Raw genomic sequence first — 72,089 nt, forward strand, 5'->3', positions numbered from 1 at the left:
AACGGCATCAGTATTGAAGCTCTGTGCAGAGAGATATCCCAGTCGTAATGGGAAAAGGTCAGTGTAGTCGACCCCTGTAACATGGGAGACTTTGACTAATAAACTGTACTAGTTGGCCCAACCAAAAATTCTAGAAAAAAATCCATAGGTGGGGACATGAGTCTAGTTTCAGGGAAAAATCACAAAACTGATTTTTGAGTTGTGAAACTCAAGATATGATTTTTGAAGCGACTAGTACTCAGACTGGGCAGTGTCTGGAAAAATTTTTTTTCAAAGTTTGTTAACATCTCGTGTCCGACTCCGGTGTCGGTCTCGGGTTCGGGGTGTTACAATTTAGTGGTATCAGAGCTACGGTTTAGTCGATTCTAGGACTACCGTAATGTGTTGGGGTCTAGCTATACATGCCATTTTATGTGATTAATTGATAGTGTGGTGATTTCTGACATTTGCAAATGTGTTTATTTATAGTAATGGATCCCGATCCCAACCGAGCGGTAGCTGATGATCTTGAGAGTGTAGCGCCTGCTCCCGCACAAGGGACAGCGCCGGTGGACTCTCAACCTAATGCGAGTAACCCGAACGATGAAGCTAGACAAGCTTTCTATAGCGTGATGAATGATTGGTTCAACCAATACATTCGAACTAATACGGCTGTTCCACAACCCCCATTCCCGACAAATACTACCCCCGCACCTACAATACCTCCGGTAACTGACCAAATAAGGTCAAATAAGCCCCCAGTTGACCGAATCCGAAAACATGGGGCTACTGAATTTAAAGCTACGGATAGCGACGATGCCGAGCGAGCTGAATTTTGGTTGGACAACACTATCCGGGTACTCGATGAGCTATCTTGTACACCCGATGAATGTCTAAAGTGTGCTATCTCCTTGCTACGTGATTCTGCCTACTATTGGTGGAGTACTCTGACTTCTGTCGTGCCCAGGGAGCAAGTAACTTGGGAGTTTTTCCAAACTGAGTTTCGGAAAAAGTATATCAGTCAGAGATTTGTTGATCAAAAACGGAAGGAATTTCTTGAGCTTAAGCAAGGTTCTATGTCAGTTACTGATTACGAGCGAAAATTTGTTAGACTTAGTAGATACGCTCGGGAATGTGTTTCGTCCGAGGCTGTTATGTGTAAACGCTTCGAAGATGGGCTGAATGAAGATATAAAAATGTTCGTTGGCATTCTTGAGATACGAGAGTTCGTAGTACTTGTCGAGCGAGCTTGTAAAGCCGAAGAGCTTAGAAAGGAAAAACAAAAAGTTGATGTGGGAACCGGGGAGTTTCGTAAAAGATTCTCGGGAAAGTCTCATCAACAGGCATCGAAGAAATTTCGAGATGATGTGGGCCGGTCTAAAAGCACTTCGGGCCTTTTTAGACGAGATCGTGATCGACCCCCTGTGGGTACACGAGGCACTTCAGTCGCCAGTGTTGGGAATGAACGTCGAGGCCGAACGGAATGTCGACATTGCGGTAAATGGCATTTGGGGAGCTGTAGATTCCATGACCGCTCCTGTTACAAGTGCGGATCAGTGGACCACTTCATTAAAGATTGCCCGAGGCTGTCTGAACAGAATGTGAATCAGAGTGGGAGACCGGGTGCTACCACTGCTCGAGGTAGACCATCTAGAAATATGGGCAATGCTAGTGGTGGTCAGAGAGGATCTAGAGATGCTACGACCAGATCCGAGGCTAGTGCACCTGCTAGAGCATATGCTATACGTGCCCGCGAGGATGCTTCTTCGCCTGATGTTATTACCGGTACTTTTACTCTCTTTGATACTAATGTAATTGCTTTGATTGACCCCGGTTCTACTCATTCTTACATATGTGAAACCTTAGCATCCAGTAAGACTTTACCTATTGAGTCTACTGAGTTTGTAATTCGGGTGTCAAATCCCTTGGGTCGTTATGTACTTGTCGACAAAGTGTGTAAGAAATGTCCCCTAGCAATTCGAGGTTCCTGTTTTCCAGCGGACTTGATGCTTTTGCCGTTTGATGAATTTGATATTATCCTTGGGTTGGATTGGTTGACCGTGCATGATGCGGTTGTGAATTGCAAGAGCAAGACTATTGATTTGAGGTGCGCAAATAACGAAGTAGTCCGAATTGAGTCCGCGGACTTGGAGGGGATACCAGCTGTAATATCAGCAATGTTGGCACAGAAATATGTGAGAAAAGGGTGCGAAGCATACCTTGCATATGTGCTTGATGACAAAGAATTAGAAAAGAAACCCGAATCTGTGCCGGTGGTTTGTGAATACCCGGATGTTTTTCCTGAAGAATTGCCGGGTTTACCACCTGTTCGGGAGATAGAGTTTGGTATTGAGCTTATACCTGGGACTACGCCGATTTCGATAGCTCCGTATCGTATGGCACCAACTGAGTTAAAAGAGTTGAAAGCTCAGCTGCAAGAATTGACAGATAGAGGTTTCGCTCGGCCAAGTTTCTCACCTTGGGGTGCACCAGTATTGTTCGTGAAAAAGAAGGACGGAACCATGAGGTTGTGCATTGACTATCGTCAACTGAATAAAGTGACGATAAAGAATAAATACCCACTACCGCGTATCGATGATTTGTTTGATCAACTAAAGGGGGCCTCAGTGTTCTCAAAAATAGATTTGAGATCGGGTTATTATCAGTTGCGGATTCGAGATTCAGACGTACCCAAAACTGCTTTCAGAACGAGGTACGGTCACTACGAATTCTTAGTGATGCCGTTTGGGCTCACTAATGCCCCGGCAGTATTTATGGATTTGATGAATCGGATCTTCAGACCATATTTGGATCGGTTCGTAGTTGTGTTTATTGATGACATCTTGGTCTATTCAAGAGATGAGACCGAACATGCTGAGCACCTGAGACTAGTGTTGCAAATTTTACGGGATAAGCAGTTATATGCTAAGTTCAGTAAGTGTGAGTTCTGGTTAAGAGAGGTTAGCTTCTTGGGTCATGTGGTATCCGCGTCGGGTATTCGAGTTGACCCGAACAAAATTTCAGCCATACTTGACTGGAAACCTCCGAGAAATGTTACTGAAGTTCGGAGCTTTTTGGGGCTCGCCGGTTATTACCGACGATTTGTGAAAGGTTTCTCGATGATAGCCACACCAATGACGAAGCTACTTCAAAAGGATGTTAAGTTCGAGTGGACGGAGAAATGTCAGAAAAGTTTCGACCAACTGAAAACTCATTTGACTGAAGCTCCAATTTTGGTGCAACCCGAATCGGGTAAAGAGTTTGTCATCTATAGTGACGCATCCCTACTTGGGTTGGGTTGCGTATTGATGCAAGAAGGTCGAGTCGTGGCCTATGCGTCGAGACAATTGAAGCCACACGAGAGGAATTATCCGACCCATGATCTCGAACTAGCTGCCATCGTGTTTGCTTTAAAAATATGGCGACATTATCTGTTTGGTGAGAAGTGCCATGTATTTTCGGACCACAAAAGTCTCAAATATTTGATGACTCAACGAGACTTGAATCTGCGACAAAGACGTTGGCTTGAGTTATTGAAAGATTACGAGCTTGTCATTGATTACCACCCGGGAAAGGCTAACGTGGTTGCGGACGCCTTAAGCCGGAAGTCATTGTTTGCTTTGCGAGCGATGAACGTGCATTTGTCTGTTCTACCAGACAATGTGTTAGTAGCTGAATTAAAAGCTAAACCATTATTGACTCACCAAATTCGTGAAGCTCAGAAAGTCGATGATGAATTGGTTGCAAAACGGGCTGAGTGTTTTCCGAACGAGGGATCAGAGTTTCAAATTGACGACGATAATTGTTTGAGGTTCAGAAATCGGTTGTGTGTTCCAAAGAATTCGGAACTCATTTCGATGATTCTGAACGAAGCCCATTGTAGCCGAATGTCAATTCACCCGGGGAGTACGAAAATGTACAACGATTTGAAACGTCAATTTTGGTGGCATGGTATGAAACGGGACATCTCTGACTTTGTTTCGAGATGTTTAATATGTCAACAAGTGAAAGCGGAACATCAAGTGCCTTCGGGATTACTCCAGCCGATCATGATACCCGAGTGGAAATGGGATCGAGTCACAATGGACTTTGTGTCCGGACTGCCTTTGTCAGCAAGTAAGAAGGATGCGATATGGGTTATTGTTGATAGACTGACTAAGTCGGCTCATTTCATCCCCGTACGTACGGATTTTTCATTGGAGAAACTAGCTGAATTGTACGTTTATCAAATTGTGAGATTACATGGGGTACCTGTTTCTATCGTGTCGGATAGAGATCCGAGATTCACCTCACGATTTTGGAAGAAATTGCAAGAAGCTCTGGGTACCAAGCTGCATTTTAGCACTGCTTTTCACCCCCAAACCGATGGTCAATCCGAGCGGATAATTCAGATACTTGAGGATATGTTGAGATGTTGCATCCTCGAGTTCAGTAGTTCATGGGAACGGTATTTACCTTTGATTGAATTCGCTTACAACAATAGTTTTCAATCAAGTATTAAGATGGCACCTTACGAGGCTTTGTACGGTCGTAAATGCCGTACACCATTGTTTTGGACCGAGCTCGGTGAAAGCAAAATTTTCGGAGTTGATTTGATTAGAGATGCGGAACAGAAAGTAAAGGTAATCCGTGAAAGTCTGAAGATAGCCACGGATCGTCAGAAGTCGTACGCAGATTTGAAACGAAAAGACATCGAGTATCAGGTGGGAGACAAAGTGTTCCTTAAGGTTTCACCTTGGAAAAAGATACTCAGGTTTGGCCGTAAGGGCAAGTTGAGCCCAAGATTCATTGGGCCGTATGAAATATCCGAAAGAATTGGTCCAGTGGCATATAGATTGATTTTACCCCCAGAACTTGAAAGGATTCACAATGTTTTTCATGTTTCGATGCTTCGACGTTATAGATCCGATCCGTCACATGTGATTAATCCCTCGGAAGTTGAAATTCAATCTGACTTGAGTTATGAAGAAGAACCAATTCGCATCCTAGCTCGTGAAGTGAAAGAGTTGCGAAACAGAAGGGTTCCGTTAGTTAAGGTGTTATGGCTTAAACACGGGATCGAGGAAGCTACTTGGGAAACTGAGAGCTCGATGAAAGAACGATACCCAAACCTATTCACCGGTAAGTTTTTCGGGGACGAAAATTTCTTAAGTGGGGGAGAGTTGTGACAGCCCTAAATTGACCCTAGTCGGGAAGTGGTTTCGGGACCACAAAACCGAGTTAAGAAAATAATTAAAAGTTATATTCTGTGTTTATGAAGTGAGTAAATGCATGTGTGAAAGTCTCATGCATTAATTTGATCATCTTTATGTGAATTTATTTATATGGACTTATATGAAACTTTGTTGGAAAGTGAGAGGTTAATTTTACAATGGTCTAATAGTACATGCATTGAAAGGAGGGGTTTTGCATGTCAATTTACCCATGATAAACATGGTGGCCGGCCAAGGAAGGAATATGCTCCACTAATTCAAAAATTAAAATAATTTTGTATTAACAAAGGATTTAATAATTGATATTAAAGGAATTATAGTATGGAAGGAAATAATATAATGAGAAGTGGGAGGAGAAACCAAAGTGACTCATCCTTACTCCTCCATTGCCGAAACTAGAAGAAAGAAAGAAGAAAAACTCTTGTTGAATTTCGGCTAAGGTGTTTTGATACAAAAAGGTATGTTTTATGCCACTCTTGAAAATGTATGCATAATTTGGAGGTTTGGTTTAAAAGCTACTTGAATCTTGGATTGAAGTTAGGTTATTATGAGGGTTGAATTTCGGCCTAGGAGCTTAAAATTTTTAGTAGAAGTTTTGATGACATTAGATGGATAGTTAGGTTGGATGTGTTAAATTGTTAAGTGTTCTAGCTTGAAAGTTAAGGTTAATATGGCTTATGGGGTTGCCGAATCTAGTTTAGAGAGAAAGAAAAATATATGTATTCGGATGTGCTTCAAGGAATGACATTAGGGTAGCTAGAGTCTAAGAACTTTCGGTCAAGGACTATTGTGTGAGCAAATTCGGTATAGAGGTTTAATTGTTAAGTGCATTGTGTTTAATGTTTAAAGAATGGGTAGTAGCTAATTAAAGTTAAGAAGGCTGGAATTTCTTTTAAGGGAGGTGTGACCTTAACATGAACAAAATAGAATCAGCCTTAAGCTTGACTAAATGGTTCGGTTATTATTAGTTTAGAAGAAACCTATATGAAATGGTTGATATATGGTGAATTGGTAGTACTCTACTTGGGACAGCAGTAGTAAGGTGATTTTCGAAAATCGCCATAATTTGTAGGAGTTGAATTAGAAGCTGAGTGAATTATGTCATTAAAGCTTCAAGGGTCTATTTTCTTACAAAAGAAACTATAGAAACAAAGGAGTTACCGATCTAGAGATATTTGAAGTATTATGGGGCTGAGTCAAAATGACTGCTGGATTCCCTGTTCTGTTTTTAGAAAATCATTATAAATTGTACAAAAATGATTATAAGATAAAATTTATATGCTTAGACTCCTTAATGAGTCTAGTTTCAAATGAGATTAAATACAACACATTTGGAATTCTGTAAAGTGAGAAATTGGATTCGTAGTGAAGAGTGGTCAGAATAGTCAAACAGTGAAATAGGGGAAACTTTAAGAAAAATCTGGTATTGATTGGCCAAGCCTAAAATTCTGAAAAATTTATGGATGGAAGATATACGAGTCTATATTCAGGGAAAATTAACGGCAAGTGATTTGGAGTTTAGTAGCTCCAGTTATAAGTAATTTAGTAACTACTGCTCAGGAAAACAGCTCGTAGTGAATATGTGATTTTGTTGTAAACATTAATGAAAGTTTGCCGATGAATTATTTATTGATTAATATAAAGCTTGCTATAATCTATGTGTGTGAAAGTCGGATCAATATATATAATATTATTCGGAAAGTAATATTTGAATAGTCGATTAATGACTATTTTAATTTTTGTTGAACTTAAGCTCAAGAGCAAAGGGGAACTAGATCCGATAAAGGGAAGGAAAAAGTAATTGAATAGCCGTTGAAGTCGTTCGACGACATTTGAGGTAAGTCTTCGAGTAATGACCCTACTTGAATTATATTGAAATGGTTAGTCATATTATGACGGATAGTCGAATGTGCATAGAGACTATGTTATAAAGCCAATTGAAATCATGCTCTTTGTGTGTGGCTATTGAGCCGAAATTTGAAAGATTTAATAAATGTTTTGTGTTTGAGCCTTAGTAACGAAGAAATGATATGGATGTGTTATGATTATTGATATATGTGTGCATGAGCATTGGAATATATCCGGGCTATGACCCGAAGGCAATTATGCGAGTTGATATATCCGGGCTAAGACCCGAAGGCAATTATGCGAGTTGATATATCCGGGCTATGACCCGAAGGCAATTATGCGAGATAATATATCCGGGCTATGACCCGAAGGCAATTATGCGAGATGATATATCCGGGCTAAAACCCGAAGGCAATTATGCGAGATGATATATCCGGGCTAAGACCCGAAGGCAATTATGCGAGTTGATATGTCCGGGCTAAGACCCGAAGGCAAATGTGTTTGCGGTTGCATTCGGTTAAATACCGAAGAAACTTGGGTTGAATGTGAGCATTTTGTGCTGTAACTAATTTAATAATTATGCTTGACCAACCCGAATGATAAGGTATGTTTGCATGTGCATTGGAAAGTCGGTTTGTTTTAAATGGTATTCGTGCGATCGGCTAACGAATTCTCGGCTTTTATAAAGGTTGATACCTTGTGTACCTATGTGGGTGAAGTGTGAAGTAAGTATGAGTATGAGAATGTGTGTTAATAAAGTGATGTAGTTAACTATGTGAATATAATACTGTAGTCAAAGCCGATTTCATTACTTGAGACTTACTAAGCTTTAAATGCTTACCCGGTTGCTTTGGCTCTCTGTTTTATAGATTTTGTTCGTTAGCTATCGGATTCGGGATCAGCGAAGTCGAAGTCATCTACACTATCAAGCTCTTTTGGTACTCCTTTAGTTGAACTCTGGATATGGCATGTATAGGACTACCCCCTATTGTTTAAGTTCTTTTGTGATGTATGTGTGTAAAGCCATGCGAAAATGGCTTGTAAAAGTGGAGTATGGCATTAGACCATTTGTGTGTATGTATGTATATATATGGTTTCATGATGTGACTATGGTTTGAAATGGAAGTGTTGGGCTAATGATCAGCCATTGGAATGGCTAAATATGATCACATGTGGACCTATGTAGGGCAAAATCCTAGTTGGTCCATGGTGACCACAAAATAGGTAAAGTTTATCTTGAAAACAGATTTTGACAGCAACAGTGGTGTAGAATTGAAAAATCACATAAATTCGTAGGAGTGGAATTAAATAGTGAATAAATTATGTAATCAAACCTTGATGAATCTACTTTCATATGGAAGTAACGAAACAATTATAGGAACAGTACAGAAAGAGATATTCCGGTTCTTGTGGAACAGGGCCAGAACAGTTTCTGGATTCACTGTTCCGCCTTTGGAAATTCACTATAAAGTGACCAGAGATAATTAGGGGTCATACCATATATGTATGGATTCCTCTCTGAGTCTAGTTTCCATAGAAACAAACGGCATCAGTATTGAAGCTCTGTGCAGAGAGATATCCCAGTCGTAATGGGAAAAGGTCAGTGTAGTCGACCCCTGTAACATGGGAGACTTTGACTAATAAACTGTACTAGTTGGCCCAACCAAAAATTCTAGAAAAAAATCCATAGGTGGGGACATGAGTCTAGTTTCAGGGAAAAATCACAAAACTGATTTTTGAGTTGTGAAACTCAAGATATGATTTTTGAAGCGACTAGTACTCAGACTGGGCAGTGTCTGGAAAAAATTTTTTTCAAAGTTTGTTAACATCTCGTGTCCGACTCCGGTGTCGGTCTCGGTTCGGGGTGTTACAAATCTACCATTCCGCAAATCCACCTTAACGACATAAGAAACGGGGTGACACTACGATATAGTGTTGAATCTTTCTTCCATTAAGTTCGTTTCCCATCCCTACCAATTATCCCAAATTATATATCTTTTATTTTTTTTTATTAAACTGAACTTACATCTTTCTAAACCTTTCCATCTATTTCAAAAATCACTTTGTAAGCTTCCGCAAACCTTAAACAAGTTTACACCTTTTTGACTACTAGAACTTCTCCTTGTCGATGATCGAGAAAACTTTGTGAAACGATTCGATTAATTCGGGCTGGTTCACATCATTTGGTATTAGAGCTAGAAAACAAGGAGCATCGACATTCGTGTTAAGCCCGGAGTGGGTTCGTAAAAAAATCAAAATTTAAAAAAAAGGAAAAATTTGTATTTCTTTGCTTTGTATTTCATCATATTGTAATTGAAAAAAGGAATTACGAAAATTCAAAAAAAAATACGAGTATAAAAAAATTATTGATAGTGAAAGTTTTGCAAGTTTTGTACTTATCCCCTTTTATTTTTGTCTCTCGATCATCAGAAACATTTCTATCATCACTTCTATCCCAACGCCACACTTAACCATTTTCTTTCTTTGTTTAGCCTACCCTACACCCAACGTTATCCCTTGTAACCCATTTTGAAGTCGACCCCAAAGCCACAATAGGTTTGTACAAGACAAAATACAAAATCACGAGAGTGAGAAGAGCGATAAAAGGCACGAGAGAGTGAGATCATTTGAGAGAAGGAAAAGGCAAAACGAGAGTAAACACGTGTGGAGTGAAAATCTTTTATTTTCCTTCCGAGTGATTGTGAGAATTTGTGGTAAGGATTTTAATATTCTATGTCCTAAAGTCTCAAAAGAAATATGGTGGACAGAAATGAGAGGCAGCCAATTCAAAACGTTTCGAATTTGAATCTACAAGCTTTATTACGCGAAGTCGAGTGACTATTTGACCGGAAGTTGGAATCGATCCACGAAAGACTCGATCACGTGAACGGGAGAGCTCAATGAGAAAGGACTCCCTTAAGCCCCCGAGAAACTGAGGATGGCGATTAGACCGAGACGATGAATTATTTGAACCAAGCAATCCCAAAAGCGATCAAGGTTCCAATATAAGCGAACGGAGTAGAGGCCAACGAGATCGAGAGAGGTTCGATGACGACCTTAGAAGCATTAAGCTATCAATTCCTTCATTCCAAGGCCAATTGGATCCTGAAGCTTATCTCGAGTGGGAGAAAAAGATCGAGCTCATATTAGAATGCCATAACTATTCCGAGGCCAAGAAAGTTAAGTTGGCTGCTATCCAGTTTTTAGATTACGCAATGATTTGGTGGGACCAACTTACGACAAGCTAAAGGCAAAATAGAGAGAACCCTATCAACACTAGGGCCAAGATGAAAGCTGTGATGCGAAGAAGATTCATTCCTTCGTACTACCACCGGGAGTTGTATCAAAAACTCAAAAATCTCACCGAAGGGATAAAAAGTGTGGAGGATTACTACAAAGAGATGGAAGTCGTTATGATTCATGCAGATGTGCAGAAGATCGCGAGGCGACTATGGCGCGATTTTTGACCGGACTCAACCAAGAAATAGCCAACATAATCGAGTTGCAACACTACGTGAAGATCGTAGACATGGTGCATATGGCGATCAAAGTTGAGAAGCAACTCAAAAAGAAAGGTGTTGTTCGTGGCTATTTGATACGACCATGCACCGGTGATGTGATTCGGCTCGAGTGATTTAGTCGAGTTCACTTAAGATGCCCGATCGTCGACGAGAAGTTCGTTCGAAATTGTTTTAAGATGAAGATTGTTTTCAGTTTAAGCGGAAGATTTTTAAAAAGGGTTCAAAAGATAGGCTAAATTTGGATATTTTGTAGGTTCGATTTAATAAGAAAATAAATAAAGTTTATATTTAATAAATAGGATGGAAATGGAAAATTGAACTTAAGTATCAAGAACGATTCAATACTATAGAGAGTATTGCCCCGGGACTTATATCACTTAAGGTGGAAATTACGAAAGGTAAAAGATGGACCTTGACCCATTACCTATAAAGAGGTAGGAACCAAAGGTATAAAAAGATAGATGAATGCCACACCAGAATGGTGATAAGTTCAAAGAGTCGGGTTGACGCCACTAGCTAGCTAGATAAGTCAGAACGAGACTCGAAGGAAATAAGAAAGGAGGTAACCTCACAATCAAGTTTTTTAATATTCAAGATGTCTAACCTTTTTACAAAGAGAAATAAACTATTTATAGTTTTCATATGATAGTCGAATGGACAAGATGGACAAACTTAAAGACTAAGTAATTCGGCTTTAAATGTATTAAACTAATCTAGAAATGTATCCCTTAAAGCTTTGTTTAAATTCGGCTGAATGGATCATCAATGGGCAGCTTCGTGGTTAAGGAAATGAACTTGGTGGCTGGTGAATGCATGGGAGGCCAATAGCCTTGTCTAGGTTCGGCCAAGGTGTGGATGGACACTCCAAAAGATGCCTTTTGGCCGAATAGGTGCATAGGAGTTTAATGGACATCAACCGATGCATGTAGGTGAGCATTCATGCACACTCCCATTCATTATAATGAAGAATTCATGTACCATCCTTAAAGCATCTATTCGTTGAAGGAAGACATTCATGCATCCACACGTACAATGAATCAACAATGTTCATGAATCCTCAATAATTGTGTGTCCAAATTCGGTTGTACCTACAAAAGCTATAAACAAATTAGATTTAAGGTACATTTAGCTTAGATTAAATAATATTAAGACATATTCAATAAATTAAAATAAATACACAAATAAAATATAAGTATCAATAAATTCGGCTAGCTCAATGAGAGTTGAAAATTATCGACGAGCTAAATTGAGCTAGTGAATTCGGTCATGAGCTGTAGAAAACTAATTAAAATAAAACTAATACTCAATTTAATTAAATGATAAAAAAATAACGAGCTGATGGGAAGCTAGATTGAGCTTAAATGGTCGGAATTGAGCTCAAGTGAGCTAATTGGAGCTGAAATGAGCTAAGGGAGCTGAAATTGAGCTACAGTCAGGTGGCAATAAAACGCATGGATTCTTCAATGGCTTAGCCCGAGCGTCCCTTCATCAACAAGCTGATCTTCCTTCCAAATTCTATGAATAATGCAGATACAGTTTCTTGGAGTCGTTTGGATCGAGCTCTAGTCATAGGTCCTTGTGGGAGCTTGATGGAATCAAGATTCGGGCTTGGTGGTGATTGGAACGTGGTCACGTCATCCCCCCTTCTTCAAAACGACTTGTCCTCAAGTCGAACATTTTGTTCACTAGAAAATATTTCTTCTTATGCAATTCTCTTTGGACGAGTGGGGCAAATAGTCTTGCATAGAACTTTGCAAAAGAACTCACAATATTCGGCCCTAGAGATTGCAAATGAATTAATGGAAATGGACAACCATTAATCATCAAGAAATGATCAAAACAAATATGCAGATCATGCATAGTCGTATCAAGACAAGTATGAGTCATGTAAAAGGGCAGATTTAAAACATCATTCTTACAATCAAATGAACAAAACATTTTACATGTCAATAACTCATCAAATGATCGAAACAAAGACAGATATGTTTTAAAGCATTCAAACATCTCAAATTGCTTCCACAAGTCATTGCTCAAATAAATGAAATGCAAGCAATGAGCCAAGAAATGTAAGTCTTCATCACAAATAGGCAAATGAAAAGATTCACAAGATTCATGATTTCGCATACTTGAAACTTGCAATTGTCATTTGGCTATGTTCTCACCAACGAATTCATCACAATTTCCAAAAACAAAATTCTTCTTATCATCAACCAAAACAAGTGTATTCCCTTCAAGAAAAATCAGACAATTAACCACAATAGGATTCAAGCAATTTTTACCATTCAAAGTGTCTTCAAAAATTTCATCTACATTCGAATAAGGAAAAGATTGATGTGATCCGGCTCGGTTGATTGAGTCGATTCACTTGATTGCCCGATCGTCGATGAGAAGTTTGTTCGATTTTGTAGATAGATGGAGTTAGATGATTTTTTTATAGCGGAAGTTGAGAAAATGGGTTCAAAAGATGGTTTGGATAGATGTTTGATAGGCTCGGTGAAATAAAGAAATATTGTTTATAATTTAATAGTTAAAATGGAATGGAAAAATAGAACTTAAGCGAAGAACGATTCAATACTATATGAAGTATTGCCCCAGGACTTATATTGCTCAAGGTGGATTAAATGGATTGTCGAAGATGGACCTTGACCCGTTACCTATAGAGAGGTAGGAACCAAAGGTATAAAAAGGTGGATGAACGCCACACCAGGATGGTGATAACTTCAAGAAGTCGGGTTGACGCCACTAGCGAGCTAGATAAGTCAGAACGAGACTCGTACGAAATAGGATAGGAGGAAACCTCACAATCAAGTTTTCAATAATCAAATTCTGTAACCTTTTACAATAAACAAGTAAGCTATTTATAAGCCTAAAATGCCTATTGATATTCGGCATCTATGTTGTTCACACTAACTTAAATTCTGTTCACATAGGTATTTAACATGTTCACACAAATAGCATTAAAATTCAGTTCATGCTTGAAGATGGTACATGAATTGGCCGAACCATCATGATGCTTCACTTGATGCATTCATGCATCCTTAGCCTTGAAGAATCTCCATAATTTCATGAATGTGCAGCTCTTTAATGATCCTACATCTCCCTTGGCTGAATGAGGCATTAATGTGCCTAAAATACTTGAATGGTCATCTTGAAAATGCATGAATCATGCATGAAACATCCCATGTATTTTCCCCCATAAATATGATCCATGAATCTTCAAATACATGAACTTTCAGCAACTCCCTCTTGCATGAACGTCCCAAATGCATGTGCTCCTTTAAATGCCATCCATTGAACCTCAATTGTGCATGCACACTCCCATACATTGCACCAATCCGTTCATGAACCTGCAGCAAATTAAATCAGCAAGTTAAATGCATTTCAAACACATTAAATTAGCAGCATATGAACTCAATAATTTGCACATTAAATTTGGCCATACATATTAACAATTTTAGACATATTTAAAACATCATAATTAATTAAGTATTTAATTTAGATATAATTAAAACACTTAATTAATTATTTTTCCAGATTTTAACAAATTAACTAACTTAAGATAAACAACTAATTTAACTAATGACAAATTAAATGGTTTATTTCAGCAAAATAAATGCAAGCTAAAGAAAGCTAAAAATAAGCTCATTGGGTTAAGATTGAGCTGAATTGAGCTTGAGTGAGTTGACTTGAGCTCGAGTGAGCTGGAAACGAGCTAAACAGAGCTTAACGAAATGAAATTGAACTAATTCAGCTCGCATGGATTTGCAAACAATGCTTAGGGAGCTGACCCAAAAGTGTGCCCGGGGCATGGTCGTATCATCCCCTCCCTCTTTAAAGCGATTTGTCCCCAAATCAGGCCATTTACTCGCGAAAAATCGTTGAAGATTCTGAAAGCCACAATTAACTCGGATCAAAAGAATCTCATTCGCATGCCCTCCCTCTTTAGGAGGGTACCACTTCACATTGTCACCTTTAAAAGAATAAAACGAATTAGTGACACGATGAAGATTAAACACAAAGGAACTTTTTGAGATTTGATTCACAGTTTGAACAAATAATCCAATACCGAGGTCGAAAATAGAAATCGTTCTTACCTTTTTCTTCGATGGAAACAAACATAAATCACAAGCATTTGATAGCTATGGTTTTGGAAGTCAACTTTCCATGGTTCGATTACCTTAGGTAATGATATAGAATGGTGTTCACCGGGGTCAAAGACAAAATTTTCTCTTGCCATTTCAATTTGATTTGGCAATTTCATGACCGACTTCATAGAAAGAGCACTAAGCATCTCAAAATCATTATCATTCAAAACATGTTCGGATCTTTTAGTCCACAGTTGAGAACATCCTCCGAAAACAAAATTTTGATTTTGACTTAACAAACCAACAAGATTCACATGGCTCATTTTCAAACTTAAAGACAAAGTATCATACAAACAAAGATGGTTTACACATTCATTCAAACAAATTTTACGATGCTTGCTTTCTTTCATGGATGATTCATAATAGAAAACTCCAGGATTAAAGACATGATTTTGACTACTCGATCCAAATGGCAAAAAGAGTCATTTTATCTCCAACAATTTACACAAATTAAACAACGAGGGTGTTAACATACTCAAATTCAAACAAGCAAACCCTTTAAATTTCATTCGAAAAGATTTACAAAAACATGGAAACTTCACACCAAAAATTAGATAATCCACATGATCAACACAACCAAGCAGATGATATGTCAACTTTTGATCACACAATTCCAGATTTTGTTGGTGCTGATTTATTCGCTCTTCATCAAAAATCTTGCCAATGGCGTATTCATCAATACATTTCCATTCCTTTTCAACATGATCAGTGAGAATGAACATTTTATATGGACTTTCATCTTGCGCATCCAAAACATGCATTCCATTGCAAGTTAAAGATAAACAACCAATACCATCAAATGATATTTTTCAAAAGCAAGAATCTTCTTATCATTAGACAAAACAAATGGATCATCATCAATCAAAGAATGACAAATAGCCACGTCAAAGTTCAAATTCTTTCTAAAGACCAAATCATCAACAGTGTGTCCGTCAACAATCGAGTAAGGCAGAAGTGCTTTAAAATTTTCAACATTCATACCTTGCTTACCTTTTGGCATAGGTGAACTAGGATCGTTGAGAACATTACCTTTTTCAGCCAAAATGAACCTTCTCTCCTTCGAGAGGTATTGGAGTTGAAAATTATCGTCACTTGGCCTTCCGGAGACCTGAAAAGAGGAAACAAAACAAGACAAATTCTCATGTGGTTTAGTAAACAGATTCCTCACTTTTTCTTGCTCTTTTGCCTCCTTTTCTCTCGTTTTTTTTTCTAACTCATTGTCTTTTCTTTCTTTTTCAATTTTCTCTTTTTCCTCACACTTTTGTTCAATCTCAATTTCTTTTTCGATTTCTTTCTCTTTTTCACATCCTTTTTCAATCTCAATTTCTTTTTCCGTGACACTCGTTTCTTTTACACTCTCGTTTCTTTCTTCAATCTCACTCTCTTTTTCAATTTCTTGTTCCTTTTCTTTCATTTCTTTTTTTCGTCTCTCGATTTCATTCCATATATGCTCATTTTCTCTCATCAACATTTCTTGTCTTTCCTTTCTTCTTATTTCTTTTTCTTTTTGCCTCGCTCTTTCATTATAGGATGGAGATGTTACAAATGAATTAGCACGAAATGACTCTCGTTGGGTATAATTGGAACGACTTTCATACAAAAAATGATCACCTCTTCGAGATTGATTCTTGGCGGACGAATACCTCGGTGCATACGAAGGACTACTTGTCATTTCTCGTTCGTCACCTCAGAAAGCTTTAAACTCAAAACTTGCTTTGCTTCGTCTTTAGTTCCTCGTTGAATAGGAATCATGGTATGAATCTCTTCCCAAAAAATCAATGGATGTGTGCCTTCGTGATGATCTTGTCTCCGTCTCTTCACCCGGTGAGTTTGGCTTCCATCGGGCTCTTTCCTCCACTCGATCCAATCGATCATGCAATTTATCAAATTTGATTTCACCATTCTATGCATCTCTTGCATCAAATATTGGAATTCTGATTCGGGAAATGTTTCTCGAGACATGATTAAGTAATGACAAGAAGATGTTAGAAAAAAATAATAAAGAAAATAAATACCTTACCACAAACCTCACAAATTCACTCGAAAAGGAAATAATGATTTTCACTCGCACTCGTGTTTACATTCAAATTTTGGCTTTTTCTTTGATGTAATTTCACTCGTGCCTTTTTCCACTCAACCTCTTCTCACAATTTCGTGATTTGTCTCGGTAGACTTAATTTGCTGCTTGAGGGTCGGTTTCAAATTGGTTACAAGGGATAATGTCGGGTGTAGGGTAGGCTGAATAAAGAAGAAAATTGGTTTAAAGTGTGGCGTTGGGATGGGTAAATAATGGTAGGAAGGGAAACTTGATGATCGGAGTAATAAGTGATAATGATAAAACTCGCAAGACTTTTCACTTTTTTTTTCTTCTTTTTTTTAACTCGATTTTTTTGTCACTTCTTTTTTTTCCTTTTTTCGATTTTTTTTAATTTTTTTTGAATTTCTTCTCTTTTTTTAAATCCAATACAATAGTAAACAAAATACAAGGAAGAGAAAAAAAAATTAAATTCCAACTCAAATTTTTTTTTTACTTTTTTTTTTCGTTACCAACCTACTCCGAGCTTGATACGAATGTTGGTACTCCTCGTTTTAGTAGCTCTGATACCAAATGATGTGATCCGGCTCGGTTAATTGAGTCGATTCACTTGATTGCCCGATCGTCGACGAGAAGTTTGTTCGATTTTGTAGATAGATGGAGTTAGATGATTTTTTTATGGCGGAAGTTGAGAAAATGGGTTCAAAAGATGGTTTGGATAGATGTTTGATAGGCTCGGTGAAATAAAGAAATATTTTTTATAATTTAATAGTTAAAATGGAATGGAAAAATAGAACTCAAGCGAAGAACGATTCAATACTATATGAAGTATTGCCCCGGGACTTATATTGCTCAAGGTGGATTAAATGGATTGTCGAAGATGGACCTTGACCCGTTACCTATAGAGAGGTAGGAACCAAAGGTATAAAAAGGTGGATGAACGCCACACCAAGATGGTGATAAGTTCAAGAAGTCGGGTTGACGCCACTAGCGGGCTAGATAAGTCAGAACGAGACTCGTACGAAATAGGATAGGAGGAAACCTCACAATCAAGTTTTCAATAATCAAATTCTGTAACCTTTTACAATAAACAAGTAAGCTATTTATAAGCCTAAAATGCCTATTGATATTCGGCATCTATGTTGTTCACACTAACTTAAATTCTGTTCACACAGGTATTTAACATGTTCACACAAATAGCATTAAAATCCAGTTCATGCTTGAAGATGGTACATGAATTGGCCGAACCATCATGATGCTTCACTTGATGCATTCATGCATCCTTAGCCTTGAAGAATCTCCATAATTCCATGAATGTGCAGCTCTTTAATGATCCTACATCTCCCTTGGCTGAATGAGGCATTAATGTGTCTAAAATACTTGAATGGTCATCTTGAAAATGCATGAATCATGCATGAAACGTCCCATGTATTTTCCCCCATAAATATGATCCATGAATCTTCAAATACATGAACTTTCAGCAACTCCCTCTTGCATGAACGTCCCAAATGCATGTGCTCCTTTAAATGCCATCCATTGAACCTCAATTGTGCATGCACACTCCCATACATTGCACCAATCCGTTCATGAACCTGCAGCAAATTAAATCAGCAAGTTAAATGCATTTCAAACACATTAAATTAGCAGCATATGAACTCAATAATTTGCACATTAAATTTGGCCATACATATTAACAATTTTAGACATATTTAAAACATCATAATTAATTAAGTATTTAATTTAGATATAATTAAAACACTTAATTAATTATTTGTCCAGATTTTAACAAATTAACTAACTTAAGATAAACAACTAATTTAACTAATGACAAATTAAATGGTTTATTTCAGCAAAATAAATGCAAGCTAAAGAAAGCTAAAAATAAGCTCATTGGGTTAAGATTGAGCTAAATTGAGCTTGAGTGAGTTGACTTGAGCTCGAGTGAGCTGGAAATGAGCTAAACGGAGCTTAACGAAATGAAATTGAACTAATTCAGCTCGCATGGATTTGCAAACAATGCTTAGGGAGCTGATCCAAAAGTGTGCCTGGGGCATGGTCGTATCAAAGATGGTCGCATAGCATCAGAAATCATACCTTGTCCACCTTTAGGAATAGGAAATTGGAGATCAATTTTTCCTTTTTCAATCAAAGTGATCCTTTTCTCCTTGGGAAGGTATTGAAGTCGAAGCTCATTACACAGTCCTTGAGAAACCTGAAATGAAGGGTAAACACAAAGACAACTTGCACTTTTCGAAGTGTTGTGTTCATAATGTTGAAAGAGGGTAATGTCACCATGGACGTTGGACTCAAAGGAACATGCTAAAACACTATTCACATATTGAACATATGTAACGATGCCAGGTTTGAAAACATGAGTTGATCTTACCTTTTCGAAATGAAAAATGAATTTCATGTACAGCCACATAAAATGATCAAAGAACAATTTTAAATTATAATCAGAATCTTTAAATTTCAAAGGCCAAGTATCAAACAAACATAAATTTGTCGCACAAAAATTAGGATGCTTGAGTTCCGCACATATCAACCTAAAATAATAAATTCCAGGTTTGAATACACGAGTTTGATTACTTATTCCAAGGTGTAACAAAGGTTTCATTAAATCAAACATGCCAGGCCAAGAAAATTTGTCCTTACACAGAATGAAACAATTAAACTTCTTTACATTCATCAAAACAAATTTGCACAAATTCAAGGATTTCTCACAAAGCAGCAATTGAGTCACAAAATCATCGCAATCAGACAATTTAATCACTTGTTGTGAATAGTCGTTATCATGCAAAATCTTATGTTGTGTGTGTTGATTTATTTGAACAACATGAACAGGGTTTTCAACACAAAACAAATGAAGGAAACAAGTCCTCATGCTTCCACTTAGAAGGAGTTTATCATCCACAAATGAAGAATAAGAATTAACCAAATCAAAATAAGGAAATCTTTTAAAAACTAAGTCATCGAAAATTTTATTGACAACTTTCAAACTTGTTTGCCGTGGCTCTATTGCTAAAAATTCCTTACCTTGCTTATCTTGGAACACTTATGGTTGGATTTCACCTTCAATCTTCCCTTCGTTGGTCAATTGGAATCGCCTCTCATTAGGAAGGTATTGAAGTTGAAATTTGTCAATCGATTCTTAAAAAACATGAGAAGAAACAACTTGAGGAAAACTCATATGTTGGTTAGTGGAGACAATCCTCACTTTTTCTGGTTCGCTCATCTCTTTTTCTTTCGTTTCTTTTTCATCATCTTTTTCATTTTCAATTTTTTTCTCAATCTCAATTTCTTTTTCAATTTTCTTTTCTTTTTTCTCTTTTGCAATCTTTTCTTTTTCTTTCATTTGTGTTACAGAGGATTTCAACCATACTTGATCTTCAAAAACTTGCTTCGGGGTCAATGGAACTAGCATGAAATTTTTTCCCAAATATTTGAACGTATACCGATTTGTATACCCATCATGGATAACTCTTCGGTCATATTGCCACGGTCTTCCCAATAATACAAGACTTGCGTGATCAGAACAACATCGCAAAGCACTTCATCTTCGTACTTGCCAATTGAAAAAGTAATACGAACTTGTTTAGTTACATTGATTTCACCACCATCATTGAGCCTTTGAAGCTTATATGGGCTCGGATGCTCAGTGGTTGAAAGGCCAAGTCGATCTACCATAAGGGAACTTGCCACATTGGAGCAGCTTCCGCCATCGATAATCAAGCTACAAACCTTTCCTTGCACTTGACATCGGGAATGAAAAATGTTCTCTATTTGCTGCTCATTTTCTGAACTTTTGATATTTAGAGTTCGCTTCACAACAAGTATCTTGTTACTACATTCGACCATTGATTCCACGTCTCAAAGACAAATATGTAATCCTTTCACAACTACCTCTCTTGCAAATACTCACAAGTCACTCGAAAAGAAAATGTTTGTCACACACACTCGTGTTTACACTCTTTTAGGCTTTTTTTCTGTGATGTAATTCACTCTTGCCTTTTACCACTCAACCTCGTTTCACAATTTCGTAATTCGTTTTGTGTAGACTTAATTTACAGCTTGAAGGTCTGTTTCAAATGGGTTTCAAAAGAAATGATATAGGGTGTAAGGTAGGTTGAAAATAAAACAAATTTAGTTTAAAGTGTGGTGTTGGGAGGGGTAAATAATGGTAGGAAGGGAAACTTGATGATCAAAGTAGGAATAAATGAAAACAGTAACAAACTTTCAACTCATTTTTTTTGCTTGATTTTTTTGACTTTTTTTTTGACTTTTTTTTTGAATTTCTTTTTTTGAATTTTTTTTAAACTTCGATTTTTTAATACTCCAATACAATAGTAAGCTAAATACAAGAGAAAATAATTACAACTCAATTTTTTTTTCAATCAAAATTTTTTTTGATTTTTTTTCTACGAACTTACTCCGAGATTAACACGAATGTCGCCGCTCCTCGTTTTGCAAGCTCTGATACTAAATGACGTGATCTGGCTCGATTGATTTAGTCGAGTTCACTTAAGATGCCTGATCATCGACGAGAAGTTCATTCAAAATTGTTTTAAGATGAAGATTATTTTCAGTTTAAGCGGAAGACTTTTAAAAAGGGTTCAAAAGATAGGCTAAATTTGGATATTTTGTAGGTTCGGTTTAATAAGGAAAGAAATAAAGTTTATATTTAATAAATAGGATGGAAATGGAAAAGTGAACTTAAGTATCAAGAATAATTCAATACTATAGAGAGTATTGCCCCGGGACTTATTTCACTTAAGGTGGAAATTACGAAAGGTAAAAGATGGACCTTGACCCGTTACCTATAAAGAGGTAGGAACCAAAGGTATAAAAAGATGGATGAACGCCACACCAGAATGGTGATAAGTTCAAAGAGTCGGGTTGATGCCACTAGCTAGCTAGATAAGTCAGAACGAGACTCGTACGAAATAAGAAAGGAGGTAACCTCACAATCAAGTTTTTTAATATTCAAGATGTCTAACCTTTTTACAAAGAGAAATAAACTATTTATAGTTTTCATATGATAGCCGAATGGACAAGATGGACAAACTTAAAGACTAAGTAATTCGGCTTTAAATGTATTAAACTAATCTAGAAATGTATCCCTTAAAGCTTTGTTTAAATTCGGCTGAATGGATCATCAATGGGCAGCTTCATGGTTAAGGAAATGAACTTGGTGGCTGGTGAATGCATGGGAGGCCAATAGCCTTGTCTAGGTTCGGCCAAGGTGTGGATGGACACTCCAAAAGATGCCTTTTGGCCGAATAGGTGCATAGGAGTTTAATGGACATCAACCGATGCATGTAGGTGAGCATTCATGCACACTCCCATTCATTGTAATGAAGAATTCATGTACCATCCTTAAAGCATCTATTCATTGAAGGAAGACATTCATGCATCCACACGTACAATGAATCAACAATGTTCATGAATCCTCATTAATTGTGTGTCCAAATTCGGCTGTACCTACAAAAGCTATAAACAAATTAGATTTAAGGTACATTCAGCTTAGATTAAATAATATTAAGACATATTTAATAAATTAAAATAAATACACAAATAAAATATAAGTATCAATAAATTCGGCTAGCTCAATGAGAGTTGAAAATTATCGACGAGCTGAATTGAGGTAGTGAATTTGGTTATGAGCTGTAGAAAACTAATTAAAATAAAACTAATACTCAATTTATTTAAATGATAAAAAAATAACAAGCTGATAGGAAGCTAGATTGAGCTCAAATGGTCGGAATTGAGCTCAAGTGAGCTGATTGGAGCTGAAATGAGTTAAGGGAGCTGAAATTGAGCTAAAGTCAGGTGGCAATAAAACGCATGGATTCTTCAATGGCTTAGCCCGAGCGTTCCCTTCATCAACAAGCTAATTTTCCTTCAAAATTCTATGAAATAATGCGGATACAGTTTCTTGAAGTCGTTTAGATCGAGCTCTAGTCTTAGGTCCTTGTGGGAGCTCGATGGAATCAAGATCCGAGCTTGGTGATGCTTGGGACATGGTCACGTCAACCGGAAACGTCCTTGGTTTAGCTCATCGGGCGTCATTTGCAAACTCTTGCAAGCTGATTTAGCTTTTACCAGCTCAATGGAGCCCAATTTGAGCTTATTCTAGCTCATTGAGTTTGAACTTTAATTTATTTTAATTTATGCTTTTACATCATTGCTGGAATAAATTAAGTGCATTAGTTTAATTAGCTAAATTCAACACAATAATTGTTAGTGTTTAATTTGCTTAATTTTGGACAAATTTATTTATTTATAATAATTGGGTTTCAAGCATGCTTTTAATTTGTTCTAGTTATTACATAGTTTAAATGTGTCTATTTTATTACACGTAATTAATGTGTTATATTGTTGAGTTAATATGTTTAAATTCAGCCGAATGAGCTATTCAAGTTGTCTTAGCTGCTGCCTTATTTAAGCTGTTGATGCGAACTAGACTCTTTTGATTGAGTTGAGTCGCTTTTGTTGCCCGATCGTCTAACGAAGAAGTTTCATTCGTCTTAAGTCAAAGAGATATAATCGTTCAATGAAAATGTTTATGGTTCAATTAAGGTTAAAGGGAAATGATTTATGTAATTTGTTTAGGCTAAGAAAGGAAGTAATATGTAAGGAAGTAATATGTTGAAAAGATATGGTGATACGAGTCACAAAGGCCCAACCCAAGCTTAAGAAGGTGATGGGCTCAAATCAAGAAAATCAAGATTCACTTTCTTGTTTTCAAGAAAATCAAGAAATCGAATATTGGCCCAATTTTGCTGTTCGGAGTGATTTCAAGAATCAAGAAAATCAAGATTTCAAATCTTGGAAATCTTGGTCCAAGAAACTGAATCTTGCAGCCAAAGCGCGTTGGATCTCCATTAAGAGTGTCAACGACCCAATTTCGATAGGAGATGGGTCACAAGCCCAAATTCTTAAAGGCGAGGCCCAATAAGCAAATTCCCAGCCCAATCAAGAGATCCATACATATTTAGTTGAAAATTAGGCCAAAATGTCAAAGGGCCCAATTTGTAAACATTTTAGTTTTTTAAGTTAATTTTTAAGTTTTAGGAATATCACATGTTAAATTCGGCCCAAAACAGCCCAATAGGATGCATGGCCGAATTTTCCTTTGTTTTTTTTTAAATTAAGTTTAAATTTTTTAAGTTTTCTAATTAGATTAGGATTTGCTGGAGGCCTATATAAGCATTGGCCAGCCACCCTTTGTAAACATCTTATTATTATTTTTTTCTATCAAATTTCAGATTTGTTGAGTGCAGAATTTTCTTTGGGGTTTTCTCCAAGAATTCTCTCTTGAGTTTTCTTTAGAATTTGTTTTAACAATCTTTTGATTGTGGGAGCCATCTTCAACTGATGCGATCCCGGTCGCATCATGTTACGACACAACTCGACGCTACCAAGATTGGTCCAAACTCGAGGGGCCCAAGTGCAAAATGAAGTTTTTAATTTTAGTTTGTCAATTTGGCTGCTGGAAAATAAGGACTTTGATTCATTAATTTTTAGTTATTTTAGTTTGTGTTTTTAATTATGTCATAGTTTGCACATCATTAATATGTGTTCTGCATTTAATAAAGTCATGCATTATGTAACTTTCATGTTAGTTAAGTTTGCATCATTAAATTAAGTCAAGTTAGTTGATACGACCCGCCCTTGGGAACGGCCATTGCATCAGCCTACAAGCGAGGCTCGTCGTGTTTGCAAGCTGGACGTAGCTAATCTTATTTTGTGGGGCTTCATTTAGCTCGTTTCCAGCTCCTTTCAAGCTCAATAAGCTCGAACTAGCTCAATTTCATTAAGACTTTAATATAGTAGCTGAAATAATTAATTGAGTTAGTTAAATTAGTTATTTACAAGCTTAATTAATTTTCGTTATTAAATTGGTCTTAAATCTGGTCAAACTTAATTATGCATGATATTTTAGTTATTATGACATGTTATTAATTTTGTCTTAATTTATACAGCTTATAAATATGTTTTTAAGCTTGTTTTTAATATGTTAACTTTATTACTTATTTTAATTATGTCCTAAGGCTGTCGAATTTAATGTGCAGCATTTTAGTGTTAATTTAATGTGTCTAAACATGAATTTGAATTATTTGATGAATGTTGCTGCAGGTAAATCATCCATGAACGTTTTTGGAGCATGAAAGGTATTAAAAGAGGGTACATGAAGGGGACTGCACATGCATGAATGGGAGAATGAAGTTGGCTGCTGTTTGAAGTCTCCTAAGTGACCATTCAGCCGAATTTATTGCTTACACACTGTTGAATACATCATGGCTGTTCGGATCAAGGTGTTCACATTCAAAGACTCTTCAAAACTTGGTTTTCACACTCAAAGTGACTACTCAACATCTTCTTAATTGCTGGTAATTTTTCAGCAATAGTTGCCAATTAAATGAGCTCCTTTAAGCACATCAACTGAATTTAGCTGCTGCCATTTACTCCCTCAAGCTCCAAGTTCAATTGTCCATCTAGAAGGTGACCATTGGAGCTCCAAGTTCAGCCGAATCTAGCTAGCCCATTTAAGTAATTCATTTGCTTAATTTTTAAGGAATTTAAGTGACCATTCGGCTAGCCTAGTGGATTATTATAAATAGCTGAATTTTCACTTTGTAAAGAACTTTTTTGCTGAATATAGATGAAATATTTGAATTGCGAACTATCCAATTCTCTTTGTTCTTTCGGAATTGATTTGACTTATCAAGCATAGCTTGTGGCGTCCATCTTTTCTTTGTTGCTGAACTTATCACCTTTGGTGTGGCGTTCAATATGCCTTTGGTTCCTATCATAGTTGATAGTGGGTCAAGGTTCCTTTCCTGATTCCTTTATTCGAAAAACATCTAAAGACCATTTTGAGATTCGGGTCAACAATTCGTTATTGTTGGTTCATTTTCGGTCTTAGCCAATTAATTTGTTATTGTTTCCTCTTTATTTTGTTTACCTTTGTTTGAAGCCATTATCTCTATTTTGTTTCATTTTAAAACCGAAACAAATCCATCCTTACTCAATTCACGATTGGGCAACACATACGACTCAAAACATCACGAGACGAGTTCGTATCATCAACCTTCTTCTTGCCATCGATATTCTTTGGAGGGGAGATTAGAGCCGTTTGAAGGAATTTGTGAATTCTTTCGGGATTTCAAGGGTTCTTAGGACTTATCTTTTATTCTTACTGTTCAATTTCTTTTCTTTATTTCTGCTTGTGCTGAATCTTTATCTAATTTATTTTCTGTTCTTATTATGTTTTCAGCCTTTTTCTATCTTAAGGAATTAGCCCAAAAATCCCCAATTTCTAGGGTTCTTCCATACTCTTTTTAGGTGAAATTAGATTGTCAAAATTTGGGAAAAACTATCTTGGTGTTCAATTGGGTAGAATCGCAATCTTCTTCAGGGTTTCAAGAACCCTTATTAACACTTATTTCTATTCTCAATTTGATTCTTTGCTGATTTGGAGATTTTATTTCAGATCTGGAAATTCAAAGTTCTAATCTTTTAATTTTCTGTTTCGTTTCATATCTGATTGTTTAGGGTTTTTGTAGGAGTTTCCCGTGACTTGGCAACTCGATCTTGGTCCGCGCGCAACCCCGTATCATTTGGTATCAGATTTTGGGCGTTTTGGGTGTTCTTGGTTGATTTCTAAACTGATCTCTATTTTTTAAAGCACAAACAGCAGTTTTACCCAGAAAAATTGTTCAAAAAAAATTCATTTGAGTGGGTAAACGTTGTCCAATTGATCTAAAATTTTACATACATGTTTTTGGCACTGTTATTGAATATAAAAAAATTATTCCCACAAACAAATCAGTCAAAAAAGTCAAAAAAATCAAAAAAGACGAAATTCAATAAAAATTTAAAAAAAGATTCAGAGCGTTGAATTTGGTGCCCAAAATTTCCAGATAAAAAATTCAATATTTAAAGACATTCAAGCTTTAATTTCGTGATTTTTAGAGATCGGGAACACCTCGAACAAAGTTGTCAAGTTACTCCGCAGTTTTTCGGGTTTTCTGTTTTCAGCAATTTTTATTGATTCTTAGCTGTAGGTTTTCATTTGTTTGCTTTTATTCTTCCGTTACATTATCTAACACCTTATTGTTTCTTGTGTTAGTAGGATTTACACGTGTGCACAACTCCTTCCTCAGTGCAACACGAATCACTTGGTGTCTCGTCAGTTTTTGGCATCCTAGTGCAAATTAGGATTCTTTGGTAGTTTGGTTCACACTCTCTAATTGGTTGATATAAATTCTGATAAAGAACTCACAAGATTGAATTCGACCTCATTGAGAATTTGATTTTTCTTTTTGAGTGATTAATGGTGAGGTTTGCTAACTTTTATTTTTGAGTGTTGAGTGTTTATTTTTTATAGGTTTTGAAGATGTCTAAAGGTGATAATAATGATGCACTTATGAAAGTCCAACAACAGTTAGACGGACATACTGCTGCAATCACACAAATAAATGCTACACTTCAAGCATTGAATACTGCTTTGAATGAGGTACGAGTGAATCAAAAACATCAATATCAAGATCCAATTAAGGAAGATAGGGATAACCAGCCCTATAGGCGTAGCCCTCAACGTGTCCCTAGAATGGATGATGATTTTCATGATCATGGACAATCATCTTTGGCAAAACCAAAGAGCGAGCAGCAACGAGAACATCTCTTTCATACTCGCTGCCATGTACAAGGTAAGCTTTGTAGAGTTATTATTGATGGTGAAAGTTGCTCGAACATAGCCAGTACAACGATGGTGGAAAAGCTTTGCTTAACCACTACCAAGCATCCACAACCTTATCAACTACAAGGGCTTAGCAACGAAGGCCAATTTAGGGTCACTCAACAAGTGCGCATCGCCTTTTCTATCGGTAAGTATCAAGACGAAGTTGTGTGCGACGTAATGCCTATTCAAGCATGCCATTTGTTGCTAGGAGAACCATGGCAACTGGATCAAAAAGTCACTCGCGATGGTCGTACCAATAGGTATTCTTTCAAGCATCAAGGAAAGAAACTCACCTTAGTGCCGCTCACTCCGGAACAAGTCCATGAGGACCAAATCAAACTAAAAAATTCTGTTAAAACAAGTGAGGAAAAAGAAAAAGAGAATGAAAAAGAGAAAAAAGAGATTGAGAGTGAAAAAGAAATTGAAGAAAGAAGAGAAAATGAATTAGAAAAAGAAACAAAAGAAAAAGACGTGGAAAGGGTAGTGAGGAATGTTTCCACTAACCAAGATATGAAATTTTCTTGTGTTGCTACTTTTTAGGTTCCCGAAAGATCGAAAGATAACTTTCAACTTCAATACCTCTCAAATGAAAGACGCTTTCATACGATCAACTTAGGCAAAGATGAAATCACACTACATGATCCCGAAGGTAAGCGAGGTAAGGAAATTTTAGAAACCGAGTCCAGTGCAGATTTGAAAATTATTGATAAAACTTTTGGTGACTTAGTTCTTAAAAGATCCCCTCATTTTGATCCGATTAATTGTTACTCTTCGATTGTGGTTGATAAAGTCATTACGAAAAGAAGCGTGGTTTGTTATTCTCTTGATTTACCTTGTGTAAAATCCTCGAATTTGTCCAAATCTGTTTTGGAGAATAAGGTAACGAAATTTTCCAAATTTGTTTTCAATTTATATTCGTGCCTTAAACAGTTTATGTGGTTGTACATGAAGTTTGAGTTCCATTTGACAAAGGTTAACTCAACAACGGAGATTCGACTACACTATGCCCCCGATGAATGAAGGTTTGTTTTAAATGAAAAAGGTAAAATCGACCCTTATTCTTTTGCTTATCAAGGTAAGATGCTTGAAACCTTTGAAACACTTTTGTACTCCTCGGATAGCGACAAAGATCGTGTTGATGAACACTTAGATCGAAACGTGCTTGACTGTCCTATTTTATTTATTGATGATAAATCTATTTTGATGGTTGATAAAAAGATTCTTGTTTTTGATAATGCATGTGTGAGTGATTCTATAGACCGTCGATTAAGGCATGGTAATCTGAATCTGTCCATTCACATGCGTTATACCTGTTCTATTATGCTTATAATTGGACTACAAGCTTGTTTACGTTGCTATTTACTATTTCATGGCTATTCTTTTCAGTGGACTCAATTGCCATTAGTCCCGTTCGATCGAGGAAAGTCGAGTTCATTTGATTTTTTTAGATTCGAGGACGAATCTTTTTGAGGAAGGGGGAATGATACGAGTCACAAAGGCCCAACCCAAGCTTAAGAAGGTGATGGGCTCAAATCAAGAAAATCAAGATTCACTTTCTTGTTTTCAAGAAAATCAACAAATCGAATCTTGGCCCAATTTTGCTGTTCGGAGCGATTTCAAGAATCAAGAAAATCAAGATTTCAAATCTTGGAAATCTTGGTCCAAGAAACCGAATCTTGCAGCCAAAGCGCGTTGGATCTCCATTACGAGTGTCAACGACCCAATTTCGGTAGGAGATGGATCACAAGCCCAAATTCTTAAAGGCGAGGCCCAATAAGCAAATTCCCAGCCCAATCAAGAAATCCATACATATTTAGTTGAAAATCAGGCCAAAATGTCAAAGGGCCCAATTTGTAAACATTTTAGTTGTTTAAGTTAATTTTTAAGTTTTAGGAATATCACATGTTAAATTAGGCCCAAAACAGCCCAATAGGATGCATGGCCAAATTTTCTTTTGTTTTTTTTAATTAAGTTTAAATTTTTTAAGTTTTCTAATTAGATTAGGATTTGTTGGAGGCCTATATAAGCATTAGCCAGCCACCCTTTGTAAACATCTTATTATTATTTTTTTCTATCAAATTTCAAATTTGTTGAGTGCAGAATTTTCTTTGGGGTTTTCTCCAAGAATTCTCTCTTGAGTTTTCTTTAGAAGTTGTTTTAACAATCTTTTGATTGTGGGAGCCATCTTCAACCTTCTTCTTGCCATCGATATTCTTTGGAGGGGAGATTAGAGCCGTTTGAAGGAATTTGTGAATTCTTTCGGGATTTCAAGGGTTCTTAGGACTTATCTTTTATTCTTGCTGTTCAATTTCTTTTCTTTATTTCTTGCTGTTTCGTTTTATTTCTTTATTCCTACTTGTGCCGATTCTTTATCTCATTTGTTTGCTGTTCTTCTTTTGCTTTTCCAGCCATATTCAACTCAAAGAATCGAATTAAATCATCATTCATTGGCAGCAAAGAGTCGTTCTCAAAAATCCCCAATTCCTAGGGTTTGGCCGATTGAATCTCTTTCAATTTGGGGACCAATTGATTGCTGGAAATTAGGCATTCTTGGCCGAATCAATCCCTTGGCAGATTCGCATCCTTTCCATTCTTTCAATTCCGTTTGATTCGCTTATTCTATTTCTTTGTTTCTTGCTGCTCATTTAATTGAATTTAGGGATTTAATTTTAGGTCTGATTAGTTTAATCTTGTTATTTGTTTTAATTTTCAGATCTATTCGTTTAGAGCTTTCGTAGGAGTTTCCCGTGACCTGGCAACTCGATCTTGGTCCGCGCGCAACCCAGTATCATATGGAACTTTGGTTTAATGGGAAATGGATGGAATGGCTTAAAAACAAGAAAGAACCAACACAAAGGGTAAGTGTTGACCCGAATCTTATATGTTCTTAAGATGGAAAATGGACAAAGATAAAGGACCTCGACCCACTATCTATCAAAGATAGGAACGTCGTTTTGGTAGAAAGTGATAAGTTTGGTTTTGCAAAGAGCAAGGTTGATGCCACTAACTAGTAGGTAAGCCAACGGAGTCTTTGGACGAAATTGAGAGAAGAAAATTCTCACAAAAATATTCAATATATAATAAAATTGCAAAAAGTCCTTTTACAATGAAAAACAGCAACAATTTATAGCTTCATGTATAGTAGTCGAATGGACAAATTCTAGGCTTAATTTCTAAGAAAACATTGAACTAAATTCCAGCTTTAATTCATGAATGATGGCCAATGTAGGTTCGGCTGAATGGTAACTAATAGGCAGCCTCAAATGAATTTTGGAGATTGATGCAGCAGCTAAATTCAGCTAATGAGTTTAATGGACTCATTCATTAGGCAACTCTTGCTGAAAAGTGACCAACATTAAAGAAGAACTTGAACAGCCTTTTTAGGTGTGAATGGATGGTTTTGAAGAGTCCCCATGGTGTGAACATGGCTGAACCGAATAGCCATGGTGTGAACAGCTTTTATGCTTCCTTGAGAAGAGAATCGGCCAAGCCTTGAATAGATGAATAGCTTGAACACTCTTGGCTGAATAGTTGTCTTGAATAATCCCAAATTAATTCATCTTCAATGCATGAAATGTACCAGCTGCAAATGCATCTCCCCATGCATGAATCTACATGCATGAATCTGCCCAATGTATCTTCAAATTCGGCTGCACCTAAACAACACACATGAACTTAATTAAATTAAACAAATTCAGCTGAACCAATTTAAAACATAATGTGAACATACTAATTAACATTGGAACAAATTAAATTATAACTAAATAAGACACATTAACTCGGCTGGACAAAATTAAAACATGTATTAAGACAAACTTAATTAAATATGGACACATTTATTTCAACTAAGACAAAACATATTAAATACTTGTAATAGTTTAGGACACACTTATGAGCTGTAGTAATGCTTAAATAAATGCAAATATAAAGACCGAAAATTCCAACAATCGAATTAGCTAGCTGAATAAAATTCAGCTTCCAGCAAAATAAATATAAACTAAAATGAGCTAAAAGAAATTAAACCGAGCTCAAACGAGCTGAATTAAGCTCATGTGAGCTAAACTGAGCCGGGAAAACTAAGATTGAGCTTGTTGAGCGGAAATTTAACTTCATCTTGCACTTGGGGCCCTCGTGTTTAGGCCAATCTCGATGGCAATGAGTGGTGCCATAACATGATGTGATTGGGATCACATCAGTTGTCCTTGTTCCAGCCGAATTTATGATGTCTTAAACTAACTAATTGTTCAATTTCATTTGTATAGGTACATGTATGGAACGACATGGATTTTGGCAGCCTTGCATGCTTTGCCGATTCATTGAAGGATAGCTGTTGTACATGCATGAATTTACACATTCATTAAACTCCTTTAATGAGTAGCATGTATTCGGTCATACATGAACCTTGGAGATGGACTTCTCAGTTTTCTAGTTGACCATCCAGCTCTTTTAGGCAGCATTTTAAGTTGTTTACATTGCTAGAGGTTCTTTTCACATGGGGTGGCTGATCGGTTCTTTGCATTCACACTTTGAGACCCTCTAATTATCGACATTCACACTTGTAGGACCATTAGAGTGCCCAAGCTGATCATTTAAAATGCCAGACCATTTAGCTCCACAAAGCAGCCCAATTATTGAGTATTTAGTCTTCTTGGCCGAACCAAGACACTCCATTCAGCTCACTTTCCTTCCATTAATGCCCAGCTGAATGGACTCCATCTAGAAGCTGACTATTGAGCCTTCCAAGCTAAGAAACTTCCCAAAGACGTTCTAGGAAGCTTCATGGAATTTTCCAGCTTATTTAGCTTTAATTTTGCTGACCATTTAGCATCTTTGCTTGTCCATTCAGCTAGCCAATGTTATGGCTATAAATAGTTGATTATCTTTATTGTAAAAGGACTTTTGCCAAATTATTAATGAACTTTGTTCGAAGAGTGAGTTTTCTCCTCTCTAAATTGGTACGAGTTTCGATTTGACTTATCTAGCGTGCTAGTGGTGTCTATCGTTCTCTCCTTGAACTTATCACCTTATTTTTTGGTGTGGCATTCAACCCTACTACAATTCTGCAAATCCACCTTAACCAAATAGAAAGCGGGGTGACACTCCTTAGTGTTGAATCATTTATAGTGTTAAGCTCACTTGTCCATTTCCACCGAATATACTATATTTTACCCATCTATAATATCTTTTACAAAACTGAGCCTTTTGATAAAGGGGTTGCACGTGGACCAAGATCGAGTTGCCAAGTCACGGGAAAATCCTACGAAAACTATCAACACTTAAATCTGAAACGAAAATACAAAACAGAAAATTAAACTTAAAAGACCAAGAAAACCAAATTGAAATAGAATGATATTAGGGTGGCAAGAAAGGATGAATAAAGAATGTTTCTTGATGGCAAACAATGTTGCAAAACAGATCCTTGAAGCTTGGAATGATAGAGGATCGCACGCGGACCAAGATCGAGTTGCCAAGTCACGGAAAACTCCTATGAAAACGCTAGACGCTTGGATCTAAAACGAAACAGAAAATTAAACTTAGAACTAACAGATCTAAAACGAAACACTCAAATCAAGAAAGAATCAGCCAAGAATCAAAACACTTATTAATAGCGTTGATTGGAAACAAAAAAAAATTAGTTTCAAGAAAAGACTCCCCCAAGCCGAATCTTCAAAGGAGAACACAAAACACAGAAATAAACTCAAAACCCAACAAACCGAATTGAATTAGAATTAGGAGGCTTGGGCGGCAAGATCTATTGAAGAGTATGACTAAGGGGCGTTTCTTTAATGCCAAGGATGGTGCCGAACAGATTCTTGAAGATTGGAATGGCTGAAAATGCAACAAGAGAAATTAAATCAAGTTAATCAACCAATCAGCATAAACAAAAACAGCTAAAGAAAAAAGAACAGTAAGAAAGATGAATAAAGTTAAAAAGCCTTGAAATCAAGAAAGATTTCACAACTCCCTTCAAACAGCTCGAATCTCCCCTCCGATGTAGAACAACGGCAAGAAGAAGGCTGAAGATGGCTTCCACAATCAAAAAGATTGTTAAAACTACTTCTAAAAAAACTCAAGAAGAATTCTTGGAGAAAACTCAAAGAGAATTTTTCACTCAATAAAAAATATGATTTCAATGAGTTGTGTCTGTGGGTGGCCGGCCAAGCGTTACATATATAGCCCTACTACTACTTTCCTAATCCTATTAGGAAAACTAAGAAAAAACCTAATTGTTTGACTTTTAAAGGAAAATTCAGCCAAGGCCTTTAAATTGGCCTCTTGGACTGAATGTTTACATAGAATTTAATTCATAAAGTCTAAAAATTAAACTAAGTCTAAAAATTAAACTAAGTATTTAAAGAATTAAAACTTAACAAATTGGGCCACTTTGACAATTTTGCCTGATTTTAAACTAAGTCTAGTTTGAACTTCTTGATTGGGCTTGGAACATCTTATTGGGCCATGTCTTCAAGAACTTCGGCTTGTGATCCGTTCTCTCCCGAAATTGGTTCGTTGATGCTCGTAACTGAGATCCAATGCGCTTTAGCTGCAAGATTCGGTTTCTTGGACCAAGATTTCCAAGATTTGAAATCTTGATTTTCTTGATTCTTGAAATCGCTCAAAACAGCAAAATTGGACCAAGATTAGGTTTCTTGATTTTCTTGAAAACAAGAAAGTGAATCTTGATTTTCTTTTTCCTTTGTATACACATCTAAGGCCTTGCTAATAAAGTCTTGAATGATTCCATTTAGTTTCATACGCATTTGCTTGGCCTTTGACCTCGTTATTGGGCCTTGTGGTAATTTGAGCCCATCACGTCCTTGAGCTTGAATTGGGCCTTTGTGACTCATATCATTCCCCCTTCCTCAAAAAGATTCGTCCTTGAATCTGAAAAATCAAATGGAGATAAGTCAGCCACATTGAAAGTAAAACTTACATTGTACTCACCGAGTAGGTCAATTTTGTATGCATTATCATTGATCCGCTCGAGTACTTGGAATGGCCCATCGCCTCTTGGATCCAACTTGGTCTTTCAGCAAATTGAATGAGCTCAAGACACAATGAATTCAGCAGCAAGACAAAGTAAAATCCGGCTGAATTTAGACACATTAAATCAAAAACAAGACACATTAATTAGATGTAATGAAACAGGCTTATTTATGCTATGTAATAACTAAAACATATTAAAAGCATGCATAAAACACATTAAACACAAATAATTAAATTTGTCCAGATTTAAACAAATTAATTACTAACAATTATTTAAGCTGAACTAAAATTATTTCTAACACTTATTTGAGCTGAACTAAATTTAATAAACTAACTCATTTAATTTATTCCAACAAATTAAAAATGCATGAAATTAAATAAAAGTGAATTAAGCTCAACGAGCTAGAATCAGCTCGAATTGAACTCCATGGATCTGGAACAATTTAATTCAGCTTGCGAAAGTTTTTGAATGGCGCTTGATGAACTGAACCAAGGGCATTTTTGGGGCATGGTCGTATCATCCCCCCTTCTTCGAAGCGACTTGTTCTCAAGTCGATGCGTTGGTTCACTAGAACATAGGTCCTCTTACTCGACTTTCCTCGATCGAACTGGACTAATGGCAATTGAGTCCACTGAAAAGAATAGCCATGAGTTAGTAAATAGCAACGCAAACAAACTTGATGTCCAATCATAAGCATAACAAAACAAGTATAACGCATACGAATGGACAGATTCAGATTACCATGCAAACAAGCTAATTTACTTGCTAATGCCTCGTCAAATATTCGAAACAAAGATGGACATGTTTTAAGGCATTCAATCATCTTAAATTGTTTCCACAAACCATGAATAAATCGGGAGTAATAAATCAAATGTTAAACGTAATCGTCACATTTGAAAAGGTTCACACAGTTCATAGAGTTGTACAATCATACCATGCATTAATCGACGGAATATAGATTCACTCACACATGCATCATAAAAATTTTCAAAAACACTAATCTTTTTATCAACCATCAAAACAGATAGATCATCAATAAATAAAATAGGACAGTCAAGCACGTTTCAATCTAAGTGTTTTACAAAAATTAAATCATCAACACGATCTTTGTCACTATCCGAGGAGTACAAAAGTGTTTCAAAAGTTTCAAGCATCTTACCTTTATAAGTAGAAGAATAAGGGTCAATTTTACCTTTTCCATTTAATACAAACCTTCGCTTATCAGGGGCATAGTGTAGTCGAAGCTCCGTTGTTGAGTTAACCTTTGTCAAATGGAACTCAAACTTCATGTACAACTAAAGAAACTGTTTAAGGCATGAATACAAATTGAAATTTTTTTTGCAAATTTCGTTACCTTTTTCAAAATCCAAGTATCAAAATAATAGAAAATATTTGCATACAATAGATGATGCTTGATTTTCCAACAAAATATACCAAAATAGATTTCGGGTTTAAAAACTTGATTTTGATTAGTCATGTCGAAGTGTAACAAATATTTCATTAAACCAATCAAGTTAAACCATGAGGATTTTCGCATACATACCAACATACATTCAAAACTTTTTTTATTCTCCAAAACAGATTTGCACAAATTCGGAGATTTTACACAACCCAAATCAAGAGAATAACAAGTCACGCTTCCTTTCGTAATGACTTTATCAACCACAATCGAAGACTAACAATTAATCAGATCAAAATGAGGGGATCTTTTAAGAACTATGTCACCAATAGTTTTATCAATAATTTTCAAATCTGCACGAGACTCGGTTGGTAAAATTTCCTTACCTCACTTACCTTCGGGCTCAAGTAGTGTGATTTCATCTTCAACCTTGCCTATGCTGATCGTATGAAAGTGTCTTTCATCGAAAAGGTATTGAAGTTGAAAGTTATCTTTCGGTCTTTCGGGAACCTAAAAAGTAGCTGATAGAGGGTTGCGTGCGAACCAAGATCAAGTTGTCAAGTCACGAGAAACTCCTACGAAAACTCTAAACGTTTGGATCTAAAACGAAACAGCAAAACTTAATTAGAATCAATTAGATCTGGAAACTAAAAATCCCTAAATCAATAAAGAACAGCCAAGAATCAAAACACTTATGAATGTTCTTGGAAGCCAAGAACACGAAATTAAGCCCCAAGATTCACTTCCAATCACCCAAATCTATCAAAGAACACAAAAGAGCAAATAAATTAAAACAGATTACGAAATCAATTGAAACTAATTCTAGGGATTGGACGGCAAAAAAAGAGGGGTTTTTGTGAAATCAAAAATGTTTCTTTATGTCCAAGGAAGTGCCGAATAAGATCTTGGATTTTTAGAAAGGCTGAAACGCAACAAGAACAGCAAACAAATTAGCTAATAAAAATCGACACAAGCAGAAATTTAAAAGAGATTGAACAGCTAGAAAATAAAGATAAAGTCCTAAGAAGCCTTGAAATCCCGAAAGATTTCACAACTCCCTTCAAACGGCTCTAATGTCCCCTCCAATGAAGAACAATGGCAAGAAGAAGGCTGAAGATGGCTCCCACAATCAAAAAGATTGTTAAAACTACTTCTAAAGAAACACAAGAGAGAATTCTTAGAGAAAACTCTAAGAGAATTTTTACTCAGCAAAAATCTAAAATTTTAATGTATTCTAATGTGTCTAACAAGGGTGGCCAGCCATGCCTATAAATAGGCCTTATAACTATTTCCTAATCTCATTAGGAAAACTTAAAAAAACCTAATTAACAAATTTAAGAGGGAAATTCGGCCAAGTCATTTTAATGGGCTGCTTGGGCCGAATTTTTACATATAATACTCCTAAAGTCTAAAAATTAAATTAAACAATTAAATTTTTTTACAAATTGGGCCACTTTAACAATTTGGCTTGATTTTCAACTAAGTATGGTTTGACTTCTTGGTTGGGCTTGGAATCCTCTTATTGGGCCTTACCTTCAAGGTACTTAGTCCATATACACATTAGACATTAGAGTCACATATGTACGAATTCACGAATCGAATTCGACATATTGGCTAATTTTCCCTTTAGCCGAACCTTCTAAGTCAAGATAAAGCCATCAACATGCTTACCTTTGGCCGAACATACACATCAACTTAGGTGCTCATTTATGTGGCCGAACACACACATGTCTATGTTAAGGCCGATTGCAACACTCAATACATTCTACAAGTATGGACACTTGCATTGACTAAACACCATTTCTATTATTTTTACTCCAAAGCCGAATGCCTCTCAAGCCCTAAGCTCATGATCCTTTCATCATTAAGCAAGTGTTATAGCACAACTAACATCCATTTTCAATTTGAACACCAACATAAAAATATTAAGCATGAAAGTCCATAGCCGAAACCTATACATGACATTACTCATTCCACCCATCGAAACAATATTTGTTCAAGACATCAAGCATTTTTATTTGGGTATTACATATATGAGCATTTAGAATTTATATTTTTAGCAAGATCAATTTCTTTCCTCAACACATTCTTCATCAAAACTTTAAGGAAGTAATCAAATTTCCTTCTTTAATAGCCATAGCCGAATGCTCCATCCATCCATCAAAGTTAAAAATTTTGCATGGTCTAAGTAAGAACCATGATAATTAACCTAAAACAAGCTAAAATTTCACAACTTTAACACGATATACTAACCTTATTAAGCATTCAAATGGCCGAAAGTTCTTTGCCCCTATTCCTTCCTTCAATTCGGCCAAGAAGACAAGGATGAAGCCTTTTTTTTCATTTGCTTTCTTTCTTACTTTCACGGCAATGGGGAGGGGAAGAAACAATTACACACATCCTTTCCTTTTTCCATTTCTTTATTCCCCATACTTCTTATTATATTTTATCCTACATACCTCACTAGGCCAACATGTTCCCAACATGTTTCCACCCATAGCATGGCCGGCCACTACATATTAGGGAGGGGGAATTTGACATGCAAGTCCCCTTTTTCTTCCACATGCACTAATAGGTCCTCATGCATTGACCTATCACATTTTAAAATTTTCTCATATAAGTCCTATTGACTAAATTCACATGCAATCGACTAAATCGAAGCTTGAAATTTTCACACATTCCTGATTACATATTCTAGACAATAAACATCACATTCAAACCTTTCGGTGACTCGGTTTAGCGGTCCCGAAACCACTTCCCGACTAGGGTCAATTTTGGGCTGTTACAACTCTCCCCCACTCAGGAAATTTTCGTCCCCGAAAATCTTACCGGTAAATAGGTTTGGGTATCGTTCTTTCATCGAGCTCTCGGTTTCCCAAGTAGCTTCCCCGATCCCGTGTTTGAGCCATAACACCTTTACTAACGGAACCCTTTTGTTTCGCAACCCCTTCACTTCACGAGCTAGGATACGCATCGGCTCTTCTTCATAACTCATATCAGCCTGAATTTCAACCTCCGACGGACTAATTATGTGCGAAGGATCAGATCTATAGCGCCGAAGCATCGAAACATGAAAGACATCGTGCATCCTTTCAAGTTCAGGGGGCAAAATCAATCTATATGCAACCGGCCCCACTCGTTCGGAAATTTCGTACGGCCCAATGAATCTCGGGCTCAACTTGCCTTTACGGCCAAATCTGAGTACCTTCTTCCAAGGTGACACTTTAAGAAACACTTTATCTCCCACCTGATATTCAATGTCCTTTCGTTTTAAATCCGCATACGATTTTTGACGATCTGTGGCTACCTTCAGACTTTCGCGGATTACCTTTACTTTTTGTTCGGCATCTTTAATCAAATCAACTCTGAAAATTTTACTTTCACCGAGCTCGGTCCAAAACAATGGCGTACGGCATTTACGACCGTACAAAGCCTCATAAGGTGCCATCTTAATACTTGATTGAAAACTATTGTTGTAAGCGAATTCAATCAAAGGTAAATACCGTTCCCATGAACTACTGAACTCGAGGATGCAACATCTCAACATATCCTCAAGTATCTGAATTATCCGCTCGGATTGACCATCGGTTTGGGGGTGAAAAGCGGTGCTAAAATGCAGCTTGGTACCCAAAGCTTCTTGCAATTTCTTCCAAAATCGTGAGGTAAATCTCGGATCTCTATCCGACACGATAGAAATAGGTACTCCATGTAATCTCACAATCTGAGAGACATACAATTCGGCTAGTTTATCCAATGAAAGATCCGTACGCACGGGGATAAAGTGAGCCGACTTAGTCAGCCTATCAACAACAACCCAAATCGCATCCTTCTTACTTGCGGACAATGGCAGTCCGGACACAAAGTCCATTGTTACTCGGTCCCATTTCCACTCGGGTATCATGATCGGCTGAAGTAACCCTAAAGGCACTTGATGTTCCGCTTTCACTTGTTGACATATTAAACATCTCGAAACAAAGTCGGAGATGTCTCGTTTCATACCATGCCACCAAAACCGACGTTTCAAGTCATTGTACATTTTCGTGCTCCCCGGGTGAATTGACATTCGGCTACAATAGGCTTCGTTCAGAATCATCGGAATGAGTTCCGAATTCCTTGGAACACACAAACGACTTCTAAACCTCAAACAACCATCATCATCAATCTGAAACTCCGATTCCTTGTTCGGAACACACTCAGCTCGTTTTGCAACCAATTCATCATCGACTTTCTGAGCTTCACGAATTTGATGAGTCAATAATGGTCTGGCTTTTAATTCAGCTACTAACACATTGTCAGGTAGAACAGACAAGTGTACATTCATCGCTCGCAAAACAAACAGTGATTTCCGGCTTAAGGCGTCCGCAACCACATTAGCCTTTCCCGGGTGGTAATCAATGACAAGCTCGAAATCTTTCAACAACTCAAGCCAACGTCTTTGTCGCAGATCCAAGTCTCGTTGAGTCATCAAATATTTGAGACTTTTGTGATCCGAAAACACATGGCACTTCTCACCAAACAAATAATGTCGCCATATTTTCAATGCAAACACAATGGCGGCTAGTTCGAGATCATGGGTCGGATAATTTCTCTCGTGTGGCTTCAATTGTCTCGACGCATAGGCCACAACTCGACCTTCTTGCATCAATACGCAACCCAACCCAAGTAGGGATGCGTCACTATAAATGACAAACTCTTTACCCGATTCGGGTTGCACCAAAATTGGAGCTTCAGTCAAATGAGTTTTCTGTTGATCGAAGCTTTTCTGACATTTCTCCGTCCATTCGAACTTAACATCCTTTTGAAGTAACTTCGTCATTGGTGTGGCCATCATCGAGAAACCTTTGACAAATCGTTGGTAATAACCGGCGAGTCCTAGAAAGTTCCAGACTTCGGTAACATTTCTCGGAGGCTTCTAGTTAAGTATGGCTGAAATTTTGCTCGGGTCAACTCGAATACCCGATGCGGATACCACATGACCCAAGAAGCTAACCTCTCTTAACCAGAACTCACACTTACTGAACTTAGCATATAACTGCTTATCCCACAAAATTTGTAACACTAGCCTCAGATGCTCAGCATGTTCGGTCTCATCTCTTGAATAGACCAAGATGTCATCAATGAACACAACTACGAACCGATCCAAATATGGTCTGAAGATCCGATTCATCAAATCCATAAACACCGCAGGGGCATTAGTGAGCCCAAACGGCATCACTAAGAACTCGTAGTGACCGTACCTCGTTCTGAAAGCAGTTTTGGGTACGTCCGAATCTCGAATCCGCAACTGATAATAACCCGATCTCAAATCTATCTTTGAAAACACCGATGCTCCCTTTAATTGATCGAACAGATCATCAATACGCGGTAACGGATACTTATTCTTTATCGTCACTTTATTCAGTTGACGATAGTCAATGCACAACCTCATGGTTCCGTCCTTCTTTTTTACGAACAATACTGGTGCACCCCAAGGTGAGAAACTCGGTCGAGCGAAACCTCTATCCGTCAATTCTTGCAACTGAGCTTTCAACTCTTTTAACTCGGTTAGTGCCATACGATACGGAGCGATCGAAATTGGCGTAGTTCCAGGTACAAGCTCAATACCAAACTCTACCTCCTGAACAGGTGGCAAACCCGGTAGCTCTTCAGGAAAAACATCCGGGTATTCACAAACCACCGGCACCGATTCGGGTTTCTTTTCTAACTCCTTGTCATCAAGTACATACGCGAGGTATGCTTCGCACCCTTTTCTTACATATTTCTGGGCCAACATTGCCGATATTACAGCTGGCAATCCCCCTAAGTCTGTAGACTCAATTCGAATTATCTCGTTATTTGCGCACCTCAAATCAATGGTCTTGCTTTTGCAATTCACAACCGCATCATGCGCGGTCAACCAATCCAAACCAAGAATAACATCAAACTCGTCGAACGGCAAAAGCATCAAATCGGCCGGAAAACAGGATTCTCGGATTATTAGAGGCATCTCTTACACACTTTATCAACAAGTACGCATTGACCCAAAGGGTTTGATACTCGAATTACGAGCTCAGTAGACTCAACAGGTAGAGTCTTACTGGTTGCTAAGGTTTCGCATACATATGAATGAGTAGAACCAGGGTCAATCAATGCAATCACATTAGTATCAAAGAGAGTGAAGGTAGCAGTGATGACGTCGGGGGAGGATGCCTCCTCTCGTGCGCGAATGGCATATGCTCTAGCAGGAGTACGGTTCTCGGCTCGATCGGCCGTATCAGAGGCCCCCCTCTGACTACCACCCCTGCCTCCTAAAATTCTCGGTGGTCTACCTCTAGATGTCACTCCACTAGGTCTTGCACCTTGAATCTTATTCTTCTCATCCAACTCCGTGCAATCTCTAATGAAGTGGTCCTTCGAACCGCATCCGTAACAGGCCCTGCTAGTAGACTTGCCCCAACATTCACCTAGGTGTCGTCTTCCACATTGGGGACATTCAGGTTTCTCGTGACGATTATTGCCCACACTAGCTACCGAAGTAGCTCGGGAGCCCATGGATGGTCTTGCCCTGATGGAAATTCCCGCAGTCGCCCTCGACTTATTAATGTCCTCCCTGAACTTCTTTACAGCTGAGAACGGAGCTTTACCCGTCGATCTTTCACGATAATCTCTAGCTTCAAATTCAGCCTTCCTCTTCTCCTTTCCAAGTTCTTCCGCCTTGCAGGCTCGTTCGACTAGTGTTACGAATTCTTTTATTTCCAAAATACCCATTAGTAGCTTTAAATCTTCATTCAATCCTTCCTTGAATCTTTTGCACATAGCAACCTCATCAGCTACACACTCCCGGGCATACCTACTGAGTCTTACGAATTCATGTTCGTATTCAGATACAGTCATACGGCCTTGCTTGAGTTCCAAGAACTCCTTACGCTTCTGATCAATGAACCGTTGGCTAATAAATTTCTTTCGGAATTCCGTTTGAAAGAAGTCCCAAGTTACTCGCTCGTTCGGGACTATGGAAATCAAGGTCCTCCACCAATAGTAGGCTGAGTCCCGCAACAAGGATATAGCACACTTTAGACATTCATCGGGTGTGCATGACAGTTCATCAAACACCCGAATGGCGTTATCAAGCCAGAACTCGGCCCTTTCAGCATCATCAGTAACTATGGCCCTGAACTCCTCAGCCCCGCGCTTCCTAATCAAGTCTACAGGTGGCTTACTCAGCCTCACAGGATCAGTAACTGATGGCATTACTGGCTCCGGGGGTGGATTATTCAAATTTGGGAATTGTTGGACAGCCGGGTTGGTTCGGGCATATTGCGCGACCCACTCATTCATCATGGTAAAGAAGGCTTGTTTAGCCCCCTCACCTTGATTATTCGCAGATGACTGAGGTTCAACAGGCGGCGTCCCTTGTGCAGGAGCAGCCGCTACGCTCTCAACGTCATCCGCTAGGGTTCTTTCTACACCGGGATCCATTTACTAATCAAAACAAAAACATTTCAACCGTCGGAAGTCATCACACATTTAAACATTAACATTCGGCATGTATAGCTAGACTCATACGCGCTATGGTAGTCCTAGAACCGACTAAACCATAGCTCTGATACCAATAAAATGTAACACCCCGAACCCGAGACCGACACCGGAGTCGGACACGAGATGTTAACAAACTTTGAAAAATTTTCTAGACACTGCCCAGTCTGAGTACTAGTCGCTTCAAAAATCATATCTTGAGTTCCACAATTCGAAAATCAGTTTTGTGATTTTTCCCTGAAACTAGACTCATGTCCCCACCTATGTAATTTTTTCTAGAATTTTTGGTTGGGCCAATTAGTACAGTTTATTAGTCAAAGTCTCCCATGTTACAGGGGTCGACTACACTGACCTTTTCCCATTACGACTTGGATATCTCTCTGCACAGAGCTTCAATACTGATGCCGTTTGTTTATATGGAAACTAGACTCAGAGAGGAATCTGTACATATATGGTACGACCCCTAATTATCTCTGGTTAATTTATATTGAATTTCCAAAGTCGGAGCAGGGAATCCAGAAACCGTTCTGGCCCTGTCCCACAAAAATCTGATTATCTCTTAATATACTGCCCATATGATCTTTTCGTTACTTCCTCATGAAAACAGACTCATCGAGCTTCGATTACATAATTTATTCATCAATTAATTCCACTCCTACTATTTTTAGTGATTTTTCAATCTCATGACACTGCTGCTGCCAGCATCTGTTACGAAAGTAACTAGGTCCATTTCATGCCTACCCTTGATCCAACTCAATCGAACATTCGTGCCATCTTCGCATGGCTTAAAGTTTACATGCCAAAGTTCAAACACAACGTAATAGCTTATACATGCCAAAATGTTCTTCTAAGCCAACTAAGAAGAAAGTACCAAAACTTGCTATCCGGTGTGATGACTTCGATGACGGCCTGACCCCGCAAAAATAGATGAGTCCAAGCAACCTATAATGGGTGACAAGGAAACACCGAGTGAGTTTATAACTCAGTAAGTCATAAGCTATGCACTACCATCCATCAATAACATTATCACAAGAGAAAACAAAATGGAACGAGGCTAATTACTCCATCCATTCCGAACCATACCATAGTTCCTCCAACCTATCGATTCAATTTCATATCAATTCATGCATTCACGTTCCATATACTCATCAATAGGACATTGAAGCATTTTCATAAATCAATTTATTTTCGTTACAATCAAACGACTAAATGGCCTTTCACCCATCCTACGATAAATTTTATGTACGTGACTTCAAGTATATTTGTCACATAGGTTCAAACTTACCGAGCTCAACACCAAGTATAAGCATAGCACCTATTAGCCATGTACTCAAGACACTTACCCGATCCGCTGTCCGCGATCGACTCAATAGTGTCGCACACGTAGTGTCCATAATGATTCACGAATGTATATTGAGTCCGCACACTCAGTGCTATATAATCAACTCGCACACTTAGTGCTACGTAATCAAATCGCACACTTAGTGCTACATAGTCAAACTCGCACACTTAGTGCCGCATGGTCAATTCGCACACTTAGTGCATCATATTCATTTCGCACACTTAGTGCAACATAGTCAAATCGCACACTTAGTGCTGTACAATTTAATCTCGCGCACTTAGCGCCAATCTCATGGTCATAAATGGTTATATCCGCACGTTTAGTGCCGAGATCAACAACTCAGTACATCTTACCTCTTTTCTTTTCATTCAACAATTTCATCATCACATACGTACATGCATATATATATATGTATATTTATTCATTCCATTCAGCATCAATACATAAACATTATGACCATTTGAAATAATACCAACTACATGCTTAATGACTTACCTTGTGTTGGGTAAGACGGTTCCAACTCGGCTACTCGATGACCTTTTCTTTGCCTTTGCTCGATTCACCTCCTTTAACTCCTTGAGCTAAATCAAACAAATTTGACTCATTAAAGTCTCATTTTGCTAGCTTATGGCCGAATATGACAAGGAGTTTGATGGGTCATATGGCCACCTTTTAGCTCAAATACACAATGGTCATATGCATTTTTAATCACATCAAATGATTCAATACAATTCACTCGAACATCAAAAGAGAACCTCAAGGTACTTAGTCCATATACACATTAGACATTAGAGTCACATATGTACGAATTCACGAATCGAATTCGACATATTGGCTAATTTTCCCTTTAGCCGAACCTTCTAAGTCAAGATAAAGCCATCAACATGCTTACCTTTGGCCGAACATACACATCAACTTAGGTGCTCATTTATGTGGCCGAACACACACATGTCTATGTTAAGGCCGATTGCAACACTCAATACATTCTACAAGTATGGACACTTGCATTGACTAAACACCATTTCTATTATTTTTACTCCAAAGCCGAATGCCTCTCAAGCCCTAAGCTCATGATCCTTTCATCATTAAGCAAGTGTTATAGCACAACTAACATCCATTTTCAATTTGAACACCAACATAAAAATATTAAGCATGAAAATCCATAGCCGAAACCTATACATGACATTACTCATTCCACCCATCGAAACAATATTTGTTCAAGACATCAAGCATTTTTATTTGGGTATTACATATATGAGCATTTAGAATTTATATTTTTAGCAAGATCAATTTCTTTCCTCAACACATTCTTCATCAAAACTTTAAGGAAGTAATCAAATTTCCTTCTTTAATAGCCATAGCCGAATGCTCCATCCATCCATCAAAGTTAAAAATTTTGCATGGTCTAAGTAAGAACCATGATAATTAACCTAAAACAAGCTAAAATTTCACAACTTTAACACGATATACTAACCTTATTAAGCATTCAAATGGCCGAAAGTTCTTCGCCCCTATTCCTTCCTTCAATTCGGCCAAGAAGACAAGGATGAAGCCTTTTTTTTTCATTTGCTTTCTTTCTTACTTTCACGGCAATGGGGAGGGGAAGAAACAATTACACACATCCTTTCCTTTTTCCATTTCTTTACTCCCCATACTTCTTATTATATTTTATCCTACATACCTCACTAGGCCAACATGTTCCCAACATGTTTCCACCCATAGCATGGCCGGCCACTACATATTAGGGAGGGGGAATTTGACATGCAAGTCCCCTTTTTCTTCCACATGCACTAGTAGGTCCTCATGCATTGACCTATCACATTTTAAAATTTTCTCATATAAGTCCTATTGACTAAATTCACATGCAATCGACTAAATCGAAGCTTGAAATTTTCACACATTCCTGATTACATATTCTAGACAATAAACATCACATTCAAACCTTTCGGTGACTCGGTTTAGCGGTCCCGAAACCACTTCCCGACTAGGGTCAATTTTGGGCTGTTACATTCGGAATTGATTTGACTTATCAAGCATTGCTTGTGGCGTCCATCTTTTTTTTGTTGCTGAACTTATCACCTTTGGTGTGGCGTTCAATATACCTTTGGTTCCTATCATAGTTGATAGTGGGTCAAGGTTCCTTTCCTGTTTCCTTTAACCGAAAACACCTAAAGACCATTTTGAGATTTGGGTCAACAATTCGTTATTGTTGGTTCATTTTCGGTCTTAGCCAATTAATTTGTTATTGTTTCCTCTTTATTTTGTTTATTACCTTTGTTTGAAGCCATTATCTCTATTTTGTTTCATTTTAAAACCGAAACGAATCCATCCTTACTCAATTCATGATTGGGCAACATATACGATTCAAAACATCACGAGACGAGTTCGTATCAAATTGGTATCAGAGCTAGAAAATTTGGAGTAAGAATCGACATTGTCGGCAATACGGTATAGTAGTTTCTTCAAAAAAAATTTCAAAAAAAAATAAAAATAAAATCAAAAAAAAATTTGGTTTCCATTCAAACTCAAGAGATTGGATATCAAGTTGAAAAAAAAATTCGTGAAAAAAAAAATTCGTGAAAAAAAAAATTTCGTGAAAAAAAAAGAAGAAGCTAGTTTTGAAATTTTGTTGTTGTTTGCTGCCCAAATTATAGTTATTACTACCTTCTACTATTTCGCCACATCCAACCTTTCATTTCTTGATTCAAGCCTACTTTCCTTTGTCCTACAATATTCTTACCAAGCCCAAACATCAAGGTTGTAAGCCGACCCACAACAACTGCTTTTTAAGTTTAAATAATTCCTAAGAACTTAGAGAGGAGGAGTGAGTGGAAAGAGGCAAGAGAGTGGTGAGTTTATTCGAGAGTATAAAAGCCAAGGAAGTGAGATTCTTTGTTGTGAGTTCATTTTAAAAAAAAATATGTCACGAAGCCTGGAAAGAAATCAAAATGTGGAAGGAGGGTTCCGTCTCGTAAGAAATGTTGGAGGAGGAGTGCCAGATCTTACCCTTCAAGCAATTATGCGAGAGATGGAGCGATTATTTGATAGAAAACTTGAACCAATTGAAGATCGATTATATCGAGTCGAGAGACGAGAACAACGTGAGATGACTCCGGAAGATGCAAGACAAGAGCGAGAACGTCCAATTCAAGATCCTTATGAAGCAAGTGGACAAGAAAGTGATCACTCATCTGCCCAAAGTGTACGACGTCGAGGCCGTCAACGACAACGAGGTCCTAGAGATCGTGAACGACCAGATGACAATCTTAAGAATATCAAGATGACAATTCCACCACTCCAAGGTAAGAATGACCCTGAAGCTTATTTGGAGTGGGAAAAGAAGATTGAGCTTGTTTTTGATTGCCACAACTATTTGGAGAGTAAAAAGGTGAAACTCACGGCAATTGAGTTTTCTGATTATGCCATAGTGTGGTGGGACCAGCTTGTAACTAGTCGACGACGAAATGGTGAAAGACCCATCTCTACTTGGGGATAAATGAAATCAGTCATGCGGAAAAGATTTATTCCATCATACTACCATCGAGATATTTATCAACGACTTCAAAACCTTACTCAAGGAAATAGAAGTGTTGAAGATTATTATAAGGAGATGGAGATAGCGATGATTCGAGCTGATATCGAGGAGGATCGAGAGGCAACCATGGCTAGGTTCCTTGCGGGTTTAAACCGTGACATTGCCAACATAGTTGAACTACAACACTATGTTGAAGTGATGGACATGGTTCACATGGCGATTAAGGTTGAAAAGCAACTTAAGCGAAAAGGAGTTAGTAGACCCTATGCCAATTCTTCAACCAACAAATGGAATCAAGGAGTCAACAAACCCCCTGTTAGAACAAAAGAGCCGACTGTAGCAGTTAAATCAAATCAACCCATTGGAGAGACAAGTCGAAATAAAAATGAGCAAGCGCCAAATCGCACGAGAGACATAAGATGTTTCAAGTGTCAAGGCCGAGGGCACATAGCTAGTCAATGTCCCAATCGACGAATTATGGTGATAAGAGCTGATGGAGAAGTTGAGTCGGAGGAAGAGGATGAAAATGAACCTGGAATGCCATCCAATGATGAAGATTTAGAGTTACCCGTTGAAGGAGAAATTCTTGTGGTGAAGCGTAGCCTCAGTATTCAAAGTGTTGAAATTGATCAACAAAGGGAGAATATTTTTCACACTCGATGCCACATTCAAGGCAAGGTATGTAGTATGATCATTGATGGTGGTAGCTGTGACAGCCCAAAATTGACCCTAGTCGGGAAGTGGTTTCGGGACCGCTAAACCGAGTTATAAAAATAATTAACCGTCATAATTGATGCTCATTATATGTACATGTGCATGTGTGAAAATTTCGTGTTTGAATTTTGTTTAATTGTAGGTGAATTTTAGTAAATAGGACTTATGTGAGAAAATTTTGAAATGTGATAGGTCAAAGCATAAGGACCTATTAGTGCATGAAATAAAAAGGGGGGACTTGCATGTCAAATTCCCCCCTCTATTAGTAGTGGCCGGCCATGACAAGCATGGTAGACCAAGTGTGATGGGCAAGAACATGTCATAAACATGTTGAGTTAGTGTGTCATGGGAAGTATGATAAAATAAGGAGCATGGGCATAAAATAATGAAAGGGAATATGATGAAAACAAAAAAAAGTGTGTGGTTGTTTCCCCCCCCATTGCCGTGAGTTAAAGAAAAGAAAAGAAAAATTTTGTTCATCCTTTTTTTATCTTCTTTTGCCCGAAAATTCTAAGGAAGGAGGAAGGAGTTCTTGCTTCATGTTTGGTTTGGAAGAGGATTAGGAGGAGGTTTGGCCATACTTGTATCTAGATCAAGGTATGTTTGAGGCTGTGCCATGAGATTCATGCATGTTTTTAGTTGCTAGCTTGAGTCTAATTAGCCCATGGCTCAAATCTTTGCTATGTCATGGGGATGATATTCGGCCTAGGTGGATTTTGTATTAATGCCATTGCATGCTAAATATGAAGCTTGTTAATGATGCATGTGATGGTGGATTGATGATTCTTGAATCTTCTTTTTAGCATTTTTGAGTGAGCACATATGTGCATTAGTTGCTAGATGGAGAAGAATCGGCTAGCAAGTTGTGTGCTAAGGCCGAATATAATTTTTGTATATTAATGAGTAATGCATGTGTTAAATTGATGGAAAGGGAGAGGATGCCTTACTAGTGTATATATGTGTGTATTAGCCAAGTTTTGAACTTGAAACAAAATGGTGTTTAGTCAATACAAGTGACCATACTTGTAGAATGTATTAAGTGTTGCAATCGGCCCCAACATAGACATGCATATTCGGCCATAGGAAGGAGATTGGTGTTGCATGTATCGGTTAGAGGCAAGCATATTGATGCTTTTGTCTTGGCTTAGAAAATTCGGCCAAGGGGGAAAATTAGCTAAAATGTTGAGTTTGATTCATGATTCCGTACATATGTGACTTTAATGTCTAATGTATAAATATGGGCTAAGTGCCTTGTGTTCCTCTTTTCGATGCTCAAATGATTAAATCAATTTATTTGTTTAATTAAGCTCAAGAGCAAAGGGGAACTAATTCTGATAAAGGGAAGGAAAAAGTGGTCGAATAGCTATCGGAATCGTTCGACAACATCCGAGGTAAGTTCTTGAGTAAAAGAGCTTAAATTATGATTTGATTAGATCATGTTTTAAGCAAATCAAAATCATGCTCTTTGTGTGTGGCTATTGAGCCGAAATTGCAAGAATGATAAGTGTCTTGTGTTTGAGTTTTGCTAACGAAAACGAAATACGAATGTGCCATGATTTATTGTTAAATGTGCATGGTTATTTGAATGATGTCCGGGCTAAGTCCCGAAGGCTTTGTGCTAAGTGACCATATCCGGACTAACATCCGAAGGCATTTGTGCGAGATACTAATTCCGGGCTAAGCCCGAAGGCATTTGTTCGAGTTACTAAATCCGGGTTAAGTCCCGAAGGCATTTGTGCGAGTTACTATAACCGGGCTATGTCCCGAAGGCATTTGAACGAGTAGCTATATCCGGTTAAATTCCGAAGGTACGTGATTTGGGAATGAATGATCTTGCTGTAAAAATTTCAGTTAATACGCTTGAAACATCCCAACATTGAGGTATGTTTCGTATGTGCTTTGAATTAGTTGAGCCCTTACAAATAAGTATTCGCTCAGTTGATAAATGAGCTACCGGCCTTTGGCTAAGTTGATCTTTGTGTATAATAAAAGGGTTGGTAATGTGAAGTAAGTATGATATTGAAAAATTGTGCATATGAAATTATCCGTTTGCTACATGAATGCTATACTTTTGTTGTGCTGGAATCCCTTGCTCAAAACTTACTAAGCATAAATTGCTTACTCCGTCTCCTTGATTCTCTGTTTTATAGATTTTGGTTCTCCAGCTATTGGACTCGGGATTTTGAAGTCGAAGTCGCCCACACTATCAAAGCCCCCCCCTTTTGGTACAATTTTGGTTGAACTTCGAAATGGCATGTATAGGACTACCCTTTTTATTGGGGGTCATGGACCCTTTGGACTTGTATAATTTTGGATAGCCATGCGACAATGGCTTATATATGTTTGAGTATAATGTTATAATCATTTGGTATGGACATGGTTATTGAGAGGTGTGGATATGCTTAACAAGGATTGGCCATGGGAATGGTTAATCACTATCATAATTTGTGCTATTTATGCTAAAAGGGCTAGTTGAATCATGGAAACTATGAAATAGGTAAAGTCTACCTTAAAGGCAGATGCTGACAGCAGCAGTGATGTAGATTTGGAAAATCACTAAAAATAGTAGGAATGGAATTAAATAGTGAATAAATTATGTAAACGAACCTTGATGAATCTATTTTCATAGGAAAGTAAGAAACAATCATATGGACAGTATGTTAATAGATATTCAGGTTCTCGTGAGACAGGGCCAGAACGGTTTCTGGATTTCCTGTTCCGACTTTGGAAATTCATTATAAATTAACCAGAGATAATTAGGAGTCATGCCATATATGTATAGATTCCTCTCTGAGTCTTGTTTCTATAGAAAAAACTGCATCAGTATTGAAGCCCTGTACAGGGAGATATCCAAGTCGTAATGCGCAAAGGTCAGTGTAGTCGATCCCTGTAACATGGGAGACTTTGACTAATAAACTGTACAATTGGACCCAACCAAAAATTCTAGAAAAAAATATGTAATGGGCATATGAGTCTAGTTTCAGGGAAAATTGACGGAACTGGATTCGAGTTTCTGAACTCAAGATATGATTTTTAAAGCGACTAGTACGCAGATTGGCAGTGTTGGAAATTTTTTTTATAAGTGGTTTAAAGTCTGTTAACACCTCGTGTTCGACTCCGGTGACGGTCTCGGGTTCGGGGTGTTACATTTGATTGGTATCAGAGCTACGGTTTAGTCGATTCTAGGACTACCGTAATGCGTTGGGTCTAGCTATACATGCCATTTTATGTGATTATTTGATAGTGTGGTGATTTCTGACAATTGTAAATGTGTTTATTTATAGTAATGGATCCCGATCCCGACCGAGCGGTAGCTGATGACCTTGAGAGTGTAGCGCCTGCTCCCGCACAAGGGACAGCGCCGGCGGACTCTCAACCTAATGCTAGTAACCCGAATGATGAAGCTAGACAAGCTTTCTATAGCGTGATGAATGATTGGTTCAACCAATACATTCGAACTAATACGGCTGTTCCACAACCTCCATTCCCGACTAATACCACCCCGCACCTACAATACCTCCGGAAACTGACCAAATAAGTCAAATAAGCCCCCAGTTGACAGAATCCGAAAACATGGGGCTACTGAATTTAAAGCTACGGATAGCGACGATGTCGAGCAAGCTCAATTTTGGTTGGACAACACTATCCGGGTACTCGATGAGCTATCTTGTACACCCGATGAATGCCTAAAGTGTACTATCTCCTTGCTACGCGATTCTGCCTACTATTGGTGGAGTACTCTGACTTTTGTTGTGCCCCGAGAGCAAGTAACTTGGGAGTTTTTCCAAACTGAGTTTCGGAAAAAGTATATCAGTCAGAGATTTGTTGATCAAAAACGGAAGGAATTTCTTGAGCTTAAGCAAGGTTCTATGTCGGTTACTGATTACGAGCGAAAATTTGTTAGACTTAGTAGATACGCTCGGGAATGTGTTTCATCCGAGGCTATCATGTGTAAACGCTTCGAGGATGGGCTGAATGAAGATATAAAAATGTTCGTGGGCATTCTTGAAATACGAGAGTTCGTAGTACTTGTCGAGCGAGCTTGTAAAGCCGAAGAGCTTAGAAAAGAAAAACAAAAAGTTGATGTGGGAACTGGAGAGTTCCGTAAAAGATCTTCGAGAAAGTCTCTTCAACAGGCATCGAAGAAATTTCGAGATGATGTGGGCCGGTCTAGAGGCACTTCGGGCCTTTTTAGACGAGATCGTGATCGACCCTCTGTGGGTACACGAGGCACTTCGGTCGCTAGTGTTGGGAATGAACGTCGAGACAGAATGAAATGTCGATATTGCGGTAAATAGCATTCGGGGAGTTGTAGATTCCCTGACCGCTCCTGTTACAAGTGCGGATCAGTTGACCACTTCATTAAAGATTGCCCGAGGTTGTCTGAACAGAATGTAAATCAGAGTGGGAAACCGGGTGCTACCACTGCTCGAGGTAGACCATCTGGAAATACGAGCAATGCTAGTGGTGGTCAGAGAGGATCTAGAGATGCTACGACCAGATCCGAGGCTCGTGCGCCTGCTAGAGCTTATGCTATACGTGCCCGCGAGGATGCTTCTTCGCCTGATGTTATTACCGGTACTTTTACTCTCTTTGATACTAATGTAATTGCTTTGATTGACCCTGGTTCTACTCATTCTTACATATGTGAAACCTTAGCATCCAGTAAGACTTTACCTATTGAGTCTACTGAGTTCGTAATTCGGTGTCAAATACCTTGGGTCGTTACGTGCTTGTCGACAAAATGTGTAAGGAATGTCCCCTAGTAATTCGAGGTTCCTGTTTTCTGGCGGACTTGATGCTTTTTCCATTTGATGAATTTGATGTTATTCTTGGTTTGGTTGGCTGAGCGCGCATGATGCAGTTGTGAACTGCAAAAGCAAGACTATTGATTTGAGGTGCGCAAATAACGAGATAATCCGAGTTGAGTCTACGGACTTAAAGGGGTTGCCAGCTGTAATATCCTCAATGTTGGCCCAGAAATATGTAAGAAAAGGGTGCGAAGCATACCTTGCGTATGTACTTGATGACAAAGAATTAGAAAAGAAACCCGAATCTGTGCTGGTGGTTTGTGAATACCCGGATGTTTTTCCTGAAGAATTACCGGGTTTACCACCTGTTCGGGAGATAGAGTTTGGTATTGAGCTTGTACCTGGGACTACGCCGATTTCGATAGCTCCGTATCGTATGGCACCAACCGAGTTAAAAGAGTTGAAAGCTCAGTTGCAAGAATTGACGGATAAGGTTTTGCTCGACCAAGTTTCTCACCTTGGGGTGCACCAGTATTGTTCGTGAAAAAGAAGGACGGAACCATGAGGTTGTGCATTGACTATCGTCAGCTGAATAAAGTGACAATAAAGAACAAATATCCGTTACCGCGTATCGATGATTTGTTCGACCAACTGAAGGGAGCCTCAGTGTTCTCAAAAATAGATTTGAGATCGGGCTATTATCAGTTGCAAATTCGAAATTCGGACATACCCAAAATGCCTTCAGAACGAGTTATGGTCACTACGAATTCTTAGTGATGCCGTTTGGGCTCACTAATGCCCCTGCGGTATTTATGGATTTGATGAATCGGATCTTCAGACCATATTTGGATCGGTTCGTAGTTGTGTTCATTGATGACATCTTGGTCTATTCAAGAGATGAGACCAAACATGCTGAGCACCTGAGATTAGTGTTGCAAATTTTGCGGGATAAGCAGTTATATGCTAAGTTCAGTAAGTGTGAGTTCTGGTTAAGAGAGGTTAGCTTCTTGGGTCATGTGGTATCCGCATCGGGTATTCGAGTTGACCCGAGCAAAATTTCAGCCATACTTAACTGGAAGCCTCCAGAAATATTACCGAAGTTCGGAGCTTCCTGGGCTCGCCGGTTATTACCGACGATTTGTCAAAGGTTTCTCGATGATAGCCACACCAATGACGAAGCTACTTCAAAAGGATGTTAAGTTTGAATGGACGGAGAAATGTCAGAAAAGTTTCGATCAACTGAAAACTTATTTGACTGAAGCTCCAATTTTAGTGCAACCCGAATCAGGCAAAGAGTTTGTCATTTATAGTGACGCATCCCTACTTGGGTTGGGTTGCGTATTGATGCAAGAAGGTCGAGTGGTGGCCTATGCGTCGAGACAATTAAAGCCACATGAGAAAAATTATCCGACCCATGATCTTGAACTAGCTGCCATCGTATTTGCTTTAAAAATATGGCGACATTACTTATTTGGTGAAAAGTGCCATTTATTTTCGGATCACAAAAGTCTCAAATATTTGATGACTCAAAGAGACTTAAATCTACGACAAAGACGTTGGCTTGAGTTGTTGAAAGATTACGAGCTTGTCATTGATTACCACCTGGGAAAGGCTAATGTGGTTGCGGACGCCTTAAGCCGGAAATCATTGTTTGCTTTACGAGCGATGAATGTGCACTTGTCTGTTCTACCCGACAATGTGTTAGTAGCTGAATTAAAAGCCAAACCATTATTGATTCATCAAATTCGTGAAGCCCAGAAAGTTGATGATGAATTGGTTGCAAAACGAGCTGAGTGTGTTCCGAACAAGGAATCGGAGTTTCAAATTGATGATGATGATTGGTTGAGGTTCAAAGTCGTTTGTGTGTTCCAAGGAATTCGGAACTCATTTGATGATTCTGAACGAAGCCCATTGTAGCCGAATGTCAATTCACCCGGGGAGTACGAAAATGTACAACGATTTGAAACGTCGGTTTTGGTGGCATGGTATGAAACGAGACATCTCTGACTTTGTTTCGAGATGTTTAATATGTCAACAAGTGAAAGCAGAACATCAAGTGCCTTCAGGATTACTTCAGCCGATCATGATACCCGAGTGGAAATGGGATCGAGTCACAATGGACTTTGTGTCCGGACTGCCATTGTCAGCAAGTAAGAAGGATGCGATTTGGGTTGTTGTTGATAGACTGACTAAGTCGGCTCACTTTATCCCCGTGCGTACAGATTTTTCATTGGATAAACTAGCTGAATTGTACGTTTCTCAGATTGTGAGATTACACGGGGTACCTATTTCTATCGTGTCGGATAGAGATCCGAGATTCACCTCACGATTTTGGAAGAAATTGCAAGAAGCTTTGGGTACCAAGCTGCATTTTAGCACCGCTTTTCATCCACAAACCGATGGTCAATCCGAGCGGATAATTCAGATACTTGAGGATATGTTGAGATGTTGCATCCTCGAGTTTAGTGGTTCATGGGAACGGTATTTACCTTTGATTGAATTCGCTTACAACAATAGTTTTCAATCAAGTATTAAGATGGCCCTTACGAGGCTTTGTATGGTCGTAAATGCCGTACACCATTGTTTTGGACCGAGCTCGGTGAAAGTAAAATTTTCGGAGTTGATTCGATTAAAGATGCCGAACAGAAAGTAAAGGTAATCCGTGAAAGTCTAAAGGTAGCCACAAATCGTCAAAAATCGTATGCGGATTTGAAACGAAAAGACATTGAATATCAGGTGGGAGATAAAGTGTTTCTTAAAGTTTCGCCTTGGAAAAGGTACTCAGATTTGGCCGTAAGGGCAAGTTGAGCCTAAGATTCATTGGGCCGTACGAAATCTCCGAACGAGTTGGTCCGGTTGCGTATAGATTGATTTTGCCCCCTGAACTTGAAAGATTCACGATGTCTTTCATGTTTCGATGCTTCGACGTTATAGATCCGATCCGTCACATGTGATTAATCCCTCAGAAGTTGAAATTCAATCTGACTTGAGTTATGAAGAAGAACCGATTCGTATCCTAGCTCGTGAAGTGAAAGAGTTGCGAAACAAAAGGGTTCCGTTAGTTAAGGTGTTATGGCTCAAACATGGGATCGAGGAAGCTACTTGGGAAACCGAGAGCTCGATGAAAGAACGATACCCAAACTTATTTACCGGTAAGATTTTCGGGGACGAAAATTTCTTAAGTGGGGGAGAGTTGTGACAGCCCAAAATTGACCCTAGTCGGGAAGTGGTTTCGGGACCGCTAAACCGAGTCATAAAAATAATTAACTGTCATAATTGATGCTCATTATATGTACATGTGCATGTGTGAAAATTTCGTGTTTGAATTTTGTTTAATTGTAGGTGAATTTTAGTAAATAGGACTTATGTGAGAAAATTTTGAAATGTGATAGGTCAAAGCATAAGGACCTATTAGTGCATGAAATAAAAAGGGGGGACTTGCATGTCAAATTCCCCCCTCTATTAGTAGTGGCCGACCATGACAAGCATGGTAGACCAAGTGTGATGGGCAAGAACATGTCATAAACATGTTGAGTTAGTGTGTCATGGGAAGTATGATAAAATAAGGAGCATGGGCATAAAATAATGAAAGGGAATATGATGAAAACAAAAAAAAAAGTGTGTGGTTGTTTGCCCCCCATTGCCGTGAGTTAAAGAAAAGAAAAGAAAAATTTTGTTCATCCTTTTTTATCTTCTTTTGGCCGAAAATTCTAAGGAAGGAGGAAGGAGTTCTTGCTTCATGTTTGGTTTGGAAGAGGATTAGGAGGAGGTTTGGCCATACTTGTATCTAGATCAAGGTATGTTTGAGGCTGTGCCATGAGATTCATGCATGTTTTTAGTTGCTAGCTTGAGTTCTAATTAGTCCATGGTTCAAATCTTTGCTATGTCATGGGGATGATATTCGGCCTAGGTAGATTTTGTATTAATGCCATTGCATGCTAAATATGAAGCTTGTTAATGATGCATGTGATGGTGGATTGATGATTCTTGAATCTTCTTTTTAGCATTTTTGAGTGAGCACATATGTGCATTAGTTGCTAGATGGAGAAGAATCGGCTAGCAAGTTGTGTGCTAAGGCCGAATATAATTTTTGTATATTAATGAGTAATGCATGTGTTAAATTGATGGAAAGGGAGAGGATGCTTTACTAGTGTATATATGTGTGTATTAGCCAAGTTTTGAACTTGAAACAAAATAGTGTTTAGTCAATACAAGTGACCATACTTGTAGAATGTATTAAGTGTTGCAATCGGCCCCAACATAGACATGCATATTCGGCCATAGGAAGGAGATTGGTGTTGCATGTATTCGGTTAGAGGCAAGCATATTGATGCTTTTGTCTTGGCTTAGAAAATTCGGCCAAGGGGGAAAATTAGCTAAAATGTTGAGTTTGATTCATGATTCCGTCCATATGTGACTTTAATGTCTAATGTATAAATATGGGCTAAGTGCCTTGTGTTCCTCTTTTCGATGCTCAAATGATTAAATCAATTTATTTGTTTAATTAAGCTCAAGAGCAAAGGGGAACTAAATCCGATAAAGGGAAGGAAAAAGTGGTCAAATAGCTATCGGAATCGTTCGACAACATCCGAGGTAAGTTCTTGAGTAAAAGAGCTTAAATTATGATTTGATTAGATCATGTTTTAAGCAAATCAAAATCATGCTCTTTGTGTGTGGCTATTGAGCCGAAATTGCAAGAATGATAAGTGTCTTGTGTTTGAGTTTTGCTAACGAAAACGAAATACGAATGTGCCATGATTTATTGTTAAATGTGCATGGTTATTTGAATGATGTCTGGGCTAAGTCCCGAAGGCTTTGTGCTAAGTGACCATATCCGGACTAAGATCCGAAGGCATTTGTGCGAGATACTAATTCCGGGCTAAGCCCGAAGGCATTTGTGCATATGAAATTATCCGTTTTGCTACATGAATGCTATACTTTTGTTGTGCTGGAATCCCTTGCTCAAAACTTACTAAGCATAAATTGCTTACTCCGTCTCCTTGATTCTCTGTTTTATAGATTTTGGTTCTCCAGCTATTGGACTCGGGATTTTGAAGTCGAAGTCGCCCACACTATCAAAGCCCCCCCCCCTTTTGGTACAATTTTGGTTGAACTTCGAAATGGCATGTATAGGACTACCCTTTTTGTTGGGGGTCATGGACCCTTTGGACTTGTATAATTTTGGATAGCCATGCGACAATGGCTTATATATGTTTGAGTATAATGTTATAATCATTTGGTATGGACATGGTTATTGAGAGGTGTGGATATGCTTAACAAGGATTGGCCATGGGAATGGTTAATCACTATCATAATTTGTGCTATTTATGCTAAAAGGGCTAGTTGAATCATGGAAACTATGAAATAGGTAAAGTCTACCTTAAAGGCAGATGCTGACAGCAGCAGTGATGTAGATTTGGAAAACCACTAAAAATAGTAGGAATGGAATTAAATAGTGAATAAATTATGTAAACGAACCTTGATGAATCTATTTTCATAGGAAAGTAACGAAACAATCATATGGACAGTATGTTAAGAGATATTCAGGTTCTCGTGAGACAGGACCAGAACGGTTTCTTGATTTCCTGTTCCGACTTTGGAAATTCATTATAAATTAACCAGAGATAATTAGGAGTCATGCCATATATGTATAGATTCCTCTCTGAGTCTAGTTTCTATAGAAATAAACGGTATCAGTATTGAAGCCCTATACAGGGAGATATCCAAGTCGTAATGCGCAAAGGTCAGTGTAGTCGATCCCTGTAACATGGGAGACTTTGACTAATAAACTGTACTAATTGGCCCAACCAAAAATTCTAGAAAAAAATATGAAGATGGGAATATGAGTCTCTTTCAGGGAAAATTAACGGAACTGGATTCCGAGTTTCTGAACTCAAGATATGATTTTTAAAGCGACTAGTACGCAGATTGGCAGTGTCTGGGAAATTTTTTTTTACAAGTGGTTTAAAGTCTGTTAACACCTCGTGTTCGACTCCGGTGACGGTCTCGGGTTCGGGGTGTTACATTTGATTGGTATCAGAGCTACGGTTTAGTCGATTCTAGGACTACCGTAATGCGTTGGGTCTAGCTATACATGCCATTTTATGTGATTATTTGATAGTGTGGTGATTTCTGACAATTGTAAATGTGTTTATTTATAGTAATGGATCCCGATCCCGACCGAGTGGTAGCTGATGATCTTGAGAGTGTAGCGCCTGCTCCCGCACAAGGGACAGCGCCGGCGGACTCTCAACCTAATGCTAGTAACCCGAATGATGAAGCTAGACAAGCTTTCTATAGCGTGATGAATGATTGGTTCAACCAATACATTCGAACTAATACGGCTGTTCCACAACCTCCATTCCCGACTAATACCACCCCCGCACCTACAATACCTCCGAAAACTGACCAAATAAGGTCAAATAAGCCCCCAGTTGACAGAATCCGAAAACATGGGGCTACTGAATTTAAAGCTACGGATAGCGACGATGCCGAGCAAGCTGAATTTTGGTTGGACAACACTATCCGGGTACTCGATGAGCTATCTTGTACACCCGATGAATGCCTAAAGTGTACTATCTCCTTGCTACGCGATTCTGCCTACTATTGGTGGAGTACTCTGACTTCTGTTGTGCCCCGAGAGCAAGTAACTTGGGAGTTTTTCCAAAATGAGTTTCGGAAAAAGTATATCAGTCAGAGATTTGTTGATCAAAAACGGAAGGAATTTCTTGAGCTTAAGCAAGGTTCTATGTCGGTTACTGATTACGAGCGAAAATTTGTTAGACTTAGTAGATACGCTCGGGAATGTGTTTCATCCGAGGCTATCATGTGTAAACGCTTCGAGGATGGGCTGAATGAAGATATAAAAATGTTCGTGGGCATTCCTGAAATACGAGAGTTCGTAGTACTTGTCGAGCGAGCTTGTAAAGCCGAAGAGCTTAGAAAAGAAAAACAAAAAGTTGATGTGGGAACTGGAGAGTTCCGTAAAAGATCTTCGGGAAAGTCTCTTCAACAGGCATCGAAGAAATTTCGAGATGATGTGGGCCGGTCTAGAGGCACTTCGGGCCTTTTTAGACGAGATCGTGATCGACCTCCTGTGGGTACACGAGGCACTTCGGTCGCCAGTGTTGGGAATGAACGTCGAGACAGAACGAAATGTCGATATTGCGGTAAATGGCATTCGGGGAGTTGTAGATTCCATGACCGCTCCTGTTACAAGTGCGGATCAGTTGACCACTTCATTAAAGATTGCCCGAGGTTGTCTGAACAGAATGTAAATCAGAGTGGGAAACCGGGTGATACCACTGCTCGAGGTAGACCATCTGGAAATACGGGCAATGCTAGTGGTGGTCAAAGAGGATCTAGAGATGCTACGACCAGATCCGAGGCTCGTGCGCCTGCTAGAGCTTATGCTATACGTGCCCGCGAGGATGCTTCTTCGCCTGATGTTATTACCGGTACTTTTACTCTCTTTGATACTAATGTAATTGCTTTGATTGACCCTGGTTCTACTCATTCTTACATATGTGAAACCTTAGCATCCAGTAAGACTTTACCTATTGAGTCTACTGAGTTCGTAATTCGGGTGTCAAATCCCTTGGGTCGTTACGTGCTTGTCGACAAAGTGTGTAAGGAATGTCCCCTAGTAATTCGAGGTTCCTGTTTTCCGGCGGACTTGATGCTTTTTCCATTTGATGAATTTGATGTTATTCTTGGTTTGGATTGGCTGACCGCGCATGATGCAGTTGTGAACTGCAAAAGCAAGACTATTGATTTGAGGTGCGCAAATAACGAGATAATCCGAGTTGAGTCTACGGACTTAAAGGGGTTGCGAGCTGTAATATCCTCAATGTTGGCCCAGAAATATGTAAGAAAAGGGTGCGAAGCATACCTTGCGTATGTACTTGATGAAAAAGAATTAGAAAAGAAACCCGAATCTGTGCTGGTGGTTTGTGAATACCCGGATGTTTTTCCTGAAGAATTATCGGGTTTACCACCTGTTCGGGAGATAGAGTTTGGTATTGAGCTTGTACCTGGGACTACGCCGATTTCGATAGCTCCGTATCGTATGGCACCAACCGAGTTAAAAGAGTTGAAAGCTCAGTTGCAAGAATTGACGGATAGAGGTTTTGCTCGACCAAGTTTCTCACCTTGGGGTGCACCAGTATTGTTCGTGAAAAAGAAGGACGGAACCATGAGGTTGTGCATTGACTATCGTCAGCTGAATAAAGTGACAATAAAGAACAAATATCCGTTACCGCGTATCGATGATTTGTTCGACCAACTGAAGGGAGCCTCAGTGTTCTCAAAAATAGATTTGAGATCGGGCTATTATCAGTTGCAAATTCGAGATTCAGTATTGAAGCCCTGTACAGGGAGATATCCAAGTCGTAATGCGCAAAGGTCAGTGTAGTCGATCCCTGTAACATGGGAGACTTTGACTAATAAACTGTACTAATTGGCCCAACAAAAAATTCTAGAAAAAAATATGTCGATGGGCATATGAGTCTAGTTTCAGGAAAAATTTACGGAACTGGATTCCGAGTTTCTGAACTCAAGATATGATTTTTAAAGCGACTAGTACGCAGATATGCAGTGTCTGGGAAATTTTTTTTATAAGTGGTTTAAAGTCTGTTAACACCTCGTGTTCGACTCCGGTGACGGTCTCGGGTTCGGGGTGTTACAGTAAAACCCTAGCCTTTCCACCAATTTTCAAAATAGTCCCCTGATTTGGAAGCTCATGCTACAAGGGTTTTAAAAGTACAAAAATATTCAAGAAAAGCCCTCAAAATCACTTTCTTGCAATGGCTTTAAGTTGCTGAAATTTTTGAAGCTTTCATGGCCATTTTCTTGGAGGAAAAATTGGTGGAGAAGAAGGAGCAAAAAAAAAAAGAAAAGATGATAGCCATTTTCTTAGGTTTTATTTTAATCAAATTAGGCCACCTAACTTCGACTTTCTCATTCCCTTTTGTCCTTATGGCATGCCACTTCTATATTACCTCTATTTTAAGGGTCTATTTTCCCTTTAAAGACCCCAAATTTTGGTTCTCTAGCTATTTGACACCTTTAGCTATGAAAATAGGACTTTTGCACTTTAAGCGATTTAGTCCTTTATCCCAGTTAAGCATGCAATTGCTAAAATTAATTCACCAAATTTTCATATCTCATATAACCATGCCACAACACATAAAATAATATAAAAAATAATTTCTCTGACCTCGAATTAGTGTTCCTAAAACCACTATTTTGACTAGGCCCAAAATCAGGCTGTTAAAATTCTCCCCTTTTGGGATTTTTGTCCCCAAAAATCTTATTGGTGAATAGGTTTGGGTATTGGTCTCTCATGGTCTCCTCAGGTTCCTATGTGGCTTCTTCAACTCCATGTCTATTCCATAATAATTTAACAAGTGTAATACTTTTATTCTTCAATTGTTTTACTTCCTGAGCCAAAATCTTAACTAGCTTTTCGTCAAAAGTCATGTCCGAGCTAATCCCAACCTCTGTCGGCGAGATCTGTAACGCCCGAAATCTTGAAAACCCTGTTAAAATTTTTTTGGGTGTTGTGGCATGGATGTATGTCTCACTTGGTTTACTACTCTAGGAGTGTCTGGTAAGTCTTGGGTTCAAGCCTTGGCTTGAGAAAATTTTGCTCCTACTTGAATAAACCTTTGTTTTCTGATAGTAGGCTTCTTAAATTAATGTGGGTAAAGCATGTCATAAAGAGCCTACTGGCCTAGGGGATAAATGGCATATTTCTATTGCCAAGGGACTTGAGTTCGAGTCCTACTGCAGGCAAAAGTTTGTTTTATTTTACTTATTGCCGTGTAGGAATTTGTGTGTCAGTGGAACTCTGTAGCTTGGACGATTGAAGAGTTTGGGAGATGTAGGGGAGTGTATAGCCGAAAATTAGGAGAAGAAAGGGGAATTTGAATGGTATTCGATTTGAGGATGTGAGGAGAGATTGTAGGAAGCTTCTCTTGCTATTTATTTCAGTTCTTGGCAACTTTTGCTTCTTTTTACCTTTGTTTCTAAAGCCGTACATTACTTGGATTTTGGTTTGGGGTACCTTTTGGTTCTTTGGTTGATTGGATTCTACTTTTCTCTTTAGCCTCTAGTTCACCGATTTCTATCCATGACTTCCATTTTTCTCAATTGCTATCCTTCTCTTTGGCCGAATATCACTAGTCCTTCCTCTTACAATCCCTTTTCGATTTTTAACCTTGCTTGGGGATTGATTCTTTCTTCTTCTCCCTTGCTCCCAATTGACTTGTCTTGATTGATTACTCCCCCTCTCCCTCTCTTAACTCTTTTATTCTTTCTTTGGTCGAACTTTGTTAAGGCCTAAATATCTTCCTCTTGTTTTTCTCTTTTCTGTGCTTTGACCATTTCTTGCAGTGGGATTGCCGAAATCCCCTTGCTTTATTGGTAAGTGTTATACGGTTTGTGCTTCCTAGCTGAACCTTATTAGGCTTTCCTCTTAAAGGTTCAGCTTGTGTATCATTTAGGCCGAACGGTTGCATTTTCTCTTTTTACCATGGGGAGATATCCTTTTAACACTTCTATTTTTGTATGAATGTTGCTAGGGGCTCAATTTCTTTAAACAAGGTGTAGGGCCGATTGCTTTTCCTTTACAAGTGATAATTCCTTTATTGGTAAGTGTTTAAGTTCTAGTTGTGTTTGTGTGGGATTATATATTCTTATGAATCGATTAACTATTTTTGTGAAGGGTAAAGTATTGGGGAGAATACGTGGTTTGGAACAATGAGGGGTTGCTATTGTTGATTGGTAAGTAGCGATGATTTGGTTAAAACATTTTTCAATATTATTATGTTTTTGGATTAACGAGGGTTTTAGACTAATGAGAGGGTGTGGTTGACCATAGGTTCTCGATCTCAGAGGCATTTTGGCTACAACTCCATACCAGGTGTGTGAGCCTCACTGCCATTAGATCTGAAACCAGCAAAAGCCAAAAAGCTGAAAGGTGAACAGTCAACACCACTCGGGGCATATGACCCCTTTGTGGCAGGCCGTGTGATAAAACATAGCCATGTGGTCGATGAGTTCGCCTTGAATGCTTTCATGGACCAACACGATATTAGGCCATTTTGGGCCGAACTGGGCTGTGTAGGCCTAATGGGCTGTCGGTCCTACATAAGAGAATCGCACAAAAGTGTGGTAAATATTGGGCCAGGCTATGTAAACCACTCGAATAAGGCCAGTTTTGGGCTATATAGGCCATACGAGCGTGGGGGCCCATATGGGCCCAAAATATGGATTGTAGGCCCATTATCACTGACTGGCTGCTAAGGTTGTACGAGTCGCCCAAGATGACTGTGGACCTTTTGTTGGGCCGGTAAGTATACCTGGGCCCTTATTTTGGTAAGATGATTGTTTTACCCCTATGTGATGTATGACTGTTTGAGCATGCCATTTTTACTATATGTACATTTATATTATGTTGCATTGCATGGGGTAGGACATATGATTTTGGAGGAAGTGTACTGAAAGGCTATAAGCCTAAAACTGGCAGCTTTGCTGCAAATACTATTTTAGTGCCGCAACCGGCACGACTTGGTGTGTAGGGTTGGGTGTGTCGATTTTATCCCTACATGGTATGTAGGGCTGGTACGGAGATGGTGTGTAGCGGATGGATTAGGTAGGATTCTTTGGGTGCATTCTGTACTAAATTGGGCTAAGGCCCAGACTACTAGTGTTACTGAAATAGGCTTAGGCTCAGACTGCTACTGCTACTGAAAGAGGGGCTAAGGCCCCTAACTGAAACTGAGAGGGGTTAGACCCAAATTGTGCTTACACTGACTGTTTGCTATTATGGGATTTCACACACTGAGTTTATGTAAACTCACCCATCTGTTAACTATGCAGGAAATCCCTAGGCTTAGATGGATCGAGGCGACGAAGGACTCAGAGGTGGCCACTCGACCAAGTTTCTTTTAACATTATAATTAAGATTTTATTTTGGGTTTTCATTCTGTAATAAGGCCTCTTTAATTTTTATTTTTATTTTCATTTGGGTAGTTTGTTACTTGAATTTTAATTTGGTAGTAGTAGATCTCAAATTTTCAAGAAAAATATAAACAAATGTTTTTCTGAAAACACCATGTTTACGCAACACATTTTGAAAGCTTCTGCAATGATCACTATTTTAAAGTTTAATAACAAACTAATGAAATCAATATTTGTTAAGATAACTTGAGTTTTCACAATAAACCGGACATCCTAAACTTTTGCTAAGAACCTTAAGAAGTTTTATGTAGAACAAAATTTCACGCAATTTGTGTTTTGGAAAAACACTCCAATGTGACATCACAGATTTGGCCAAAATGTCTAGGCTAGGTTTGGGGTGTTACAAGATCACATGTGATGGGTCCGAATGGTAGCTATGTAACATAGACACATGGAACACATTTTGTATCTTTTTTAACTCTGATGGCAACACTAATCGGTATTCTACCGGTCCAATTCTCTCTGTCACCTCATAAGGTCCAATAAACCATGGACTTAATTTGCCTTTCCTTCCGAATCAGAGAACCTTTTTCCACAGGGATACTTTCAAAAACACTTCATCCCCAGCTTGAAACTCGATCTCTTTTCATTTCAAATCCGCGTAGGATTTCTGTCTATCCGAAGTGGCCTTCAAATAGTTGTGAATCACCTTAACTTTCTCTTCGGTCCCTTTAACTAAGTCAACCCCGTGTATCTAATTCTCTCTCAACTCAATCCAATACAAGGGTGTTTGACACTTATGCCCATATAAAGCCTCATAAGGCGCCATTTTTATACTTGATTGATAACTATTGTTATAAGCGATTTCGACCAGCGGTAAATACCTTTCCCAACTACCTTGAAACTCAAGAACACAACACCGCAACATATCTTCCAATATCTGAATTACTCTTTCTGACTGACCGTCGATTTGAGGGTGAAAAACTGTGCTAAATTCAACTTTGTCCCCAAAGCTTCTTGCAACATTTTCCAAAACCTCAAGGTAAACCTTGGGTCCCTATCTGAAATAATCGACAAGGGCACTCCATGAAGTCTCACGATCTCAGAAACATATAGATCGACCAATTTTTCAAGGGAATAGTCAGTACGCACTAGTATAAAATGCGCCAACTTTGTAAACCTATCGACAACAACCCAAACGATATCCTTTTTCTTTGGTGTTAAAGGTAACCCCGATATAAAATCCATGTTTACCCGGTCCCATTTCGACTCAGGAACCATTAAGGGCTGAAGCAAACCTGAAGGTACTTGGTGTTCAACTTTCAGTTGTTGACAAATTAGACACTTAGAAATGAACTCTGAAATGTCTCTTTTCATCCCGGACCACTAGTACAATTTCTTCAAATCGTTATACATTTTTACACTACCCGAGTGAATAGACAAACAGCCACTATGTGCCTCTCATAAAACCTTCTGAATGAGCTCATTATCCTTGGGTACACAAATTCTGTCTCGGTACATCATAGAACCGTCGGTACCAACACTAAACTCTGATTCATTTTGTAACACTCCTAACCCGTATCCGTTGCCAGAACAAGGTTATGAGGTATTACTTGACTGAACAAAACTTCTATAAGGTCAGAGATACTTACCAGACATAAATTATCAACACATTAGTTCAATTATAAGGCTTCTCTAAAAAAAATGAGGAAGCCATCTTCGCATGGCTATAATGTATACAAAGTCGAAATATCATTTTACCTATAGTCTATCCTATACATGCCTTAAACCATGATGATATACAATCTTCTCAACTCACATAATGACTCGATAGTGTGATGATATCTCCGGCTCTTCCAACTCGAACTAAAGGATAAACCTATAAGAAATGGAAAAGAGAACACGGAGTAAGCTTCAATGCTTAGTAAGTTTTAAGCAATGCAAATAATTAATTTACTTATAGATCAATTATTTCAAATTTTCAAGAAATCATTCCTAGGTAATTGCCATTTTGGCCAAGTATCCATGAACATAATGTATATTTAGCAAATTCATCTCACTTGAATCTGAACTCAATTAAAACCAAATATTCAATTCACAAATAATATCATAAGAACTCGAAAAGCATCTCATTAACTAGTTTTAACCATGTTTGCAACAAAATCACAAATTCACTACAAGATGTCTTCCTGAGCAACAGTCACTAAATTATTTATAACTGGACCTAAGAAACTCCAAATCAAGTGCCGTTAATTTTCCCTGGAAATAGACTCACATATCTTTCACCCATAAAATTTTCAGAATTTTTAGTCTGACCAATCAATACCAGATTTTTATTGAAGTTTCCCCTGTTTCACTGTTTGACTATTCTGACCACTCTTCACTACAAATCAATTTTCTCATTATACAGAATTTGACTTATGTTATCGTTTATTTCATTTGAAACTAGACTCATTAAGGAGTCTAAGTATATAAATTTTATCTTATAATCATCATTGTACAATTTACAATGATTTTCTAAAAACAGAACAGGGAATTTCAAGGTCATTTTGACTCTATCTTACGCCACTTCAAATATCTCATTATCTACAATTCTTTTGCTTACAAGGTTTCTTTTATAAGAAACTAGACTCATTAATATTTAATTACATAATTTATTCAACTTCTAATTCAATTTCCACAATTTATGGTGATTTTACAAAATCACGCTACTGCTGCTGTCCCAAGCAGGTTTATTACAATTTGCTCTTTCACACATTCCTTGCATTCAAATTATCTAAACATGTATATCATGTCATTCAAGATCGAAATCAAATAACATAGGCATTAAAATGCTTCACTAACAGCTTTAGTTTCATTGAAACGAATAAAATACAAAATCATATTCACATTTAATTTTCCATGATCGTAATCACCTAAAAATAAATCATATACTTCCACAAATCTTTCCACAAGGACCAAGTGTTTATATTTGAATATAAACATAGAATCACTTCACATAACTTCACATATTTACCGAATATATCACGATCACATATATAGTCATAACACATATTCACAGATGCATCACTTTATATACTTATAATTTAATTCAAATCAAATCACATACGAGTACATGATACGTACCTGGCCAACTTAATATGTAATGCACTTTCAATTTGTCAACTTAGTGTAGGATCTTGTAATTGTATACTTTTATCAAATTCATCGGTACTTGGCCTGCTAGGTATAAAACCCGAAATTATGTTACCAGCACAAAGCCTGCGGGACTTTAGCCTGGATACATTTCCAGCACGAAGCCTGCGGGTCTTTAGCCCGGATACATTTCCAGTGTCTTGCTTATTTATTCACATGTTAACACATTTCACATAACATATCACATTAGCAATTCAATTGCTTTATTCGAATATAAGCACAAAATGTACACCTACCCTTTAGCTTTCGGTTCAATAATCATACACAAGGAACACAAATGTCAGAATCCTGTGTCATGACATATGTATCCTAACTATTCCTAAGATTCATACAGGGCTTTCGAACGTCGTAACTCGGTCGAATCGAAAGCTCGAACATAGTTTTCAAACTCATACACATTCAGCATTTACAAGTATAAATTCATATATTATATACCAGCATATATACTTAACATTTAACTACATTTAGGCATGTGTATTTGCTTATAAACTTACCTCAGACGTCATAAAACGGGACGGAGCTGCTAGTCGACAACTTTCGTTTTTCCCTAGTCCAAATCCGATTTCTTTGGTTCTTGATATAAAAATATTCAAATTAATCTCATTCAAACATATTTTCATTCAATTTAGTTCAAAAACACATAAATGGGCAAATTACCATTTTACCCCTAACATTTACAATTTTTACAATTTAATCCCTATTGCACAAAACACAAAATATACAAAATTTCAATATACCCATGTTGGGCCGAATTTTACCCATATCCATACAAGTCTATATATATTTCATCAATTTCATATTTTAGTCTCTCAAATTTTTATTTTTGGAATTTAAGTCCTAATTACTCAAAATCATCAAAAATTCCAATACAAAAATATGTTAACCCAACACCTATCTTTCATATTTCACCATCAAACCATAAAAATCACAAGCTTCCATCAATGGCATAACTCAAAATATTCATCAAAATTCAAATTTTAAGCATGGGTTTTGAAGTACTCGAAGCAACGATCTCAAAAACGTAAAAATTATTGAAAACCGACAAAGAACGAACCTTGGATTTGAGCTTGGGAGTTGGCCAAACCTAAGCTTCCCTTATTTCTTTTTCTTTTCTTTTGTTTCGGCATCGGTGAAATAAAACATATGCCCACTCATATTTTACTTTATAATATCTTTTATATTATAAAGCTTATAATTTTTTAGTTTTTTTTTACATTTGAAATAATAATAAAATCATATAATATATATATCCTTTACCAACCAAACAATAAGCTAATGCACATGATATGGCTTTCACGTTTATGTCTTATAATATATATTACACCTTAATATAAAATAATATTTAATTTACACACATATATATATCTTTAATAAAATATTATAAAACCATATGGTATATACTTACCACCGTCCTACTAGTAATCAAATGACTAATTACAACTTAAATACTTCAATTTAAAAAGCCACTAACAATTCGGCCCTTATACTATAAACCATCAAAATTTCTTTTTACATGATTAAGTCCTTTTATTTAATTGGATACCCAAACGATAAAATTAAGACACGAAAATTTTACAGATATAAATTCACACATAATAAACACATAAAATAATTTTTAAATATTTTTCTGGCTCGGACTTGTGGTCCCGAAACCACTGTTCCAAATAGGGTCTAAACTGGGTTGTTACACATTTACCGTCCCACACTGAGCCATTTTAGCTTGCAAATCCCTATCACCTTTCTAAGCCTCACAAATCTCTTGAAGGAATGTGGGTCTAGCTCTTATCTCAGCTAGAATAGAGCTATCATCAATCACGGTCAACTGAGTATTCATAGCCCTCAAGGCGAACAATGATTTCTTACCCAATGCATCGGCTACTACATTAGCCTTTCCAGGGTGGTAGTCAATCACCAACTTGTAATCCTTTATCAGCTCTAGCCACCTTTGTTGTCGTAAATTCAAATCTTTCTGAGTCATCAAATACTTGAGGCTTTTATGGACGATGAACACTCTGCATCTCTCGCCATACAAATGGTATTTTCAAATCTTTAATGCGAACACTATAGCCATTAGCTCCAAATCGTGGGTAAGGTAATTCTTCTCATGTGGCTTTAGCTGTCTTGAGGCATATGCTATCACTCTACCTTCTTGCATAAGCACGCACCCTAACCCATTCAAGGATGCATCACTATACACCACAAACTCTTTTCCCGATTCTGGTTGCACTAAAATTGGGGCTTAGGTCAACAAAGCCTTTAGTTTCTCGAAACTCTGTTGGCACTTCTCTGTCCATTCAAACTTGGCACAACCTTGTCATCGGAGTAGCTATCATTGAGAATGCTTTAACAAATCGTCTATAGTACCTAGCTAAACCCAAAAAGCTTCTGATCTCCGACATATTTTTCGGTGATTTCCACTCAACAATAGCCGAGATCTTGCTTGGGTCAACTCTAATTCCATCACCTGACACAATGTGTCTTAGGAATCCGACCTCTTTAAGCCAAAATTCGCTCTTACTAAACTTGGCATATAACTGCTTATCTTTCAAGGTTTGTAAAACCGTTCTTAGATGCTCTGCGTGCTCTCTCTCATCACGCGAATAAATCAATATGTCGTTGATAAAAATGTAATGACCCGAATTTTTACAGTTATCAAAAAAAGTACATTTTCGGGTCTCCGTTTCTGAAAAATAGATTTGTAAATATTTATTAAAAATATTTACGAAGTTAAAAGAGTGATTAATTAAAGTTTAATGAAGCAAATTAGCTTAAATAAAGGATAATTAGATGAAAGGATTAAATTGAATGAAGTGTGAAAGTTTAATTATAGAATAAAGAAAATTAAAAGGACTAAATAAGTAAATAAACCAAAAAAAGTACCAAGTGTATGGCAAAAATAAAATACAAGTATAATAAATATAACACACACATTTGTAATACATATATTTATTTGCTTATTATTTAAGTAAATATTAATGTATTTATTATTATTAAATTAATATTATATGATAAATAAATAAAAAGTTGACAAATGTATGGTATGTATAGTGACATGTGTGATACTAATATACATACATTTGTAAAATACATGTATATTTACTTATTATATAAGTATATTATTAAATTATATATTATTATTAAGTAAAAGATATTTATATAATAAATAGATTAAAGAAAGACAAATGTAATAATATATGT

The sequence above is a fragment of the Gossypium hirsutum genome, chromosome D02, assembly GCF_007990345.1.
Source record: "Gossypium hirsutum isolate 1008001.06 chromosome D02, Gossypium_hirsutum_v2.1, whole genome shotgun sequence".
NCBI lineage: Eukaryota > Viridiplantae > Streptophyta > Magnoliopsida > Malvales > Malvaceae > Gossypium > Gossypium hirsutum.